General features: G+C 41.4%; 3 protein-coding genes, 4 non-coding genes and 1 pseudogene across 7 annotated transcripts in view; 1 reads left to right on the forward strand and 7 right to left on the reverse strand.

Moving 5' to 3' along the window:
- ZSCAN23 (zinc finger and SCAN domain containing 23) overlaps nt 1-393 on the reverse strand; it is a 1847-nt gene extending 1454 nt beyond the window's left edge. Inside the window, exon 1 of the mRNA XM_069541094.1 lies at nt 1-393. This exon is cut by the window's left edge and continues 10 nt beyond it. Within this exon, the coding sequence (XP_069397195.1) occupies nt 1-393 (393 nt within the window).
- Nucleotides 394-14362: 13969 nt separating this feature from the next.
- LOC132432949 (zinc finger protein 3-like) lies at nt 14363-14978 on the reverse strand (annotated as a pseudogene).
- Nucleotides 14979-19056: 4078 nt separating this feature from the next.
- On the reverse strand, nt 19057-19998 carry LOC132432707 (olfactory receptor 2B11-like). The gene is given in 3 exon segments (XM_060023449.2): nt 19057-19740; nt 19742-19800; nt 19803-19998. Coding segments are annotated over 3 exon segments (939 nt in total).
- A 7055-nt stretch (nt 19999-27053) lies between these two features.
- TRNAT-UGU (transfer RNA threonine (anticodon UGU)) lies at nt 27054-27127 on the reverse strand. Its single transcript has one exon. It is a non-coding gene; the product is annotated as a tRNA-Thr (tRNA).
- A 2928-nt stretch (nt 27128-30055) lies between these two features.
- TRNAL-AAG (transfer RNA leucine (anticodon AAG)) lies at nt 30056-30137 on the reverse strand. The gene has a single exon. It is a non-coding gene; the product is annotated as a tRNA-Leu (tRNA).
- Nucleotides 30138-31946: 1809 nt separating this feature from the next.
- On the forward strand, nt 31947-32019 carry TRNAM-CAU (transfer RNA methionine (anticodon CAU)). Its single transcript has one exon. It is a non-coding gene; the product is annotated as a tRNA-Met (tRNA).
- A 2516-nt stretch (nt 32020-34535) lies between these two features.
- Nucleotides 34536-34609, reverse strand: TRNAT-CGU (transfer RNA threonine (anticodon CGU)). Its single transcript has one exon. It is a non-coding gene; the product is annotated as a tRNA-Thr (tRNA).
- Nucleotides 34610-39361: 4752 nt separating this feature from the next.
- LOC132432752 (glutathione peroxidase 6-like) lies at nt 39362-46166 on the reverse strand. Its single transcript, XM_060023503.1, has 3 exons — nt 46080-46166; nt 44100-44253; nt 39362-39483 (listed from the first exon to the last, which is right to left on the reverse strand). The coding sequence occupies exons 1-3, from the start codon at nt 46164-46166 to the stop codon at nt 39362-39364; spliced, it is 363 nt and encodes a 120-aa protein (XP_059879486.1).
- Nucleotides 46167-54405: the final 8239 nt, after the last annotated feature.

Consider the following 54405-nt stretch of genomic DNA (forward strand, 5'->3'; position numbering starts at 1 on the left):
ATCCAGCTCTCTCTCCAAATCCTCCAGCACAGTTACCGCCTCCTCTCCACTCACTGGGCGGTGCTTTCTCATCCAGGCCTGGAGCTCCTCGGGCAGGATGGTCAGGAACTGCTCCAGCACCAGCAGCTCCAGGATCTGCTCCTTGGTGTGCATCTCTGGTCTCAGCCACTGATGGCAGAGTTCCCGGAGTCTTTGAAGAGCCTCTCGGGGCCCAGGTGTCTCCTGGTAGCAGAATTGCCTGAAGCGTCTACGAAAGATCTCTCTGGTGTGAGGGTTATCTCTTGACAGGCCAGATTCTTGCCCATAGGCATGGTCTCCCTCTTCCTCTTTTACCTTCACTGCTATAAGTCCCTCCTGCATCTCTGGAGTCTGAAGGGCCAAGGCTGTGGTCATTTGAGGTTTAACTATTCAGAAAATGAATCTATTCTTGATAATTCCCCCTTGATCTTTTCTTCTGGAAATCCCAAAATCTAAAAAATAATTTGCAGGAAAAAAAAGTATTAAAATGTAGAAAATCTTGTCTGCTGGTAGGCACTGGGAGTATTTATACTAAAATCAGTAACTTCGTCTAATGAAGAATATAAATGCATGATTAATAAGGACTATTCAAATACTGATGAATATAGGAAGGCAAACAAAACCAAAACAACACCGCCCCCGCCCCGAGTTTTATTGAAGGAAGGGACCATTTTGATCATCCTGAATGAATCAGCTCAAATAAATCAGCTTGGATGTACTGGGTTTCCATTTGAATGCCAAGATACTGGACTCATAGTTTTTAGTTGAATGGGGGTAAACAAACACTTTGGGCCCAAGTGGTCACAGAAGACACTAAGAATCAAAGAGAGAAAGGAAAGGAAAAGGAGGTGGAAGGGAAAGTAAAGAAGATAAAAAGACACAATGAGGAGCAAAAAAATGTGCTTGGGGAAGAGAAGCAGAGTCCTTCACATCAGGTGAGGTGTGGAGGAAAGAGATGTGTGTTTGGAGTGGGGAAGATCTGGGATTGAGACTGATCTTCCAGGTACTCCCTGCACAGTCTTGGGCTTCATCTTTTGAGCCTTAGTCTACTCAATCTGTAAAATAGGGATCCTAAAGCCAACCTTGTCTACCTTTCTAGGTTGATATAGAAATAAAATAAGATCACAGATAAAGAGCACAAAGAAGCTGGCAGTCTGGTAAACTCGAAAGTATTATAAATTACCACTATTGTTATTTTTCTTATAAATTTTATTGACAGATTAAATGAACATCCTAGTGATCTAAACACTAAGGTGAAAGAATCAGGAAGTAGTCAACTGGAGTGGTCTTGGTCCATAGATATTAAAATGAAGGAAATATTAGTTCTAATATTTTTAAAACACAGAACTTTAGCTCTTTCCTGCTCTTCAATTTCTTGGAAATTGTTTCTCTTTGAAGTTCCTTGAGGATGGAGAGTGGGCAATCGTATGTAAAATAAAATAAGCGCTAATAAAGAGACAAACGTCTATGACCACTTAAATCTTAATCAGGATAGTAATTAATGAAGGCAATTTTCTGAAAGAAAAATAATTATGTGACCTAATGATTTCCAAGCACCATTTTTTTTCTAGTACATACTTTATTTATTTTTAAACATCTTTATTGGAGTATAATTGCTTTACAATGTTGTGTTAGTTTCTGCTGTATAACAAAGTGAATCAGCTATATGCATACGTATATCCCCATATCCCCTCCCTCTTGTGTCTCCCTCCCACCCTCCCTATCCCACCCCTCTAGGTGGTCATAAAGCACCGAGCTGATCTCCCTGTGCTATGTAGCTGCTTCCCACTAGCTATCTATTTTACTTTTGGTAGTGTATATATGTCAATGCTACTCTCTCACTTTGTCCCAGCTTAGCCCCTTGTCCTCAAGTCCATTCTCTATGTCTGCATCTGTTATTCCTGTTCTGACCCTAGGTTCATCAGAACCATTTTTTTTTAGATTCCATATATATGTGTTAGCATATGATTTTCTCTTTCTGACTTACTTCACTCTGTATGACAGACTCTAGGTCCATCCACCCTACTACAAATAATTCAACTTTGTTTCTTTTTATGGCTGAGTAATATTCCATTGTATATATGTGCCACATCTTCTTTATCAATTCATCTGCCGATGGACACTTAGGTTGCCTCCACATCCTGGCTATTGTAAATAGCACTGCCGTGAACATTGCAGTACATGACTCTTTTTGAATTATGGTTTTCTCAGGGTATATGCCCAGTAGTGGGATTGCTGAGTCATATGGTAGTTCTATTTTTAGTTTTTTAAGGAACCTCCATACTCTTCTCCATAGTGGCTGTATCAATTTACATTGCCACCAACAGTGTATGAGGGTTCCCTTTTCTCCACACCCTCTCCAGCATTTCTTGTTTGTAGATTTTTTGATGATGGCCATTCTGACCGGTGTGAGGTGATACCTCATTGTAGTTTTTTGTTGTTGTTGTTGTTTTGCGGTACGCGGGCCTCTCACCGTTGTCGCCTCTCCCGTTGCGGAGCACAGGCTCCGGACGCGCAGGCTCAGTGGCCATGGCTCACGGGCCCAGCCGCTCCGCGGCATGTGGGATCTTCCCGGACCGGGGCACGAACCCGTGTCCCCTGCTTCGGCAGACGGACTCCCAACCACTGCGCCACCAGGGAAGCCCCCTCACTGTAGTTTTGATTTGCATTTCTCTAATGATTAGTGATATTGAGCATCCTTTCATGTGTTTGTTGGAAATCTGTATGTCTCCTTTGGAGAAATGTCTGTTTAGGTCTTCTGCCCATTTTTGGATTGGGTCGTTTGTTTTTTTGATATTGAGCTGCATGAGCTGCCAAGCACCATTTTTGGGCAGAGGCTTTCAAACTTATTTGACCAGGACCCTCAGTAAGAAACATTGTATATTGTGACCAGAACACACATACATGTGCTTATGAATACGTTTGTGCATGTGTGAGATACACATATACAAATAATTTTTTTTACAAAATACTAGGTACCCTTACGTTATATGATATATACTCTTATTTTTTAAATCCTATTTCATAAAATGAAAAAACAAAAAACCCTGGTCATAGCCCACTACATAGATTTCATGACCCACAAAGGGATCATGACCTATAGTTTTAAAATGTTTTTGTTTTAATTTTAAGTAAAATTATTGTAATTCACTGTAAAAATAACCCTACACTATTCTTAAGTATTGGCATACATCGCAAAATTTTAAAAACCAAGGGTAGATTATTTAAATTATAAGTGAACACTGATCATACTACAACTAGAAGAAAAGTTAAATTCATATTGACATTATTGGTTGTAATTATCAAAGACAAAAAAACCCACATTGGTGTGGGACAGCATCCTTCTGGATAACCTGTGAACATTATCCTCTCACAAATTTCTAACATCTTTGGCTTGCTTGACTTCTATAGCCCACCCTAGGAAGAATGGAGAGGGTTTTTACTCAAAAGATAGGATCCCTGAGTTCATGTTTTCCCCCAACTCACCACCACTCTGACCACATTATCTTTTTCTGTCAGAACTTTTCATATTCCACTCATTCATCGAGCAAATATTTACTCAGAGCCTACCACATTCCAGGTACTGTTCTAGGCTACAAACAAAAAAATTTTCTCATCTCAAAGAATTTACATTTTTATAGCAATATAATAATAGCTGACATTTATAGTGCTTTTAATTTACCAGACACTGTTTTGGACGCTTTACATATATTAACTCAATCCTCAAAGCAACTATGAGTAAGGTACTATTATTACCCCCATATTGCAGATGAGAAAACTGAGGCACAAAGAGTTTAAGTCATTCATGCAGTGCTTCACAGGTAGTAAGTGGTGAGGCTGCAATTCAAACCCAGCAAAGCTAACTCTAGAATTTATAGTCTCAATCACTACACCACTCTCTCTCCTCTATGTGGGGGTAAGAAGGGGACAGGATGAGGAAAGGGGGCCATAGGAAACAGACAATAATTATATGTCAAGTAGTGATAAATGCTATATAGAAAAATAAAGGTAAAGGAGATAGGCAGTAAGGGAGAAGAAAGGTCTCTATTTTATGTGGGGTAGTCAAGGAAAGCCTTGTTGACAAACCGTTATTTGAGCAGAGACCTGAAGGAAGTGAGAAGCAAGTCACATGACTATCTGGAGAAAGACTGTTCCATGCAAAGGGAACACTGAGTTCTTGGAGGTAGAAGCATGCCTGCATTTTTCAAGGGACCGTAAGTTGACCAATGTGGTTAGAATAGAGGAAGCAAACAGGACAGGAACAGATGAAGTCAAGTTAGGAACAGACCATGAAAAGCCATCGTAAGGGCTCTGCCTCATACTCTAAGAGATGAGGAGGAGGTTTTGAGCAGAGGGGTGATAAAATTTTATTCAATTTTAATATAAAAACATAACTGGCTGCTGTGACAATAGACCATTGGGAAAAGCAGATGCAGGAAGAGAAGCTACGGTAATAATCTATGGGAGATATGATGGTAGCATGAACCATGGTCTGCTGAGCTTGTTCTAGGGTGAGAAATTTGGGGGGTACAAATATCAAATAGGTAAATTAAGAATATGTGCTCTCACATTACTCGGTTAACCCAGCATGGGTTCAAAGAATTAAACAACCACTTGTTTTCTCAACCTTCCAGGCCCCTGAAAAATGTCTTCTTCCTATCTGCTGCCTAACAACCTTGGTTTCAAGTCAAAGTTTTTCTATTCACAGACAATGCAGCTAAAGCTTTGAGCTCTGCCAATAGAAAATCATTTCTGGTATATGGTGTTTCAAATCTTTACTCAGTTTCACTAAGATCAATTTCCCTCCATTCTCTGTATATCCTAGGTTCCCTTTTGCTTTCCCTCCCCTGAATTTGTTTTTATCTGGTGGCCTGAATACCCAGGTCTTCACACCAGCATATCTTAGTTCTTTGAAGCCACTGTCTCTGAAAGGCTTCCCAAGTTTTTTTTTAATAACCCTGCCCTCCTGGTCACAAGCATACAGCTACTAATCTCCCATCCAGGATCACCACCCCATTGTATATGCCAGGTATATAATTAACATAATAATCTCCCCTACCTTAAAAAATACACCTGCATTTTAAAGCTGCTGTCTCCTAGAGCCTTGGCAAGCTCAACACCCTTAAATCTACATCATTCCTGTGGAGCAATGCTCTTTACCAAGGATATGCATGTAGTGAAGACAAAGCAGCATGCAATGCAAAGGTGCCTTCATCATAATACATCCCCCTACCCTCACTTCTGATGTCACCATCTGTGGCTCCTCACTACCTATCCCAAACTCTCAAGCCTGGCTAAAGACCAATTACACTTCTAGCTTCCACTGTCTGGCCCCACTCTTGTTTTCCTGTATTCCACATGCAGAAACTGCCAGCTCTACTTAGGCGTTTCTTTAACCAGGCTTTTCTCGTCCCTGTTCCATGTCACTGGTCTTGCCTTCTGCATTATTCAAACCCTACCCGATCTCTGCAGTTTGATTAAAATCTCACATCCTCCCTGACGTCTTCCTCATCCATCCCAGTCTACTCTTTTTTTTTTTTTTTTGTGGTACGCGGGCCTCTCACTGTTGTGGCCTCTCCTGTTGCGGAGCACAGGCTCCGAATGTGCAGGCTCAGCGGCCATGGCTCATGGGCCCAGCTGCTCCACGGCATGTGGGATCTTCCCAGACTGGGGCACGAACCCACGTCCCCTGCATCGGCAGGCGGATTCTCAACCACTGCGCCACCAGGGAAGCCCCCAGTCTACTCTTATTAAAACAAACAAAAAACCCCCAAAAGTACAGAATTTAGAAATCCTTCACCAAGTTCTACTCCTGAGAAACAGACACTGTTAAAAATTGGAATGTATCCTTTCTATGTGTCTGCAATCACACACACACACACACACACACACACACACGACATAGCTCATATTTTTCCTATTAACTAAGCTAAGTAGAAGATAGTATGAGGCAGCAGAGAACATAGATAGGCAGATCTGGTTGTGAATTCTGACTTACTAACAGTGTGATCTTGGGCAAGTTACCTGATTGATTTTTCTGAGCCTCAATCTCCTCATGTATGCAATGAGGACAACTACCTTGCAAAGTCTTTGAGAGAATTAAATGAGATAATGCTTATAAGGTGGTTTTGCACAAAGGGCACAGCACATATGAAACATGCCAATTAACCACCTTTTAATGAGATAATGTACAATTTAATGTACAATTTTTGGTACAATTTTGCTTGATCAACAGCTGCCACCTACCTTTAGGGCCAAGATTCATCTTTTCTATTGCTCAAAGCACCACACCAGTGAGTGGGTGGGGAAACACATGTACACACACAAAAGAAATGGCTGTTTCATCAGGTTTGCAGACACACTCTGACAGACTTACATGTCTTCAGGTATATACCTCTCTCTAATCTTAAATCCTAACTAGAAGTTCAGGATTACTAAGGTAGAAAAGGGGTAGGACCAGATTCAAATAAGGGAACTCACTTCCTGGGTTGTGACTGTAAAGCTAATACAGAGAAAAAGAGAGAGTCAGCATAGCAAAGGGTTTAAGAAAATAGACTATGAAGCCAGACTCCCTGGATTTGAATCCTGACTACACCCCTTACCAGCTGTATCAACTGGGGTGAGTTACTTAATCTCATTTTCTTCCTGGACCTTAAATAAAGGGAGGAGGAGGGAGAAGTTCCATACTACCAGTGCCTACCTCATAGAGTTATGAAAAGCAAATAAGTTAATATTTGGAAAGTGCTTTGAACAGTGCGGGCTGACACATAAGTGCTATTTAAATATTCGTGTTTTTTTTAAATCAACAGGTGGCAAGAGCCTGTACACTCTTGAGTGAATCAGACTAAGAGTGCCTGTGGCATGTTATAAAACTATCCTTGCTCGTTGTTTAAAATAAGCCCCCAGTCGAGAATGGTAGATGGGAAAATAGAAACCATCCTGGATATCCGAATCTACCCTTACCCTTAGATGCGGGGAAGGAGAGTTCCGAGGGGCACGGGGGCTAGGACGGAATGGTTGAAGGGCTCAGGAACAGAACAAGGGGATGGAGGTGGGGGCAAGGACGCTGACTCGGTTAACGGGGCCCTTCTAGTTTCAGGCGCAGCCTCCTCTGCCCCTCAACTGTCCGGCCAAGCTCTGGCCAAGAAGCCCCGCTGCCTCCTCCCCACGCCCAGTCCAGAGTCGCAGCGCACAGCCCGGACCTCCCGAAAGCCCTGCAGCAGCCGGACTCCGAAGCTCACCGGGTAGCCGTGACACCACTTCTGAATCCTTGACAACCGCAGCCCGGATAATGATAGACTACAAAGGCCGGAAGTGCGTCACACCGCCTCTCTCCGGGGGAACAGCGGTTCAGGCCGCGTTCCTTCTAGTAAGCCCGGAGGTTTTCACACCTCTGTGGTCGCCACGCTGAATCCCCTTCCAGGCGTAGTGAGGCGCTAAGTGTCATAGTCTCTTCCAAGGGGGTTAATATACAGTAATAACAGCTAATATAATGTTTTACGCATACTAACTCATCTACACATGCTAACTCACTCTACATTAACAGTCCTGTGAGTTCGGTATAATTATCCCCATTTAGCAGATGAGGAACCTAAGGCACATTCCTTCTACATTTATCAGTTGCAAAGAAAGTTTCCTGCAAAGAAAGTTTTTGTGCACTTCACTTTCTCGCACGAGATATTCCAGGCTCATTTTACATTTTTTCTGCCTTAGACCTGGAATCCACCATTGCTCCATGAAGCCATGGTTCCTTTTAATGGAGAATAATATACAGAGACCAGGATCTAGATTTTGAAAAATAGATAAGCTCGTTGCTACTGGGATAGGTCATTGCTTCTAGGCCCTATCAGTGGACCTTAGAGCTGGAATAAAATATACATATGATAGGGATTTTATAAGATATTTCCAATTCAAATACAACTTCACAGATTTTTTTTTTCATTTTCACCATTGCACATTTGATTTTCCTTTCTTCCACAGTGAACACTCTGGCTCCCAGCAGCATCAATATATTCACTCAATTTGCTCTTACAATCTTTTTTTTTTAATTTTCAAAATTAAAATATCAACATCACTAGCAACAACACACCTACTATGTACAGTTCAAAATTTCTTTGCTTGCTTTATTTGTTCTTGAATTGTATCCCATTAAGGGAGTATAGTTCAGAGTACATATACATACCTTATTTGAATTCTTTTCTCTGTGTAGTTATGTTATAAATTTGATATACAGTTAGTCATTTGCTTCTGTTTTAATTTCAAGATTTGCTTTCCTTTCATCTTTTTCATTTCCTTTCTGAATATGCAAAACAGTTCAAAATCAAAATTATATAAAAAGATATAGTCAGAGTTTTGCTTCCATCCCTAATTCCTTTATCTTATATATACTCTTGTTCCATTTTCATTAGTTTTAAATTTATCCTTTCCTCCCTACTTCCTTCTCTCATCCCTTCCCTTCCTTCCTTTCTTTTACAAAAATATGCGTTTACCCTTTTACCACTGTAAATTATATTATACACACTCTTTTGCATCTTGCTTTATAACTTAATAGAATAACCTGGAAATTATTCTAAATCTGTTCATAGAAATATTCCTCTTTTTCTCTTTACAGTGGTATAGTACTCCATTGCGTAGATGTACCATTATTTTTTCAACCAGTCTCTTAGGGATGGGTATTTGGATTGTTTCCAATACTTTGCTTTAACAAATAATGCTGCAATGAACAATGAAGAGAGGAGAGGAGAGAAGTGTCTTTGTAAGGGTTGTATCATTTTGCACTTTCAACAGCAATGCGAGATAGTGCCTGTTTTCACACTGCCTCCCCAACTGTATGTTTTCAGGCTTTTGAATGTTGCCAATATGATAGGTCATTAGGTATTTGTTAAGAAACTGCAAACTGAAAGCTGAAACCCCTGTTAAAAATGAATTCACTGTGTGAAGTGTTGGCAAGGATTATGGAGCAATGGAAATTTCCATACACTGTTGATAAGAGTGTAAATTGGCAACAACATTTTTGGGAAATTCTTTGGTATATCTGCTGAAGTTGAACATATGCATATTCTATGACCCAAGAGTTTCACTTCTAGTTATATTGCTGCCAGAAATGCATATATATTTACATCTAAAGGCACACTTTAGCAGCATTTTTTATAGCTCTAAACTGGAAACAACCCAAAATTCTATTAAGAATAAGATCAGAGCAGAGCAGAAATAAATGAAATAGAAACAAAGAAAACAATAGCAAAGATCAATAAAACTAAAAGCTGGTTCTTTGAGAAGATAAACAAAATTGATAAACCTTTAGCCAGACTCATCAAGAAAAAGAGGGAGAGGACTCAAATCAATAAAATTAGAAATGAAAAAGGAGAAGTTACAACGGACACTGCAGAAATACAAAGCATCATAAGAGACTACTACAAGCAACTCTATGGCAATAAAATGGACAACCTGGAAGAAATGGCCAAATTCTTAGAAAGATACAAACATCCAAGACTGAACCAGAAAGAAATAGAAATTATAAACAGACCAATCACAAGCACTGAAATTGAAACTGTGATTAAAAATCTTCCAACAAACAAAAGTCCAGGACCAGATGGCTTCACAGGTGAATTCTATCAAATATTTAGATAAGAACTAACACCCGTCCTTCTCAAACTCTTCCAAAAATTGCAGAGGAAGAAACACTCCCAAGCTCATTCTATGAGGCCACCATCACCCTGATACCAAAACCAGACAGAGATACTACAAAAAAAGAAAATTACAGACCAATATCACTGATGAATATAGATGCAAAAATCCTCAAAAACTACTAGCAAACAGAATCCAACAGCACATTAAAAGGATCATACACCATGATCAAGTGGGATTTATCCCAGGGATGCAAGGATTCTTCAATATATGCAAATCAATCAATGTGATATACCATATTAACAAACTGAAGAATAAAAACCATATGATCATCTCAATAGATGCAGAAAAAGCTTTTGACAAAATTCAACACCCATCTATGATAAATACCCTCCAGAAAGTGGGCATAGAGGGAACCTACCTCAACGTAATAAAGGCCATAAACGAGAAACCCACAGCAAACATCATTCTCAATGGTGAAAAACTGAAAGCATTTCCTCTAAGATCAGGAACAAGAGAAGTATGTCCACTCTCACCGCTATGATTCAGCATAGTTTTGGAAGTCCTAGCCATGGCAATCAGAGAAGAAAAAGAAATAAAAGGAATACAAATTGGAAAAGAAGAAGTAAAACTGTCACTGTTTGCAGATGACATGATACTATACATAGAGAATCCTAAAGATGCCACCAGAAAACTACTAGAGCTAATCAATGAATTTGGTAAAGTTGCAGGATACAAAATTAATGCACAGAAATCTCTTGCATTCCTATACACTAACAATGAAATACCAGAAAGAGAAATTAAGGAAACAATCCCATTCACCATTGCAACAAAAAGAATAAAATACCTAGGAATAAACCTACCTAAAGAGATAAAAGACCTGTACTCAGAAAACTATAAGACACTGATGAAAGAAATCAAAGATGATACAAACAGATGGAGAGATACACCACGTTCTCGGATTGGAAGAATCAATATTGTGAAAATGACTATACTACCCAAAGCAATCTAGAGAATCAACGCAATCTCTATCAAATTACCAATGGCATTTTTTTACAGAACTAGAACAAAAAATCTTAAAATTTGTATGGAGACACAGAAGACTCTGAACAGCCAAAGCAGTCTTGAGGGGAAAAAACCAGAGCTGGAGGAATCAGACTCCCTGACTTCAGACTATACTACAAAGCTACAGTAATCAAGACAATAGGGTACTGGCACAAAAACAGAAATACAGATCAATGGAACAGGACAGAAAGCCCAGACGTAAACCCACACACCTATGGTCAACTAATCTATGACAAAGGAAGCAAGGATATACAATGGAGAAAAGACAGTCTCTTCAATAAGTGGTGCTGGGAAAACTGGACAGCTACATGTAAAAGAATGAAATTAGAACACTTCCTAACACCATACACAAAAATAAACTCAAAATGGATTAAAGACCTAAATGTAAGACTGGACACTATAAAATTCTTAGAGGAAAACATAGGAAGAACACTCTTTGACATAAATCACAAGACCTTTTTTGACCCATCTTCTAGAGTAATGGAAATAAAAACAAAAATAAACAAATGAGACCTAATGAAACTTAAAAGCGTTTGCACAGCAAAGGAAACTATAAACAAGACAAAAATACAACCCTCAGAATGGGAGAAAATATTTGCAAATGAAACAATGGACCAAGGATTAATCTCCAAAATATATAAACAGCTCATGCAGCTCAATATTAAAAAAACGAACAGCCCAATACAAAAATGGGCAGAAGACCTAAATAGACATTTCACCAAAGAAGACATACAGGTGGCCAAGAAGCACATGAAAAGCTGCTCAAATCACTAATTATTAGAGAAATGCAAATCAAAACTACAATGAGATATCACCTCACACCAGTTAGAATGGGCATCATCAGAAAATCTACAAACAACAAATGCTGGAGAGGGTGTGGAGAAAAGGGAACCCTCTTGAACTGTTGGTGGCAATGTAAATTGATACAGCCATTATGGAGAACAGTATGGAGTTTCCTTAAAAAACTAAAAATAGAATTACCTTATGACCCAGCAATCCCACTACTGGGCATATATCCAGAGAAAACCATAATTTAAAAAGACACATGCACCCCAGTGTTCATTGCAGCACTATTTACAATAGCCAGGTCATGGAAGCAATCTAAGTACCCACTAACAGAGGAATGGATAAAGAAGATGTGGTACATATATACAATGGAATATTACTCAGCCATAAAAAGGAACAAAATTGGGTCACTTGTAGAGACGTGGATGGACCTAGAGACTGTCATACAGAGTCAAGTAAGTCAGAAAGAGAAAAACAAATATTCTATATCAATGCATATATGTGGAATCTAGAAAAATGGTACAGATGAACCGGTTTAGAGACATGGATGTAGAGAGCAAACGTATGGACACCAAGGAGGAAAAGCGGGGTTGGGGGTGGTGGTGGGATGAATTGGGAGATTGGGATTGACATATATACACTAGTATGTATAAAATAGATAACAAATAAGAACCTGCTGTATGAAAATAAAATAAAATAAAATTCAAAAAAAAGGATACTTCAAAAATAAAAGGATGAAGTTAAAAAAAAAAAAAAAGAAAAACCCTTCACAAATAATCCATGACCAGAGCTGCTGTAAGTAAAAGTAGATGGTCGCTGACAGCACACACACACACACATACACACACACACACGAGTTAGTACCTGCACTTTAGAACTCAAAATGCCATGACTTTATTTGGGACTGTGGCAGGCTGTTGATTGCCTACTAAATAAGTAGCTCCTTTTTATTAGGTAACAGAAATCTTTTTTATTTTTTATTTTTTTTTTGGCGATACTCGGGCCTCTCACTGTTGTGGCCTCTCCCGTTGCGGAGCACAGGCTCTGGACGCGCAGGCTCAGTGGCCATGGCTCACGAGCCCAGCCGCTCTGCGGCATGTAGGATCCTCCCGGACCAGGGCACGAACCCGTGTCCCCTGCATCGGCAGGCGGACTCTCATCCACTGCGCCACCAGGGAAGCCCCAGAAATCTAATTTTTTATTTGTGTCCTTTGGCACCTGGAATAAAGATTACATTTCTCGGCTACCCTTGAAGCTGAGTTGTGGTCATGTGACTAAATTCTGGCTAATTCAATATAAGAAGAAATATACTGTCCTGAGAAGGCTCCGTGAAAGATGCTGACTGATTTGGGAGTCCTTTTTGGCCCTTCCTGCTGACTGGAATGTAGAATTGATGGCTGGTGCTTCAGCAGCCATGCAGAGGATGGTGAAAACTGGAAGGGACCTGGATCCCTGATGATTCCATGGAGTAAAAGCAACAACCCTAAACTATCTACCTTTAGACTTCTTTTACTCGAGAAGAATACAGTTTGTGTATTTTTCAGATCTTTATTACCAGTAGCTGATCATAAATTCTAATATAGATGTCTGTACTTTGACTCCCTATCTAGGGTTTTCTTTTCCTTTTTTTTCCTTAAATGTGATGCCATCATCTCTGATTGAACCCACTATCTCTGCTTCCTCCTCTGAAACAATGATACTTAGGAAACGCAAGTTTGGAGGGAAGGCAGAGAATTAGAAAGAAATGACGTCTATGGTATTATAAGTGGTCTGAAAAAAAGGGAAGAGAGATTCTCAAGAGGGTCAATACTATTTAACCCAAGCCCATTTTTAAGTGACACCTTAGGAGTACTGCATACAGCCTCTGAGAGGTTCAGTGCTCAGAAAACTTGTTTATTCTAAGTGGAGTTACAGTAAGACATACATCAAATTTAATTGGAGAAACAACAAAGATAAAGAGGGCATGAAGGGTGTTAGAATGGAAGACAAAGACATGGAAGCTGGAGTGTACTGGGGGGAGCTGGGGAAAGTGAGGCCAATACAATAAGAGCAGAGAGCTCTTGTAGGATAGTGAAGAAAATAACATTTCTTACTGGGACTAATTTGTAGAGGAGCCTCTTGAATGTCAGGTTGAGGAATTAAATACAGAAGCTTGAAGGCATTCACAAAAATCAATTGTAGAGGTTCAAGGGATCTTTGAGAGAATATATATTCTAATCCCATAATTCACAGATGAGGAATCTAAGGCCTAGAATGTGTGGGCGACTCGCCTAAGATCACAGTGGCGTAGTGGATACTAGAACCTAGTATCTTTCCTCACCCCATGTCAACCCCCTTTTAAAGCAACATCTAACAAGTTACTAAGGTCTTGATCACCACACATAAAGCAAAGGAAGAAAAAGTGAGGAAGAAAAGCAATGCCTAAACCTTTAACTACTCACTTGAGAAATGTTGTGGTACTTTCAACTCTGGGTTATGGGTGTGCATTTTTCTCTAAATTTCATTGTGGATAGGATGAAACAGGCTATTCTGAAGCTTTACATTTTAAATTAGTCAACCTTGAGGCCTAGAAATAGAAAATCTGGCTTAGCTCACTCTGAGAGAGAATCTAGTCTGTAGATACTTTGATGTCAGAGAAATTGAGACGGTGACAGATATGGAGAGTGCTCATGTAGCTTCTCTGAATTCTACGAGAAACAAATGCTGCTTAACATTCTTACTACAGTAATTAAAGCAATGTGATTTTTTTTGCCACGCCACTTGCGGGATTTTAGTTCCCTGACCAGGAATCGAAACTGAGCCCTCAGCAATGAGAGCTCAGAGTCCTAACCACCAGATCACCAGGGAATTCCCAAAGTGATTTTGATTAGTTGTGCTTTTTTTTTTTATGTTGAAAAAGACCTGATCTCTGTTTAAAGGTTCTTCCATACTTACTACACATAGGGTTTTTCTTTGTTGTGGATTCTCTGGTGTTCAGTAAGATGTAAGCTCAGTCGGAAGGCCTTCCCACACTTGTCACATTCTTAGGGTTTCTCCCCAGTGTGAATTCTGTGATGTCTAGTAAGGTCAGAACTTCCACTGAAGGCTTTTCCACATTCATCACATTCGTAGGGCTTTTCTCCTGTATGAATTCGCTGATGTTTAGTAAGGTTTGAACTTTCTCTGAAAGCCTTCCCACAGTCATTGCACTGGTAACATTTCATTAAGGTATGGTACCTCTGATGCTAAGTCCTGTGCTGTTACTGAAGGTTTTGCCACATTCATTGCACTCATAAGGCCCCTCCCCAGTGTGACTTCTTTGATGTTTAATAAGGACTGAGCCTTAACTACAACTTTTGCCACAATGATTACACTGATAAGGTTTTTTGCCAGAGTGAATTATGAGGTGATTTAAAAGGGTTGTATTTTGACTGAAGGCTCTTCCACATTCTTTACACTGAAAGGGTTTTTCCCGTGATTCTCTGATGTCCAATAAGATTCATGATGTGCATGAAGCTTTTCCCACACTGATCACATTTGTGTTCTTTCCCTTCCTCTGCGTTTCCTTGATGCCCTCCAAACCTGTCCTTGCATTCTCAAAGGTCTCCAAAATAAGCCCCCAAGAAAATGTTCCTGCTTCTGAAGATTCTGTTGAGTATCATCTTCTGTGATTCCATTCCTTTGGACACTTCCTGCTTTGCAGTCAACTTCCCAGTCTAAGGTTTGGTCTCACTTTCAGAAATAGGAAATGGATCATTTAAATGTCACTTTCTTTTTAAGCTTTTTATTATGGAAGATTTTAAACATATGTAAAAGTAAACAATAGAAATGTCACCTTTTTGAACTGATGAAATATTAAACTCCCAAGGGATCATTTATCTCTTTTCTAGTCATGCTCCTCCAACAATTAATAAATAGCTCTTATGTTCAATTAAGGAAAATGCTAGAAAGGAAAGTTGAAATAGACATATCCTAGGCATAAATAACCTATGTAATAATTACTAAGGTAGGATTGAGAATAATCTTTAACACCAAAAAGGGGCACTAATTTGTTAAAGTCTAAGTGTGTAAAGAGTACTTTAAATTGCATTCAAATACAAGTATAGTTGTCCATTGGTATCTGCAGGGGATTGGTTCCACGACCCATGCCTCCATACCAAAATCTGAAAATGCTTAAATCCCTTATATAAAATAGCATAGTATTTGCATATAACCTATGTACATCCTCCCATATACTTTAAATCATCTCCAGATTACTTATAATACCTAATACAATGTAAATGCTATGGAAATAGTTGCCAGTGTGCTGCAAATTCAAGCTTTACTTTTTGGAATGTTCTGGAATTTTTTTTTCTGAATATTTTCGATCCACACTTGGTTGAATAGGAGGATGTGCAACCCACAGATACAAAGGGCCCACTGTATAGCAGAAAGGCAAAAGTGTATTTCCTCTATTGCTTGGAGAGAAAACCCTTTGTCTTAATCCTCCCCCACATAGAACATTGCTTGAAGATTCAGTGTAAACCAATAATTCCTTCAAACAAACTAACATCAGTATTGCTTTATGAACACACTAAAATACACATTTTTAGTGAAATGTGGCCTGAAGGAAATAAATTAAATGTCCCATCGAGCTCATTAAAATGGAGATTCCACTTGAACTCAAAGGAAATACTGGAAAAGGACTGATTTCTTGACTCTTCTGGTCACTTTATTGCTATTTTTCTGGAGACAGATTCTAAAGGGGATCAGGATGTAAAAAGGGAGATGCTTAGTAAACGGAAAGCACATTTAGCATGTAGAGAATGTGGAAAGGAAAACGTGTAACAAACCTAGACTGGAGTGACATGTAGGGGAAGCTACTGACATGAAAAGACAAGAGAATTTAATGTGGAAGAGGACAGGAGAAATGTAGTCAAAGTGAAAGGCTTAAAAGATGACTTTATCACCGATGGGTATAGAAAACTTACAGATACAGGGTAGGATAGGACATTTAGAAGGTCATCGTAAAGGAGACTGTAAAACAGAGGTGGTATAAAAAGCAACAGAATGATGTGATAGTTTAATGCTTTAATGAAAACCAACATGGTATATGAAAACAAAATAAAAATCTTTTGCTTAAAAGACCAAGAATAAAGGTTGTACTTTGTAAAGAGAGAGTATATGAGCCAGGGAGGATTTCAGGTGAGAGTTAGGGTTAGAAACACTATTGATTAAGTTGTAAAGGATGGCTTTGGTTGGCCAGGTAGGTGCCTGCTACCCTAACCCACCTTCCCAGATACATTTCTCCCTCTCCTCCTCACCTCTCTCGTAGGAAATGGGGTTTTCATCTTAATACTTTCTATATTTTGTGAATATAGAGTCATGCTTGAGCAGGGTCTCCACGTGCCAGAGCTGACAACTTGGTGACTGCTGTGCAGCAACCAGAGATATCACCTCCTGCCAGAGCATTTCCTGTCCACCTGCTTGAGATGTGCCCTGGAGACAATCAGGGACCATTGGGCTTAGGAGGAAACTACTGTGAAAACCAGAGCTAAAACCTTAGGAAACAACTCCCATGGAAACAGGATTAGGAAAAAGGACTGAATGGGCTTAGCAGGAGAGATGAGACAGAAAAATGAACTGACAGAAGCAATGACCCCTGACAGGGACAAAAGCTCAGTTTACCCTCACTGCTTTCCTATTGACCAAACTATTAAATGTGGTTAATTTAATGGTCTGATTGCCACAGCAGAACATGCTTCCTCTTCCCACCCGAAATTCTGGACCATCAAGTTCTCTCTCCAAATCTCCCAGCAAAGACACAGCCTCATCTCCATTCAATGGATGATGCTCCCGCACCCAAGCCTGGAGCTCCTCAGGCAGGATGGCCACGAACTGCTCCAACACCAGTAACTGCAGGATCTGCTCCTTCTTATGATTCTCTGGGCTCAACCACTGACAGCAAAGTTCCTGGAGTTGGCTCAGAGCCTCCCTGGGTCCAAGTGTCTCCTGGTAGCAGAACCGTCTAAAGTGTTGGCAGAAGACTTCCTGGCTGGACTGGCTATTCTGCTGCAAGTCAATTTCTTGTACAAAAAAGTCTCTTCCTCCCCCTTTACTATTACAGGTTCCTCCTGGGTTTTTTTCATTCTGAATAATAAGATCTGTATTCATTTTCTCTCAAGAGAGGGGTCCCTGCAGATAGGTTCACACTCCAGGGAGACTCCCCTTTACAAAATATAGAAAGTACCATCAGTTTTTAAAAATCCACATGTATTATTATTAAACACTGCCTATACCACTTGAAGAAAAACACAACAGAAAAGGTTTTTGAAATCTGCCTAACAGTGATGTAGATGATTTGAGGATTTGACATTCCTGGTAATGGAAATTCATATGATTATTTTAGAAATGAAAAGAGTAATCTTTTTCCTATACTCACTCTACTGCAACCCTTTTCTATTTTAGACATGTTAAATGCAGTCTACCTGAGGCCCTTCACACCTGCGTGGAATGCTCTTACCCAGATATTAGCATAGGGCATTCCCTTGTTTCTTTAAAGTATGCTCAAAAATCATCTTCTCAAAGAGACATTTCTAGCTCATTGTATATAAAAGTTTTCCTACCATTATCCACCCTCTTACTCTACTTTCTTTGTAACACTCACCACCAACTGACAACATATCTTTATTTGCCTTTTGTTTGTTACTCCACAATAATATAAATGCAGCTGGTTGGTCAGAAGTACAGGTGGCCTGAACTTGTGATTGGCACCTGAGGCGGAGGTATTAGAGCAGGCAGGTAGCTAGATATGAGCAGAGAAAGGGGGTGGGGGGCACGGGTCAGGTGACAGGAAACCTTACATCTTGAGGCGACAGGGGTCCTAGAGGCAAAGAAAGGCGGCAAAAGGTGGGAATCTCTGGCTTCCGAATGTAACCTTTTGCTTGTTACGCCCTCTTTACAATAAAATTAGCCTTGCAGAGAAGAAGTACCCATGATGCACCGACACCATGACACTTACAATTAAGACCAAGAAAGGGCAAAAATTCCTCCTCCCCCGGGGAAGGTGGAGCTGGGATGAAAATCAGGAAAATTGACCCCAAACCCCGCCCTCCTCAATGAATATTTTCTGCCCAATCATTTTCACACCCTATATAACCAGCTTGCCGAAGGAACTCAGAGCAGCTTCTCACCTGAGCCTGCCTGCTCTCCCTCCTGAGAGTGTACTATCAATTAATAAATCCTCGCTTTGCTTCCTTAGCCTCTGTGTCTCGTCTCTGAAATGTCTCTGGGATGAGACAAGAACCTACTCTCCAGTAACAGAGGCAGTTTTGTGGAATTGAGCCCTTAACCTGTGGGGCCTATGATAACTCTGGGTAGTCAGTGTCAGAATTGAATTGAATGTAGGACACCCAGTTTGTTTCAGAGAATTGGTTGTTGTGGGGAAAAAACCCAACACACTCGGTGTCAGAAGTGGTAAACAACACACAAAGGTTTTCTTGAATTGACTTTTGAGCATGATTTTGATGGAACGTCTGTTTAAAGGAGGATATATTTCAGGTTATTGTTGGGCTTTCCCATTCAGAATAAAGCATCATTTTCTCACATTCTCTTGGACAAAATGGCCCTCTTCAGAAGTCTCCTCAAAGCTCCTTTAACATCATTGTTCCTCAAGGTGTAGATGAATGGGTTGGCCATGGGAGTAATAACGCAGTAAAATAGCATCAGAACTTTGATGACATCTTGAGGGCTGTCCCCTGAGGGCTGTATATAGATGTAGATGCCAGAGCCATAGAATAAAGACACCACCAGTAGGTGTGATGAACAAGTGTTGAAGGCCGTAAGTCTCCCATCAGCAGAAGGGATTTGAAATACAGCTTGGGCAATATAACAGTAAGAGACAAGAATCATGGAGAGGGGACCCATTATCAGGAAGGTGGCCATCACTGTAAGCTCGCTGACTGTGGTGTCCACGCATGCCATCTTAATTAGACTGGGCAGCTCACAAAAGAAGTGGTCTAATTCCTGGTTCCCACACAGGGGCAGCTGGACTATGAGTGTGGACTGCAGTAGTGAATTGGCCAGACCAATGAGCCAAGCAGTGCTGGAGAGCTGCCAGCAGAGCTTGTGGTTCATGATTACAGAGTATGTCAGAGGCTTACACACAGCCACATAGTGGTGTAAGGCCATGGTGCCAAGCAGGACACATTCAGTACAGCCTAGCCAGTGAAATACATAGGCCTGGGTCATACAGCCTGTATAAGTGATGTTCTTGTTGGCCCCCCCACCCCAGGTTGAACAGCTTTTGGGATAGAGTTGTGCTGGTGAAACAGAGGTCCAAAAAAAGAGGCTTGTGAGGAAGAAATACATAGGACTTTGGAGTTGGGAATCTATTTGAGAGACCAGAATAATAGCAATGTTTCCCAACAGTGTGAACATGTAGGAGATTAGAAGGGCAAAGAAGAGAGGAAGATCCAACCACGGATATTTGGTAAAGCCTGTGAGAATGAAATCCTCTGGAAAACTTTCATTCATGTGCTTCATTGAATTTTGATGGGAGACACCTGCTAAAATCAAGGAAGAGAAGGGTGATTTTAAAAACCCTGAGTTGTCAGAAGTTTTGACGATAACAGGAAAAAAATACTTTTATGGGGGAGCAATGGGGTACACCCTCAGTAGAAATCATAACAACATTAATGAATATAATAATTAATAAGTCACATTTGAAAAATCCTTTTAGTAGAGAAAGTGCTTTCATTTTTTCCCCCTAAATCAAAGCCCTATGTGACGGGTTAGTGGACATTCATTATTTGTTATGGCTCTTCTGTATGATTAAAGAAGTCATTGGGAGGTGGTCTTCTCCCAGCTACCTTGCAGCTAAGGGAGTGTGTGACCTAAGAGGTGGGGTCTTGGGTAGGTGCTTAGGTAATGAAGGTAGAGCCTTCATGTATGGGCTTAGTGCTCTTATAAAAGAACCCACAGCGATTCCTGTCCTCTCCACCATGTGAAGTTACAGCTACGAGATGCTATCTATTAACCAAAAAGTGGGCTTTTACCAGACACTGAAACTGCCAGTGCCATGATCTTGGATTTCCCAGCCTCCAGATCAGTGAGATAAATGTTGCAATAGGTCTCCTGGTCTCTGGCATTTTGTTATAGCAGCCCAAATGGACTAAGACATATGTCATCAGGGAAATACAAATTAGAACAACAATCAGATTCTACTACACACCTATTAGAGTGGCCAAAATCGAGAACAATGACACCAAATGCTAGCAAGGATGTGGCACAATAGGAACTCTCATTTGCGGGTGGGAATACAAAATGGTAGGGCCACTTTGGAAGACAGTCTGGCAGTTTCTTACACAACTAAACATACTCTTACCATATGATCCAGTAATCACACTCCTGGGTATTTACTCACATGAGCTGAAAACTTACATCCACACAAAAGCCTGCACAAAGATGTTTGCAACAGTTTTACTCATAATTGCCAAAATTTGGAAGCAACCAAGATGTCCTTCCAAAGGTGAATGGATAAATAAACTGTGGTACATCCAGACAATGGAGTACTATTCAGCGCTAAAGAGAAACAAGCTGTCAAGCTATGAAAAGACGTAGAAGAACCTTGAATGCTAATTACTAACTGAAAGAAGCCAATCTGAAAAGGCAATATACTGTATGATTCCAACTATCATACAGTATGTTTGGAGAATGCAAAACTATGAAGACAGTAAAAAGATCAGTGGTTGCCAATGTTTAGGAGGGAGGGATGACTAAGTAGAGCACAGAGGATTTTTAGGCAGTGAGCCTCCTCTGTATGATATTATAATGGTATATACATGTCATTATACATTTTTCCAAACCCATAGAATGTACAATACGAAGAGTGAACCATAATGTAACTATGGACTTTGGGTGATTATGATATGTCTGGGTAAGCTCATCAGCTCTAACAATTGTACCACTTTGGTGAGGGATGAAGGTAAAGGGGGAGGCTATGCATGCGTAGGGGCAGGGGTTATATGGGAAATCCCTGTACTCTTGCTGAGTTTTGCTGTGATGTGAAACTCTTCTAAAAATAAAATCTTAAGAAAATTGTGATACTTCCTTACTGAGTGGGATGCAGAGTAAAAGGAACAATTCTCCTGATGGCCCTCTCCATACCCATCAGGTAAACAGGGTTCGATTGCTGCAGGCTCTGCCAGGGCAAGAAACATTACAGGTCCTTGCTAATTTGGGGCAGAAATTTGGAGACCATATATGGGAATGAATTCTGAGAGTGTTTGACCCAAGAAATTAGATATGAATTTGTCATAATTGTTACCTCTACCAGAGAGACTTGTTTCAATTTACTGGCTGGAGCCATGAGTATCGTTTTCATTGGGTTTTTTTTTTCTGTTGTTTTAGTCAACACTAAAACCTGGTCACTTTAAAGTGACCCATCTAAATGATGTTGATTTGTGAGAATCCCTTAGCATATAGAAGGGACCCTGAAGATGTCTGTGGATTATGTAATAAGAACAGACTTGTGCTGAGGACAAGATCCCTTGTCATGTCTCCAAAAACAAACAAACAAAAACAACAGGAATTGTACCATCTGAAATCTGTGAGAATTGAGAAGAGTTTTTTTTTTTCAGGTAACCATAGTTCACTAAATGATTCCACTGTGACTAATGTTTATGCAGTCGTGAAAGTGTAAACTCTCCATGCTGATATAACCAAAAAGTATGATATAAGAGTATCTGGAGAGTAAGACATAGACATTCTCTCACTCTCTCTCTTTCTCTCTGTCTTTTGTCCTCACTCTTTCTCTTTGTTATGTAAGGGTTAAAAGTTCTCATTTTTTATAGTAAGTGATAAATAAGTCATATTTAAAACTAAAAAAACACAAATAGAGTAAAGACTTGTTATTAAGAAGTATGGGTAAATAGAAGAAAACACTGAAATTATTAAAGATGTGTTACCTTGGGAGACCAGGAATTGAGCGTGAGTAATGATGAAGGGAACTGCTATTTTTCATTATAAGCTCATAGTATTATTTTATTTTTTTTAACTTTGAACGCATATGTCTTTAATATAAATGAAAATTAAATAAGAAGGAATGGAATGGATCTGAATATTTGTCAATGATGGTGAAGGCGTTAGAGTTGTACACATTGTTTGAAAGCGTGGAAAGCACAAATCATCACTTACTGCAGCATAGAGTGCATAACATGGCGTAGTGGAAAAACAGGTTGCAAAAATAACTTGGGTCCAGGATATGGAAAATCTTGAATACTAGGTTAAGGAGTCTGATCAAATGAAGATTTTTTTTTTCAGAAGAGGTGTGAAATGATTGGAGCAGCATTTAAAAACATTTATTATGGCTGAATAACGAGAGATTCAAGAAGTGGGAAGTTGGGAACTCAGTGGGGAGGCTACTGCAAAAGTCTATGGGAGAGAGGCTGAGAACGTTAGCTTGGAGAGTGGCAGTGGGAATCAAGAGCAAGGTACGAATGTAGGAGAGAGGAAGGAGCTGAAAGAACATTTGAAGTTTTAATCTGAGGTGCTGAAAGAATGGAAATTCAATTAAGAGAAAGAAGCATGTATATGAGGATTGATCGGAATACGTGATTTAACCAAAAAAGACCTCCCAAAAGAGATAAATTTAAAGCTTGACTTATAACAACTGGCTCTGAGGGTCCATTCACCAGAGTATGGATTCCTGCTTCATCCAGACACCTCTAGGTCAATTTGACAAACTACACATTTACATACAACCACTTGAATTCATGGCTAGGATGGTTTGTTGCAGCTGTTTAGCCACCAAGGACAGGGACGGGGACAGAAAGAGGGAGAGGCAAGGGAGTATGTCTCCAAAAACAGAAAAGAAATCGCCTGCATCTGCCAGGAAGTTCATGCATTTGTGTATAAAATGGCTGAGGAAAAGAGTAAAACAAGATCCCATTGCCCCCCAACCCCACCTCGCAAATCCTCAATATTTTATCATTGGTTATTCTTTATATTGTTTGATCCTCAAATTTAACTTCAGAGTATTGGCATTTACTCATTCATTCATTCATTCATTCACTTTAAAGCAAAAAGATAAAAACTTTATTACTGGGAAATTCTTGCTGGTCTTCACATAGGGATGTGACAAAAATGACAGAGTATTGGTTTTAGAGAATTGATTTTTAGTGACATGACCTGCTTTCTCATTCCTCCCCATCTCCTAGATAATTGGATTTTGGACATAATTCTGGGATCAACATAATTTTGAACAAGTGACAACCATTTGTTTGGCATAACGAGAATTCATTTAGCTCATGGAGGCATCTTACCCTGCCTGATATTGCCAAAACTCAGAACCTTCATTTTCTGTCTCAAAACAAAACACAATACCATCTAGGCTGGTGTGAATAGAAAGAAACATCACTAGAACTTACCTCTTCTTATTTGAATCTGTATTAAGCAGATGTGTTTAGCTATAGAACCTTAGTCAGGAGAAAGGTTGCAGAAGGGTTGGATTCCAACAGTCCTGAGAGAGGGAAGCAAGTATGATCAGGTCAGCACTTCAGTAAAAGCCACCAAAGGTCTTAATATGGCAGGTAGGGTGAATGTGATTCTGGAGGCATTGGATAATCTCTCCTGGTTCCAAATCTGATTCAAAGGCAGATAAAACAAGTTCACACCCAGTGTGCCAGTGATCCCATAGGGGCTGTCACTGGTGAATTAATCTCCCTGGAGACAATATCTATCTTTTATTTATACTTTTGGTTGTGATTATAGATTGCATCAGTTCTTCCACTCATTAACCCCATCTTAATAGCAAGGGAGAGCAGGATTAACCCCAATAATTTTCAGAAAGAAAACAAATATTGTGCTATTAACAATAATGATGATAATAATGGCTTAACACATTCTAGGCAATTTATATGAATTGTGTCCTAACAACTCCTTGAGGTAGGTACTATTATTGTCCTCATTTAATAGTTGAGGAACTTAAAGCTTAAAAAAGGTAAGTAATTTGTCCAAGGTTCATAAGGCTCACACACTTCCAGAATTCACACACAAAGTGGATGCTCTGCAAATGTCATGAGCAAACATAGGTTTTTAAAATATCTGTAGTGTTTGGGGTACATGCTTATTTGGTCTTTTCAACCATATTGCAAGCTCCATGGGGGCAAGGTTTATGTCCTCTTTTTCAACCGGCTAAAGCGCAGTGCTGATCAAATTAAGATCCTCCTTTTATTTCTTATGAATGCAGGTATAATATCCACATCTCCATCACATGAAGACCATCTCAGAGCAGGTCACTCCTCAGAACAAGGTAGAACTAAAGAAGCAACTGAATAAGTACTTTAAAGGACAAATCCTTGCCTAATTGTCTGACAATGCTTTTTTTCCTCCTTTTTAAAACTTTGTATTTTAATTTGGGGGGGATGTTAATTTTACAATAAAAATTATTTTTATTCATGAAATCGTTCACTCTTTTAAAAAAAATAGTTTGTACATTTGGTGCCATGTTGAGAATGGCCTTCTCCACCTCAAGATGTTATAAATATTACCTACATTTTGTGTAATACTTTAGGGTTTTACTTTAAATATTTTATAACAGTATTTTCTGTTTTTACATAAATATTACATATTTTTACATTTAAATCTTATTACCTGATACAAGTGTCTGACAAAACTTTTATCTCAACACTTTCTTCACATCCAAAAACTCCCTTTTCAGGCTGGACTTCCAAAGTTATTAGATGCTGTCATGACTGAGTTGTTACTCAGAGCTAGGCCATACAGTCGTCCCTCTTCCTACTTGTTATAGACTGGATGTGTTCTCCCAAAATTCATATTTGGAAGCCCTAACCCCTAATGTGACTACATTTTGAGACAGGGCCTTTAAGGAGGTAATTTATGGTTAAATGAGGTCATAAGGGTGGGGCCCTAATCCAATAAGACTGGTGTCCTTATAAGAAGAGGAAGAGACACCAGAGCTACCTTCTGCCCTCGCTCTCACTCCCATTCTTCCCTTGCACGTACAGAGGAAAGCCATGTGAGGACACAGTCAGAGGGGGCCTTCTACAAGGCACGAAGAGAGGTCTCACCAGAAACCAAGTCTGATGGCACCTTGATTTTGGACTTCTAGTTCCAGAACTATGAGAAAATAAACTTCTGTTATTTCAGCTACCCAGTCTGTGATATTTTATGGCAGCCCTAGCTAATACACTGTGTTTAAATCTAAAGAATCAGGGCATGAAGACAGCATGTCCAAGGCAAAAAAACAAAACAAAACAAAAAACCACAACCAACCAACCAAACAGAGCCTAGGAGATGAAGAAGATTATTTCAGTTTGTTAGTTATATGGCCTGCTCATTTTTTTGTGGAGAACCTCCTACATAGATTTCTGAGGTTTTATTTTATATTTTCCTCCTCCCTAAGTTAAACGAGTTAAGCAGCTGTTCACTGGGCTGATTATCTTCTAGCAGAAAACAGACAGTTATCTCAGGATCCCTAACCCTTAGGACTAAGGTTTGAGATCAGTCTAAGTTGCTTAATTTTATTTAGCTCTGCGGCCAAAAACTTCATTCTTGACTCTAATCAAATAGAAGACAGATATAATGAGAAAAGCATGGATTCCAGAATCAGACAGACCTGAGTTTGAAATTGAACTTTGTCACTTACTCTGTTACTGTGAATATTATTGAACCTATTTCCTCATCTTCAAAGAGCTGATCATAACACATATTTGACAGGATTGTTAGGCTGATTAAATGACAGCATGTCTGGAAACTCTTGGAATGTAGTAGACTTCCAATAATGCTAACTAGATGATAAAGAGGGTAAGTAGATGTTCATGAATTAGTACAAACGTGCTAATAGCATAGCTGGACCTCACTTTCAGTTCTGCTTTGTGTGTAATATTTTAAGCAGGAGTTTTGCAAATGTGATTCACTTGCTTCAAAATCACTTGGAGTGCTTGTTAAAAACACACATTTCTGGGCCTTTCACCAAAATAGAATTAAAACCTCTGGCGATAAGTCCCAAGAAACTGTGTTTTAACTAGTTCCCTAGGTGATTTAAATGTCTACTAAGCTTGGGAATCATTGCATTATAGGATAATTCCATTTTTTAAATTGCAGAATTAAAGTTCAGTTTTTAGTGGGGCCAATATATGTATTCCCTTTGGGACTAAAGCCCTTCCTTGAAGACTGAGGGCGTATAAGCAAATGTAAATTACTGTTATTATAATTTAGTAATATTTGGAAAATCATATATAAAAGAGATAACATAATGCTGAGTTTCCTAGAATCACTAATAAATTACATGGGAATTCAGAAAAAAGCATTAAGAGTTGGTACAGTTTTGTTGCCCCCTCCCCCAATTAAAAAATAGAGGACAGGGAACTTCAGCAAAGATGAAAAACAGAAGGTCATTTTCTTTCTGTTTCCATAAAGAGACCCACCACCTTTTCCTTAGGAGTGAGAATTTTTGTAGTCACAGCTGCTTTTGAATGAGTGGATCAGAATTCACAGTAATACTGAGTACGGTGGAGAATTAGTAGTAATGAGGGTTTACTGAAGAATTTGTCTTCCTAGGGAGAGGGCAAAAGCCAAGGCCCCACTGGGACTCGAACCCAGGATCGCCTGTTTACAAGACAGGTGCTTTAACCAACTAAGCCATGGAGCCCACACATGAGCCTGACTTTGTTCTAGATCTGCCCTTACTGTGAGATTAACTATTCCTGATATAGTCTTTGTGATTCAGTGCAGCTTATTGTGAGAAAAGAGACAAACTCCAAGAAGACGTTTTGCTTACTTAGATGCGCTGCAGAGCTAATACACGCGGGAAAAGTTTGGGCAGCTTGAATGTTGGGACCAATAGCACTTCAATTAGTCGAAGGATATAACCATCAGTAAAAGTCGAGGCTACTCACTTTTTCCAATTAGGATAAAGTCTTCTAAAAGCAAAATTTGCTGTTACTGCACCTCGTCTTCTGTAACTAAGATTCTTCATTCCAATAAACTAAGTGAGGAACTCTAAAAATGGAACTCCACTAGAAGACTCTTAGACAGCCGGGCTAGGGCACCTAGTGTCCCTACATGTCACTTGCACCTAGCAAGCAGTGACTTGGAGGGGAAGAATCGGGAGCGGAGAAGAGGGGGCTGGGAGTGTAGAGTTCAGCTACACAGTCAGACACATCGCTCTCAAAATCCTAAAACACCAATGTCAAGGTCGCTGTAAAGACTCCGATCAGAAAACCACAGGGGTAGAGCCCCTTGGAGTGGGGGACGGGGAGAGGCAGAATGGTCCCCTGCTGGCCACAAGGTGTTCCCTGGATCCAGGTACAATCCTCCTTAGGTGAAGAGCCTTACGGTTCCAGAGAACCACCCGTTGACCACTCCCTGCCCACCAAGCGCCTGATTTCCAGTGCAATAGGTCGTCAGCTCGCAAAGAGGGCGACACCTTCTTCCTTATAATCCGGTTCCTTCACCCCGCGATGACTCGCTCTTCCCCCCCTGTCGCATCCCCCGCGGGGACGAGCAGAGAGCTAGGTCTGAGGGCGGTCCCCTGATCGCGACTGCGGGCCACCTGAACGCCCAGAAGGCTTTACGGGGAGCTGACTGGGGGGATCGTGGTAGGATAAAGCAGGTGACGCTCACAGATGCGCCTCTGATATTCCCAGGGGTAGGAAGCGAAGCTCCTATTTTGTACAAAGAAAGCACAGAACTTCCTTAATATTTTTTGGAAATGAGAAAAACGTTTGATTAAAACGTTTGGAGGTAGTGTGGGAGCCTTCTAGGATGCAGCATTAAGTCTCTAATTTCTTTAGAAACATGGGTTCAAATCCCACCGCCACATCCCAGCCCCCTCAGGTCGGCAAGTGGAACCCCAGTAAACAAGCTCTTCCTTAAAAGCTAACGGAAAATTCACACTTCGGGGAATTAGTTTAGGTGAGAAGAGTTCTTTCACCGAGGGCAAGAACCTAAGGGTGTGGGAAACTCTCCTAATCCAGTCCTTTCCTCTTTCCAATTCGTGAGTTTCTCAGAGACATCCAAACTACAGAACTACAATGAAATAATATTTTCTACCTAACAGACTGGTAAACAAACAAACAAAAATTGTTTGTGGTAGCGTTGCCTATTAGCACTTGAAGACATTGTATGAGTTTCCTGTGGCTTCTGTAACAAATTACCAGAGCTCAGTGGCTTAAAACAACAGAAATTTATTTTCCCACAGTTCTAGAGGCCAAAAGTCCAAAAAGTCAGTATCACTGGGCAGAAATCAAGGTGTTGACAGGGTCATACTCCCTGTTGAGGCTGTAGGGGAGAATCTGTCCTTGCCTCTTCCAGCTTCTGGTGGCAGCCAGCCTTCCTTGCTTTGTAGTTGCATTACTCCTATCTTTGCCTCTGTATTCACATTGTCTTCTCCTGTTCTGTCTCTGTACTCACCCTATGCCTCTCTAGGACACTTGCAATGGCATTTAAGCTCCACCTGGATAATGAAGGATAAAGTCCCCATTTTGAGATCCTTAACTTAATCTCTTCTGCAACGACTCCACCTTTTGTTTTTTGGTGGGTTTTTTTTTTTTTTTTGGCCGTATAAGGTCATATTTACAGCTTCCAGGAATTAGGATGGAGATATCTTTTGGAAGACCATTTTTTAGTCTACCCTACAGTATTAACATATTGATTCCTCCACCCACAAGCAAGAGATTAACTGGTTATAACTTCAGTTTATTTCTCTGTAAAATGGGAATAATAATATGAACTTTCTTATATATTACTGAGAATATAATATGACAATGTGAAGAACTATAACAATATCTGGGGCTTAGTAAGAACTAAATGGCTGTTAATTCTCATGGTCACAGGAATGCTCTGTGCTGGCCAGGGTGTCAAGGAAACTGGCCCTTCCTTGGCTCTATAAGAGGATAAATTAGTAACATTTAGGGAAGACTAAGACAGGAACCACTGAAATTACCATCACACATACGATTTGATTTAGCAATTGCACTTTTAGAAAGTTCTCTAGTACACACCCTTATGAAATGCAGATATTATTTATTTCAACATTGTTTATATTGTTAAATGTGGCTGGTTAAATTTAAGATATATCCATAACATGGAATACTTTTGAGACAAAAGAAAAAGAAAAGAAGCTCTTTCTATGTTGATATGAAAACCACGGCAAAATACAAGAAGTAATAAAGGCAAGATGCAGTAGAATAGGTCTGAAAAGTGCAAAATGTGAGGAAAATAATAGACTTCTCCTGGCTTGCATGCAAAAAGTATACCTTTAAGGTAACTCCAGGCTCTGACATGTTTGCGTGAGGAACCAGAAACCAGTGCTGGGGGGAAATGAAGTGGGATGAGGGTAGACTTTCACTGTATATCTATTTTAGTAATTTTGAACCATGTGGAAGTTTTACTTATTTCTTTACGAACATTTAAAAAACATTCAAAAGAATTCCTTAGATACTAAATCGTGTTCTTTGATACAAACAATTGGCAGTCAGACTTTTTTTGTTTTTCCCTTAATTACCCCTGAAGTTGGAAGAAAATGTTTTCCTAACCTCAAGCAATTTCTTCAAAGCAGCGGGTTTGATAACAAAGCTGGCAGCGGTGGGATTCGAACCCACGCCCCCGAAGAGACTGGAGCCTTAATCCAGCGCCTTAGACCGCTCGGCCACGCTACCACACAAACAAACACTTTAAAGCTCTCCTTAACACTTTAAAAGATACAAGTCTGTTCTCTTGTGTGTTTTTTTTTCTAGAGCATTTGCCACCACCACCACCACAGCCCCCGCCCCGCCCCAGACAACTGTCATCCCACTACCAATAAAATCTGCAAATAGATTCCTACTTCGGGAGACACATTTTTGCCTCCTATGCTATGTTTGTGATACTCGAAAGTAAAGGGAGAAGCAGCCAATGCATAATATCCTTCAAACGAAGAAAATCAGTAGTTACAAAAAATGATCAGAAATCACCACCGCCGATGCAGCACCGGAACTCTGAGGACGCAGAGATCAGGAGTCTCCAATTTGTCAGCTGCGTTTGGGGGTCAGCAGCGGGAAGTTACTTTTAATGCCCTCATCTAGAAAAAGGAAGCTCCCCTTCCCACTCACTCGGAACTTGAGTCAGGGTTTGTATGTCTGTGTGTGATTTCTTATTGAAGGAAACAACTGCGCAAGCAGACCTACTTTTTGCTGAATGTGATCATGGTCTTAATTTACAAAGTTCAGGGAGGGAATTAGTTTGCTTTTGGTGCGGGGCGTCTCATCCTCTCCAGGCCCAGAGAGGACGCGTTCTACCTGCTCCAACCCCACCAACGCGAACTGGGCGAGTCCCTTGGTCTTTTTTCCCGGCTCACCCTCTCGCTGACCGGCCTGATCCATTACATGCTGCACCGTTTAAGTGAGCCCTAATGCCACTGTTTCACATCGACTGCATAGCCACAAGCCCACTGGCAAGTCACTTAAACTTATTGGGTCTTACTTTTCTCATACGTAAACTGGAGACAATAATAAGACTTGCCTAAAGTGATAGATAGGTAGATAGATAGGTAGGTAGATAGATAGATGGTCAATACATGTAAGATACATATAAATTGCTTAAAAGAGTACCTTGCCCATAATAAGCACTTAATACAGCTTGCTATTATCATTTGTATCACTTACTAGTATTCATTGAACAACTTTTTTGTGTGTGTCAAGTGTTCAGTCTTTTAAATAATACTGTGAAATATTATCCCATTTTACAGATAATGAAGTTTTTAAAATTGACATATTCCCAAGAAAACCAAGTGAATTATTTTTCCTAACTTAATAGATGGCACATACAAGATTTACACTTCAGTCCTACAGTTTCCATTTTGGGACCGTTTCTACTTTGCCGGATTGAAATCCGGTATATTCTTTCTCCATTCTCAATCATCTCACCTCATCTCTTCCACCTTATCTCGCCTCTGTTTACATTATTCTGGACTTCTAGCCAGAAGAGAAGGGCCTTCAGGTCATGGTCATGGTCATGATCAAAGACATCGATTGTAAGAGGAACATTGGCAGGCAAGGAAGTTCCAGAGCTAGATAAGGAGACAGCAGCTTCGCCCTCAGCAGAGCTAAACATTTTTGTGTGTCCTTCATTGGTGCAGTCTGGAAATCTTCACGCCTGTGGACCCAGCTCAGGCCCCTCGTATCTGTATGTCACTTTCTACACATGTTGTGAAGTGGGGCAGTGTGAAATCTAATGAAGTCTAATGTCCCCCAGCAGTAAGTGGTGTTTAAGGCATAATGGGAAAAAAATTCACCATGTGGCATATTCAATCAAGGATAAAATCCTGAAATACTTTTGGTCAATCATTGTGACATACTCGGAGCAATGGTAAACATATGCCCTAGCACATACTCTTATTTTTCACTCTATTCAAAAAATATAACTTCCTAGAAAGTTCGTATAAACATGAAAGAGAATCGATAGTTCTAACGAAAATAAGACAAGCCAGTGCCTTCTTAGCGCAGTAGGCAGCGCGTCAGTCTCATAATCTGAAGGTCCTGAGTTCGAGCCTCAGAGAAGGCAAAAGAGTTTTGTCACTCCTACAGACTCTCGTTTGAGAAAGAAACAGGGTAGTAAACAAAATTATCCCACTAATCGAGCTCTGCGGTGTGAAATGTAGGTACTAGGACTAACTCCCAGTCAGTCAGTCTGATGTGATTATACGTGGGGCTGTAGTCCTTCAAGAAATTCAGCAGGTTTCTTTGGTACCAGTTTCCTTTGGCAGCAAGATAGTTTTTCAATACGTTGACTACAGTGCACACCCATACCATAAATCTGTATTAACTATTTGCTGCCCTAGAAAATTAGCAAAAACTTACCACCTTAAAATAGCAAAATTTATTATTTATCAGTTCTGGAGGTCAGAAGTCTGAAATGGGCCTTAAGGGGCTAAAATCAAGGTGTGGCAGAGCTGCCTTCTTTCTAGAGGCCCTGGAGAGAAATCATGGCTTTTTTCCAGCTTGTAGATGATGCCCCTATTCCCTGGCTCATGTTCACATCACTCTGACCTCTGCTTCTGTTGTCTCATCTCCTTCTCTTACTCTGGCCCTCCTACCACCCTCTTATAAGGACCTTATGATTACATTGAACCAATCCAAAAATCCAAGATAATCTCCCTATCTTGAGATTCTTAATTTAATCACATCCCTTTTGCCTTGCAAGATAGCATATTCACAAGTTTTAGAGATTAGGAAAAGGACATCTTAGTCTACCTGCTGGTCCCCAAAGATTCACACCCATCCCACATGGAAAAATATTAACCCCATTCCAAGTTCCCCCCAAGTCTTAACTCATTTTCAGCATCAACACATCTAAATTTTGTCAGTTCAAAAATTGCAAATATCATCACCTAAATTTGGAATGATTGAGGCTCTGTGTATAATCAATTCTGGGCACAATTTTTACTTTATTGATTGCTTATGTATGTGCTAGATATCCTTCTAAAATATTTTATGTGTATTTACTCCTCAAGTCCTCCCATTAACTCTATTAGGTAGTCCTATTACTATTTCCATTTCACACAGGAGCACAGTGATGACCATTGAGATAAAGCAAGTTGCCAGAGGTCCCTTAGCTAATAAGTGGAGCAGCTGAGGTTTGAATACAAGCAGTGTGAACTAGTTCAATAAAGCCCTAATCAAAATGAATGGAGGTGAGATCCAGGCATTGTTGGGAGTCAGTTTTCTGATTATTCAATATTGCTGCTCATGGTTCTTAGAATAATAATAGTAGCCACTTGGTAACTATTTCTCATTAAAAAGTTAAAAAATAATTTTTTAACATTTGCCAGTGATTTTATCAAAGGACAGGATGACACTCTTTGGTTACTATACCTCCACCCTATACTCTCCCCATATTCTTTCATTGCTTTATTTTTCTCTGCAGACTTCATCAGTATCTTATATGCTTACTTATTTTACACACTCATTTCTTTATTTTCCGTGTCACCCCCCCCACCAGAATGTAAGATACGTAAGAGTAGTGCTTTTTGTTAGCTTTGTTCGCTGCTGTATTTCCTGCCCTTAGAAATATGCCTGGGGTTGTTACCAGAGGCAGGGATTGGGGGTGGCGGGCAAAATGAGTGAAGGTGGTTAAAGGTACAAACTTCCACTTATGAGATAAATAAGTCCTGAAGTTGTAATGCACAGGTTGGTGACTATAGTTAATGATACTGAATTGCATATTTAAAAGTTGCTAAGAGAGTAGATCTTAAAAGTTCCCATAACATGGGGAAAAAAATGTAACTGAAAATAAAACGAAAGAAAGAAAGAAGAAGAAAGACAGAAATACGCCTGGTACATAAAAGACCAGCAGTTTACGCTGTTGAATTAATTGATGAATGAATGGGAGACAAAAAGACACAGAAGTTCCATAAATCTTTAGGGCTGAAACTCAATTGCTTTAGATATCTGGCAGAATTGTCCAACTTGCTCTTTTCTCACAGCAACTTTGTCCTAGCTATAGAATGTTTGTGTTTAGGACATTTTTCCTTCCAGTTGATCATCATTCCTGAAGTATTCTAGTGTTTTCCTTAAGAGAAGTAACATGGGAATATACTGTTCAAAATGGCAAGCATGCCCCTGCAAACATCCTAATTTTCCTTTATAGCTAGTAGTGGATTCATTGTTCATTAATTTATCTTATTTAATGAAATCAATTTTAGAGCTGGAGATTGTTAGACTCTAGAGGGATTATACATATCTTCCTGTTTGGGTACTTTAAACTGTAACACATTGTAGGCGCTCAGAAACACTTTACCACAGTTCAATGCAAAACCTATTTGAAAAGTGATTGAGGTAAAGTCACATGCAGTATTCTTTGGAGGTGGTTTGCATTTGAATTGTCATCTCCCTAAGGATCTACTTCTCTTCAGAAGTAAGGAATCTGAGCAAATTGCAGTCGAATAACTTGTAATGTATCTGATTGAGTTCTAGCGCTCTAAGTTTGGTGAGAATTTGTGGGGGATTAGTAGGAAGACACAATTAACTCGCCAATATAAAATAAATTTTCAGGAAGAGTTGACTTCTGGGTAAAACGCAAGGCCCTACTGGGAGTCGAACCCAGGATCTCCTGTTTACGAGACAGGCGCTTTAACCAACTAAGCCATAGAGCCACCTGAAAGGTAAGGGGACAGCCGAATCTACCCCATTTTACTTCGATTGGGTGAAAACAATGACTTTACACTGTCTAGTGTTAATCTGTTGCCTTCAGAAAATATGCCAACTCCAGGGAGATGCTTCACTTCCTCAGAACGCGCTTGAGACAGAAAAATACGAAAGGAAAAGTAATAGGTAGGTGTAGCGTTAGACAAAGGATTTTTCTGTTATCCCAAGGAAAAGCGTTACAGAAAGTCGAGGCTAGGAAATAAGTGGTAAAGATTTTTACAAGGAAATATGCCTTTTAAAAACTATATGTAATTTTTAAAAAACCTTCAAGGATTTGCATGAAATAACTGGCCATATGTGACAAAGTAACTCATTTGAGGTACCTGAAGGTGCCGGATTGGTGAGAGGAGGAATGTGCATCTCTTGGGTGAAGCCGAGGAGGCTGGGCGTCAAGGCCATCTTCCTTCAACTACAGGTGTCAGCCCGTTTAGTTTCCCTCCAAATCCCGTGCTGTCATTCTCAAGAGCACGGTCAAGATCTGTTGTAACAACCTTCCACCTGGAGCCTCTCAGGAGGGGTGTGGAGGTGGGAGTGCGGACAGGGAGCCAGGAACCTCTGCAGCTTCCGCCTCAGGAAATTTGGTGAGCATCTGAAAAAATCCAACCAGGAAAAAGGCTGTTTACTTCAGTTCCCCCCAATTTTTGTCCTCCTCTGTTCCTCTCGGACTAGGTTTTCACACTCAGGTACTTCTGAAAATCAGTTCGTAGAAGAGGTAACGCCTTCTCCCCTCTAACTCGGTCCCTGCACCCCACGGTGACCCACCTTCCCCGCAGCTCCCAGTCGCATCCCCTCGGGGACGAGCAGAGAGCAAAGCTGGAGGGCTCTGGACCACTTCGCGGCTGCGCGCCCCCAGAAGGCCCCGCGTGGGTGGGGGAAGGGCCGTGGGAGTCGGGATGAGTCCCAGTTCCCGCCCCGCCCCAGGACAGGCGGGAACTGGGATCGCTGAGGTGATGCGGGCAGGGAGGCCGGGACGGGAGAGGGGAGACCCGAGGACCAGTCCAGACTGCGTTCGCAGGGTCAGAACCCGCAGGACCCGGGTGGGTACGAAGACGCGCATCACGCATCCCAGCCCTGAACTTTGGGAATTCAGGCCATAAAAACATCGTCAGAAAAACTGTGGGTCTATCGCACAGATGTTTCTTTCCATAGTCTTTTACAACAGGGTCTTTATTAAAAGGTCGGGGCTCGAAGTCCAGGTGGTTAGGGATGCGGGGGCAGTGAGTGGGGAGGGGAGTTCGTCTGCTTTCAAGTTGCGGACAAGAAATATAACTTCTCTCCGCCGACGCCTAAACTCAGCCGGCAAATCTGAGACTCATCTCAGGGTCGTCACAGTTCCAAAGCCAGGTCAGCCATGGTGATTTTCAAACGTTTTCTCAATGGTTGATTTTTCTAGACTCTAATGGATTTATTCTGTCTACCTCCTCGTTCTCATGAGAGACCGCACCAGAGGCGAAACTCGGGGGTGCTGGGTCCGGGTTGGACGGACAGAGGGGCGACCACCCGAAACCGAATTTTGCTCTTTCTCGGTAGCTGGGAAGATTCATTACAGCGCAGAGAATCAGGGAGGATGGAGCACCTGATATTTGGTGCGTGGGAATCTAGGAATAGTCTAAGCATACAATTTTAACTCTAATTTTGCCTGCTTGAAGGACGTGAAGTTCCCGACGAGTGTCTTTTGAAAGGGAGTGGAGAAGGTAATATACACAAAGTTCACACTGAATTTACTTTCCTTATATGTCTTCTGAGCATTAGAAATAGCTGTAAAGTAATTTGCTTTTTTTTTCCATGTACATAGAGGTAAATTGCCTAAGCGATCCAAAGCGTTGGGGGAGGGCGCTAGTCTCTTGGGATACAGAGATTCAAATCTCACCCCTGCCAATCATTTTTCTACAGACCTTTCCATAAAGGGGAGAGAGCCCTTCCAGTCGCTTTTTTGGGAGTTGATAATTTGGCAGAGACGTGTTCAGGGAAGAACTTTGTCTTTACCATACATAATAAATTAAGGTTCAGTTAAAAAGAAAAAACTTTCCCCATATTCCCCTCATTTTTCAGATCTTTGGTCAAGACTTGTAGTCCAAAAGGATAGACTTTTCTTTTTGTAAAAAGATTTTATGTTGTATATGTAACATTTTGGCAAGTCCCAAACCTGAAAAAGTATCAAACAGACCCTCCTTACCCCTCACCACCATGCCCCCGCTCCCTGCTTCCCAGTCTCCCACCTCATCTCCACCTCCCAGAGAGGGAGAGTTACAGCCTTACAGACGCACATACTCATTTTTGTGTTTCCTTCCAAGGACAAGTGCATGCATATAGCATTAACCCACTTTTTACTCAATGAGAGTATCAAACACACTCTTGTGCACCTTAATCACTTCTAATATCTTGGAGTGATTCCACAGGGAAACATAAAGAACAGGATTTTTGCTAAAGACAGGCCAAGGTAGAGGACTAGTAGGGAAGAGGGCTCAGAGAAGCCTGACTAAAGTTTGGTCAAAAAGGAAGTCTGTCAGATAATACACCTTGAGTTTGGACCCAGGTGGAAACCACAAGGGTCAGAGACTGAGGAAACAGAAAACCAAGGGGCTGAATTGTCCATGTCAGCCCTGGGGTCCTAGGAACACCTAATGGCTGAGCGGGGGAGGCACTGTAGCCGTGGTCATGCAGAAGACATGGTAGCCACATGGAATACTAGAGAGATTTTCCTCATTCATCCTTTGTCAAAATTTCAATACCTTCTGCTGCTTCTCCATTCCCTAGAGCAGTGGTCTTCAAATTTTAGCCTGTACTAGTATCACCTGGAAGGCTTTTTAAACCACAGATTGCTGTTCCCACCCACACCCTGGCATCCCCACCCTCCCCAACCCTCATTTATGATTCAGTAAGTCTGAAAGTGATCTAAAAAACTGCATTTCTAACAAGTTCTCAAGGGATGCTGTTGGCTGCTGGTCAGGGGACCATGCTTTGAGAATCAATTCCCTAGAGATAGAAGGCAAGAAAGAGAAAATGTTGACTGAGTGAGGGCCTCTACTGGGGATTGCTCCGAATAATGAGTTGTTCATGCAGGGTAGTAGATGGTCTCCATGGCCTGATTCAGATGTGCTTGAAGGATTGTCCATCCATCCCTACCTGCTCTGAGTGTTGGCTCCTAATGGCCCATAGCTGCCCCTTTTTCAGAGTATTACCTTCAGCTGCTATATTCTTCAGAGAATTTCCTTCAGCCAAAGGGAGCTGTCTCACATCAGTTATGCCTCTGGGGCTCGAGGGTGAGCCCATAGCTAAAGATTGACAGACATGAGTTACAAAAGGCCATCTCTCTTCCTTCAAGATGGAAATAATTATAGTGCAATTTACCTGAAGCTAAATTCCATCAGAAATTGCATCCTTACTTCTCTCTTTACCCTGCCCTATTCTGCTTCACTGATTCCCTCTTCTGAGACCACTCTCTCAGTAAATTATGTGTACCTGACTGCTAGTCACAGCTTCTGTTTTCTGAGACCCGAAGCCAAGTCAAAGAGTATTCACGAGACCACAGAGCAAGATTCAGTGTGCTGGCTATGGGAGGGACTTTGGCTACTCTTTATCAGATTTGGGGAATCCAGCTTCCAGAACTAACACGGGCACTCTCAAAGTCCAACAACCACCAGCGTCCATGCAGTCTACAGGGAAGATACTACATCTATGCAATAACTGTCATGGGGGAGACAGTATTGGGGCCTTACTTCCAGGGATGGGCTGCTTAACAAACTGGGAGTAGGATGATTAGAGAAGGTCTGAGTACTGGTTCTCTGAACTTTAGAACATCCCTGTCCTGTCCAGGGGCTCTCCTCAAAGGTTTTGTGATTAGCGGAGCCTTAGTGATTTTAGATGCCTACTAGGTGGTTTGTTGGGGTAGTAGATTTATGCAACAACACTAGTCTTAGATTCAATTAGCTCAAGTCTATCTAATTTAAATGATAAATTGTGGCAACCTCTGGTTCGAGGAAAAAATTTGCAGCAATAGTAGTGCCAGTAATGATGATGATGATCACCATGATAGCCACTGTAAAGATTTAAAAAAAAAAAACCAAAAAAACTGCGGGGTTTCCCTGGTGGCGCAGTGGTTAAGAATCCGCCTGCCAATTCAGGGGACACTAAAATGTAGATGTAGAAAGCAATCTCATGGTAACTGGGGGGGGGGATAAATAGGGGGATTGGGATTGACATATACACACTACTATATATAAAATAGATAAGTAATAAGGAGCTACTGTATAGCACAGGGAACTCTACTCAGTACTCTGTAATGACCTATATAGGAAAAGAATCTAAAAAGAGTGGATATATGTATATGTGTAACTGATTCACTTTGCTGTACAGCAGCAACTAACACAACATTTTAAATCAACTATGCTCCAATAAAAATTTTAAAAAAAGAAAATTGGAAGGTTAGGATTCTTGATTCATTTCTATTTCCTGTGTCTTCTCCTTTTTCCTGTGCTGCTTTTCCATTAGATTTCCCGTAGTCTTACCATTAAAGTACTGAAAGGTAGAGAGAATTATTGAGCACTGCCAGTAGGGCAAGACTGAATTAAAAGCATCATAATGATGTTCTTGAACCCATTAATCTGTCAGTCACCCCAGAAGTCTCCAGAATAAGAAGCCTCTAGGTAGAATGTGGAAGGAAAATCCTGACAGGGTCTTGCAGGGTCCCAAGCAGGCACTTACTTGAGCCCCAGAAGGATCTCTGAGGTTTTTGCTGGTTCTTGTTTTCCAAATTGGTTGCAGGGAAAGCCCAACACAACTACACCAAAAGGCTTCAGCTCCTCCTGTAGTGCATTCAGTTCTGTAAGTAGAGAGTGAACTGCATGGATAGCCCGGCCAGCAGCCCTACCTTGAGCAGTAAAAGACTACTGATTTATCCACTTATCACATGAGTAAGCTGAGGACTATGAAGGGGAAGGTTCAAGATTACAGACATTGAGGAAACAGAGCAAAAAGCTAGAACATAGGTATCCAGAAGCGCATCCCGATAGCTGCCATTTTTCTTGTGTGATAGCTCCCATAAATGGCTCTTCATCATCCAATAGGAGCCCTCCTTTAAAAGCACAGATTGGTTAGTACTCTGTGTGTGCGTGTTGGGGGGAGGAGGGGTTCTGCTTGATTCTGAAGAGAAGTCAGATTTAAATGCCATTGCCTTCCTTAGTTGATGGATTGATTGATTGATCAAAAATGTTTTAAGGAAAGGCAAACAAAATGGACATGCTACCCCCTTCCTCTCACTATGCCCCATGATGACACAACCTGACACTCCAGTCACCTTCCCAGGAGCACTCTTTGGTGCTCTAACCTGGGAGTTGTTGAGGGAATCAGTGAGATGCTAAGCTTAGCTCCAAAGCATTCTCTACCTTTTTGTCAGTTCCAGTGACATAACTGATGTCATTTCCCTGGAACACTCACTGGGATTCTAGGCTACAAACTCCAAACTGCTCTTTACCACTGCCAGGAAGCTTTCCAACTCTCTGTCTGGACTTGTACCATTATTTCCAACTTTAGCCATTTTCAGTTCAGATTTACTGATTCCATGACCAGCACCAGCCAGTCCTATTCAGACTCAGCTCTGTCTGCTGGCATCTCCCCCAAGGACCTCTTCTTAAAAGGAAGTGTTTTCTTCTCTTTATATATTTATTCAGTTACTATCCCTTTTATCTTTAACCATCAAGAATATTTCTTTCTTGAGCTTCCCTGGTGGCGCAGTGGTTGAGAGTCTGCCTGCTGATGCAGGGGACACGGGTTCGTGCCCTGGTCCGGGAAGATCCCACATGCCGCGGAGCGGGTGGGCCCGTGAGCCATGGCTGCTGAGCCTGCACATCCGGAGCCTGTGCTCCGCAACGGGAGAGGCCACAACAGTGAGATGCCCGCGTGCCGCAAAAAAAAAAAAAAAGAATATTTCCTTCCTGTTGCGGAAATACCCAGCAAACTTTGGTTCATTTGGAGTAAAATTTGAATGAGATGCTCTTTATAATTCTCATGAACTAGTTTAGTAAATTATAGCACAGCAATACAATGGAAAACTATATCCTTTTTTTTTTTTCTTTTTTTGGTCTTGTTCGTTTTTTGGCTGCATCACATGGAATGTGGGATCTTAATTCCCCATCCAGGGATGGAACCTGTGCCCCCTGCAATGGAAGCACAAAGTCCTAACCACTGGACCACCAGGTAATTCCCTGGAAAACTATATCTTAAAATGAATGAGGAAACTCATCATGTGGTGACACGGAATAATGTCAAAGATATTTTATTATGTTAAAATGCACTGTGCAGAATCATTTGTGTGTGTGTGTGTGAGAAAGAGAGAGAGAAAGAGAGGAGACAGAGAAACTGATTTCTTGCATATGCATTAAAGATTTATGCAGGGACTTCCCTGGTGGTGCAGTGGTTAAGACTCAGAGCTCCCAATGTAGGGGGGCTCAGATTTGATCCCTGGTCAGGGAACTAGATCCCACATGCCTGCTGCAACTAAGAGTTCACATGCTGCAACTAAGGAGCCCACGTGTCTCAACTAAGGAGGCTGCCTGCTGCAACTAAGGCCTGGCACAACCAAATAAATAAATAAATAATAAAATAAATATTAAAAAAAAAGATTTATGGAAATGTACACCACAAACTGATAACACTCGTTGCCCAAAGGGAAGGGACTGTGGAAGATTTCACTGTAAAGCCCTTTTGTACCTTTTAAATTTTGAATCCTGTGACTGTATTACCTATTCAATAAGTTTAAACTAAAACAGATATAAAAGCAGATTTACATTCCATGGAACTTCTGTTTACACCTCACAACTTTTTAAGCTTACCATATTTTTCAAGCTTAACTTTTTGAAGGGAGGAAAATCCCCACTTGCTAAATGATACTAAACTGTTGTTTAGCCTCTTATAATTAGATCCTGAGATTTTTATAAAAATTTAAAAAGTAGTATTTAGCTTTTCAGGTTTTCCCTAGAGTTGATTGTACATAAAAATAATAAACACAATGTGACTCCCAAATTCTTTTAAGTGTCTTGATCTTTTCAAAATCTGTAATTTGAGAGTATCTTTTTATGCACAATTTCAACATTAAATTGAAAAGGTCTTTAGCTTCTTTTGGTAAATGTGAATCATTTGGTTTTTGTTGTGCTTTGGTGGAGGGGGTATTTTAATATAATTTTTGCCTGAATCAAGCAGCCCCACTGTCTTAGTCCATTCAGGCTGCTAAGACAAAATATCAGACTGGGTGGCTTGTAAATAAATAAATGAGAAATTTATTTCTCACAGTTCTGGAACTTGGAAGTCCAAGATCACGGTGCCAGTACGGTAGGGTTCTGAACAAGACCCTCCTCCAGGGTGCAGACTGCCAACTTCTTCCTGTGTCCTCACATGGTGGAAGGAACTGGGGAGCCCTGTAGGGTATCTTTTGTAAGAGCATTAAGCCCATTCGTGACGGTTTTACCCTCATGACCTAAGCACCTCCCAAAAGCCCCACTTCCTATTGCCATCACACTGGGCATTAGTTTCAATATATGAATTGTAGGGGGACACGAATATTCAAACTGTAGCACCGCTGAATGTTAATTTTCAAATATCAAAATTTGGTGAACTGGGACTTCCCTGGTAGTCCAGTGGATAAGACGCTGTGCTTCCATTGCAGGGGGCCCCGCGTTCGATCCCTGGTCGGGGAAATAGATCCCGCAAGCATGCCACAACTAAGGAGCCCACCTGCTGCAACTAAGGGTCCGAATGCTGCAATGAAGATTCCGTGTGCTGCAACTAAGACCTGGCGCAGCCAAAATAAATTAATTAATTTTTAAAAATTTGGTGAACCATATATCTTAGAAGTGAGATTGCAATATGCCTAAATTTAAGTGGTGTTTAAAAAGGAGAAAATTGTTGGATTTCTTATTATTGGAGTGCCATTAAGACAAATTGATAGGACTTTGTATTTTTGATCAGTTGACTAGATACTGATGTCAATATGTGAAAAAAATTTCTTAAAATTCATTCATGTATTATTTTGATCCATTTTTTGGTGGCACTGGTATAATTAATCTTTCGAATTTATTTGAACTTTTAAAAAAAGCTGAAAATAAAGTTCTTGGCATGTCAAAAACTGCATCTATCTCTAGTATAATCCATCTAAAACTTTAACCTTTTCTGGATCAGCAGGAATTCCAAACTCTTTCCCATGAGTGCACAAATAAAATGGAAAATCCACCTCAGCCACCAAAGGTTGAGCCAAGTTTGGAGAGATGAAGCATTTTCCCAAATAGCTCTCACTCCAGTTAAATACTATGTAGATAGTAAACTACATTTCCTCTTCTCTGCCATCTGGAGAACACAACGGCGTTTTCCAAAATATCAAAGATCAATCGTCTTTCCTGTTACCAGAAGTCACCAGTGAGAAAGATAAAATCAGCCCCTGAAAGCTAGATTCTGGCCTGGGAGTCACAGCTAGGGTTTGGTGTTCTCCTGTTGAACATAAACAGTTTCACAGAAGATCAATATCGTACAAGTGACCATGATGAATCAAGGCAAAAACAAGGACCACTCCATAATCATGTTTGGGTTTTTGTTTTTCTTTTTTGGCTGCGTTGGGTTTTCGTTGCTACGCACAGGCTTTCTCTAGTTGTGGTGAGCGGAGGCTACTCTTTGTTGCGGTGTGCGGGCTTCTCATTGTAGTGGTTTCTCTTGTTGCAGAGCACGGGCTCTAGGCACGTGGGCTCCATAGTCGTGGCTCATGGGCTCTAGAGCGCAGGCTCAGTAGTTGTGGCACACGGGCTTAGATGCTCCACAGCATGTGGGATCTTCCCGGACCAGGGCTCCAACCCGTGTCCCCTGCATTAGCAGGCAGATTCTTAGCCACTGCGCAACCAGGGAAGCCCCTTAATCATATTTTAACCACACAATACATGAACATTATCCAGATCACAAAAATGACCAAGCATCATCCTATTCTTACCAATCTAAGTGATTGCTGTTTCTTTACCCTTGCTTTATTCCTCCTACTCTGTAGATATGATTTATTAAGATACCCAGTCATTGGCTTCCCCCAAATCACCTAACACAAGCCGAGATCCTCAAGTCCTCAAGTCCGTTCTAACATCGTCTTACTGAGAGCCCCATGGTTGTCTACAGTATATGTCTTCCCTCAGAACATCGAGCAACAAACTCAACTACAGATATGTTCCTGGTGGTCTTTGACTAAATCTTTGGGAGAATCTTCATTCTCACATCTGGAGGTAATTCTCCTGGCATTCTAAGGAGCAGAGAGCAGTGGCAGGATTTAGGGGAATAGAGTCACATGATGATCAGCTATCCCCCCCGCATCCCCCTGCTTCCTCCTAATAACAAAGTAGCAAAACCTTCTGGACTTAGAATATGGTCATCTGACAAAGCTAGTTCCAAGAGAGGTGAAACATGCATTCTTACCAGGATACTGAGCTGCCAAGCCTCAATAGGTGGCCACACTGACAAAGAGGACGTGCTTGCCCGCATACTGCTTGAACTGGATATACTCCTCGCCATTGAGGGTGAGGGCTCCATACTCACAGATGGTGCCTGTCACCCCCTTAGAGCAATCCATCTGGAATGTGACACAAATAACCATAATGATGCAATGATAAGACAAACGATAATCCCCAATATCTGTGGACTTTTTTTAAACTCTAAGAACTGAAGAGAATTTTCAAAGTGATATTTTTAGTTATGACTAATGCCACAGGTAGAACTTATATCTTCTAACTTACAATCTTTTTTTTTTCAACGGTGGGACAAGCACTTTATAATCCTCTTCCCATTCCTGGAATAGGAACACAATTTCCCTCCATTCTCCGATCTACAATTTACCTGCACTCTCCTCCACAGCCTAACACCACATTCCAGTCATCCCACCCCTTCTCAAATATTCTTAACAGATTTTGGTAGAGTTTCTCATAACAGAAATATGTTTTACATAAATTTCTCATCTATATATTCTTATACTGTAATTTCCTTCCCCCAGAGCCCAGCAAATAACTTGTTCCTCCTCTGGATCCCACTGAAGGCACTTTCCAGAGTTTTGTTGGTGGGAGCTCACTGGTACCTACAGAATTCATCCTCGACACCCCTTTCTTCTTATCTCTATGTGAAACAGGAAGCAAAGGGAAGAGACTTCCTACGCACAAGCATGCCAAGGGAAAGAGCGAACAGGACCTGGAGCAAAAAGCTAAAATGCTGTTATCTGAGGAGAGGGACTCCTGGAGATGTGGAGAAAAGGCATAGAATTTTAGAGTAATTTAAGTGAGTTTCAATTACTCTAAAATTCTATGTACATAAATGTCTGCCCCATGCAGTGAAGGAATTGCTTGTGGGTCAGCTCCTGTGGGGAGAGTGGGGCAGAAAACTCTTTTATCATTTTCTAAGCCTGTTAGTTCTGTCACTAGGATACCAGGCATAGCTCCCCCTTCACTATCCTTGGAGAGAAGGAGGCTGACGTAGGGCAGGCACGTTCCCTGTGTTCCATACATCCATACACATCTGTTCACAGACACTAATCCAAATATTTGAGAGTATTAGCCTAAGAAAGCCACCAAGAAAGGGTTGTCATCTATGTGCCTGCATTCTCTTTTGCGTTCATGCTACCTCAGCTCTCTGCTGAAGAGTTTCTAGCATTTGCCTTTCTTTCTAGTACAATTTTTTTAAAAAAAGTGGAAATCATCCTGTGAGCTGTCATTTGTGTGCCTCCATTTTCCTTGTCTTCATGCTGCCTTAGCTCTGGGCTCAACAGCTTCCAGCTGTCTGTTTCACACATGGATATCACCCTGTGATCCAAGCTTTGTTTCCAGGATGCCACATCACCTCCCCTGAAATTAAAATTGGCCAGCAACTCTCTGGGCCTTTTGTGTTTTATTATTCCCTGAAAAAGAAAAAACAAACAAAAAAACCCCTCTCCCAACCCTAAAACTCCTTAGGGCACATTTCAACACCAACTTCTTTTCCACCTGCCCCGAGGTTTCACCCTCCCCAAGAGCAACCAGTTCAGCTTCCCTCTAATCCAGTTGCTACGTCATGTCCTCTTTCCCGGACCCACAATAGTGCCTGAGGTTCCAGACCAGAGTGGAGGGGACGGGCTCTGGGGTATCAAGCGGCCACCAGGGGGAGTGGCAAAGAGGAACGCAGCGAGAGCAGCCTGCGTCCTTGGCCCACTTTCGGCCCAGTGACCCACCAGGCTCAGGGGAGACGATCCACGTAAAGAGAGTTTAGGAGAGCCTCTGCCTCCCAGGACAGCAGTGGCAGTGGCAGATGTCAGTTTGGAAGGGCTGGGAAGATGGATCTCGTCCTTCGTAGAGGGGGAGAAGGGAGAACTCCTTGCATCCTTGGCAGCCAATTTAGTCATCACTAAATTGACTAAATTCCCTGCGGGACACTCACCTTCATCTGTTGCTGCTTCGGGGTCGGCTGAGCGAAGCCGACCAGGAACAGTGAGAAAAGACAGTAGGCCCAGAACTGCGGGATCATGGCTGGAACTAGGAGTTGTAGGCGAGCCTCAGGTCCCCAGGGATCTCGGCTCCTTTTGAGCCCCTGGCAGGGACCAGTTTGAAGATGCGCCCTCCAATCGCAGAGCAGCATTAGCACATGGGCAACCGCCCCTTCCCTGCCACCCCGCTCTCCCTCCCCTTTCTTCTTCCCTCTCTCCAACCTTCCCCTCCCCCTCCCCCTCCCCCTCACTCCTCCGCCCACTCCTGCAAGCCCTGAAGGCTTAGAGCACCCAGTGCCTCCGGGTCAGGCCACCCGCTGGTGTTCTGGCACCCCGTGCTCTGGCAGGAGAAGGCGGAGGCTTCCCTCTTTGGAACTTGAAGTACTGTCTTTACCTTCTCCAGGCAGTTCCTAGGTGCTGGCTCTGCATCCAGGAAGTAAAGCCACCACCACTGAATCAGAATCTGCTTTTAAAAATTAAGATCCTCATGTAATTTACACACAAGCTAAAGTTTGAGAAGCATCGTCCAGATGACTATTAATCCTTTGTACTGTCCCCTCAGACTTTCATCACTTAGTCAACAGCACACTGTATTTTCTAATTATGAAGTCCAGATGTGGGGACCTGCATGTCTCAGACTCTTTGCCCTGAGATCTGTCCCCTGGAGAAGGGCTTGTTAATGCAGGAGTAACACAGATGATGGATACACATTCACAGGGGGAAGTTATCCAGGAGAAAGATCTAAACTGTGCATTAGGGAACTGCCTTGGGCTCGACTGAGCTTCATTCTCTGTAAATTATTGTAATCATCTCTACCCCACTTACTCCATAAAACTATTTACTGTGAGGTCCTAATAAGGTAACAATCTGAAAGTTGTTGCAAAGTATTTGAATGGGTGAAGAGTCAGAGTTGTTTCTCCCACCCGTCCTCCCTCCCATCTGCTCCCTTCCGGCTTTTCACTGCCAGCTCAGCTTTACTAAACTCCCTTGTTTATTGAAGTGATAACTTCTTCCTTTTCAGTTCTAAGCCCCTTGACATCCAGTCCCCTCCATCCGCCCTGCCTCTTCCAGGTTTGCACAAAAGCCTTTCTCTGCTCCTGAAACTTAAGTCTGATGGGGTTGAATTCTCATGAACTCTGTTGGAAGATAAGCTTTCTGTTATCTCAGATTTCTTCTCAAAGGCCTATAATTTATGGCCTGACGGCTGGTATCTGATCCAGCCAAGCAGGTCCTCGAGGCATTTAGAGCAGTCATGCAGAAGGCGTCCCTCTTTTGGCACAGACCTACACACATTCCCAAGCTCCTTGGCCTCTTGCCATTCTCATTTTTAAAAATGGTTGAACCTTACACTGTGAAGCTATAGCGACCATTGAGTTCAATACCCATGATAAGGGTATTGACTAGCTCCTTATCTCAGAAAAAGCTAATGTCTCTGTACCTTAGTTTTCTTATCTGTAAAATCAGGGTAATAATAGTGTCTACCTCCTAGGGCTGCTTTGAGGATGGATGGAAAAGAACTTAGCCCAGGGCCTGAAACATGTAAGCAACTGGAAGTCTATTTATCATCCACATGTTCATCTCTATGCATCAGAAAACTGAAGCCCACAGAGAGAAGGGACATCTCAAAGGTCACAGGTTAGTAATGGTGAAGTGAAAGCAAATTCCTGATTCTTACCACAGAACCCTTGCTCTGGTTCCACATGGATCATCAGTTGTTGTGACTAAATCTTCAATGTCTGAGGCGATTTACTTTTGCTCATCTTGCAATAACTAGCCGTTGAGTGGTGAGGAGACACTTCTGAATAGACCTTATCAGTAAGTTAAATAGTCTAAAACCCCAACTTCCCACGTTCCTATTCCAATATTCCTAAGTTTTTGAGCACCCTGGGTCCTGGCCTCCAGTGATGAGAAGTGAAGGTACAGAGCACACACTGAGCAGGAGGAAAGGGGCAGACATCTCATGTCCCTGATCCCCCTGAAGGTATTTCAGGGCTACAATTCCCCTTCACTCCTCCTCCGGAGCCATAGTTCACATCCCTATTAGCTCCTTCCAGGAGCTTTGCTTTCACCCCTTAGTTTGTCTCTTCACTTCCGTTGAGGCCAGGGCGGGCCACTCCAAAATATGCCTTAATGGCAGACTTTCCTGGTGGTGCAGTGGTTAAGAATCCGCCTGCCAATACAGGGCAGACGGGTTCGAGCCCTGGTCAGGGAAGATCCCACACGCCGCAGAGCAACAAAATCCCTGCACCACAACTGCTAAGCCTGCGCTCTAGGGCCCGCGAGCTACAACTACTGAGCCCACATGCCACAACTACTGCAGCCCGGGCGCCTAGAGCCCGCGCTCCGCAATGAGAGAAACCACCGCAATGAGAAGGCTGCGCTCCACAATGAAGAGTAGCCCCTGCTTGCTGCAACCAGAGAAAGCCCACACGCAGCAACAAAGACCCAACGCAGCCAAAAATAAATTGCTGTTGTTTAAAATATATATATATTTATATGCCTTAATGGCATGTTGATTATTTTGAATTAGTTACTTAAGAAATGATTGACGCAAGAGAGACACTTTGACCCTCCTCTCTGTCTCCCTGAAAGCAGGAAATAAATCTCCCATGTGAAAGGTACATTCCCTGCATCTCGAGGCATCAGGACATGCTTATCACCAGAGAAAGGGAATTTGGGCAGAGAAGCCTGTATAAACAAACCCTGTTACTTCTTCAATTTACTACCCCAAGCCCAAACTCTGTTTAGATTTTTCACTAATTAAGCACCCAAAGCCTAAGTTTCTTTGTCTTGTCAAGTCCTCACATATTTATTGGTCTTTGTCTAGAAAGTATAAAAGCTGCCTGCTTTGACCACTTCTGGGGACCCATTTCTATAAGACCTCCATGCACACAAATGAAAATTTGTTTCTTTTTCTCCTGTTAATCTGTCTTGTGTTGATTTTATTATGAGTCCAGCCACAATAACTCAAGAGGGATAGGGGGAAATTTCCTCCTTCCCATACTTCCCAGATCTCTCCAGTCTCTCTTCCTCCACACTTTGCTTCTATTCTATGACTTTTCTAAAGGTCAGTTTCGTTGACATCGCTCATATTTAAAATACTTTGATTCCTCCCTAATTCTTACACTTTCAATCTGAAATTCTCCCATGGGGCACTCATCTTTCCTGATTTGACATTAGTTAAATTTTCAGGTGTACCCTTCCCTCCATAAATGTTATGTTTCTGGCAGATTGGACTGCCTTCATCACTCAAAATCCACCTATCTAGGTATTGATTCTTGACATTTTAGGTAAAATCTGGCCAGTACTTTGGGATCATTCCTGAAAGATTTTTTGACACATTAATGCATGTTTTTGTTCAAAATGATGGGATACAATTATCAAACAAGACCTCAGAGGTAACTCTCTGAGGCCTAAGTCACAAATCAGGGGTCTAGTGAGCTTGATGAGGGCTTGAACTTAAGCCATAGAGTCAGTCTCGCAGCCTTTCTCAAATAGCCTAGGGCTAGGGCAGAAGAGGATGGGAGACTCATATCAATTTGTCTCAATCACTATTTCTTTGACACAATTCTTTGACCCAAGCAGTTTAGATGACATAGACAGGACTCCTAAGAAGACAAATGGTTTGTACAAGGTCACAGGATGTTATAGGCTGAGTTATATTCCCCCCCCAAAAGGTATATTGAAATCCTAACCTGCAGGACCTCAGAATGTGACTTTATTTGAAAGTAGGATCTTTGCCAATGTAATTAGTTAAGATGACGTCATAACTGGAGTAGGATGGACACCTAATCCAATATGACTGATATCCTCATAAAAAGATGGCCTTGTAAAGGACGTAAAGAGATTGGAGTTGTGCTGCCACAAGCCAGGGGATGTTTGGGCTTACCAGAAGCTGGAAGAGGCAAGGAAGGATCCTTCCCTACAGGTTTCAGAGGGAGCATGGCCATGGTGACACTTTGAGTTCAGACTTTAGCCCCCCAAACTGTGAAACAATACAGTTCCATAGTTCTAAGCCACTTAGTTTGTGGCACTTTGTCATGGCAGCCCTAGGAAACTAATCCCTGTAAATAAGTCTCAGTTCAGAGATAAGAACTGAGTCCCCTCTGATTTCCGACAAGTTTCTCCCATTGCCTTATGTCTACCCCACATTCACCATAAAGTTCTTTCATTCTCAGTTTCTTTGATTGTAAAGGAAACAAAATTCTTTATTGCGTCCATACAGGCCTTCATCTTAGTTCCAGAATGAAACTATTTCTTTATTTACCTGAACCTCAACTTCGAGATTCAAGCCTCTGCTTGATTCTAACTGAAATATTTTTCAGATTTAATCTATCTCCCTAGGTACATGGACCCTCCTCTCAGGACTCCAGGATTTTCTTCTCTGGACTCCAGATATTTTCTTCTCTGTTTTGCAAAGGAAAGACATAGACTTTAATTGCAGATCTGCCACAATTTTGTAATGCCATTCCATACTGTAAAGGATATTTTTCATTTTGCCCTCACTACCAGAGTAGAAATAACTCAGGAGAGTAAGATTTCCTGCCCGCCCCCCCCGCACCATGCAGCATGTGAGATCTTAGTTCCCCGACCCGTGCCCCCTGCACTGGGAATGCAGAGTCTTAACCACTGGACTGCCAGAGAGTCACTTGACTTCAAATCTAACTTTTTTTGTTTGTTTTAAAATTGCCTTTGACTTCCTTAAATCCATTAACTACACATAGTGGGAATTTGAGTCTGTAACAGGGAAGAACTAATCTGACTCTATATTGAATCTATTTCTTTAAGTTCTAGCCTTTGTGCTCTACAGCTAATTGCCTCCTGCCCAGCCTTGCTAACTCTGTACATAGGCATGTTAATCATAAATTGAATGTGGCCTGTAGCTTGAAGTATACAGAATAGTCCCCTTCCAGAAGCTCCACCTCCCATGCTTAACCTTTAAAGCTAAACTACTTTTGCTTAGCTTGTAGGTATACTAATCATTAGAAAGATAATTTTCCCTTGCTCGGTGACCACTCATCCACATAGAGATAAGGAGTTGCAGAACAGGAAATAACATCTGTCTTGTTGAAGATTTACAGGAGCATCATGGCCAACCCTACAGTGAACAACTCAAGAACAAACGATGACCACGTCCCCTCCAAGATCTGGCTGGCACCAAGAAGTCTGCAACAACTCGTCACCTCTTGACCTCACTTCCTCCCATTTCCCTCTCTTTGTAGCATAACAGAAGCTTGTATTCAAACCCAAACAAGATGGTTCTTTAGGACATTAGTCTGCCATCTTCTTGGTTTGCAGGTTTTCTGAATAAAGTCTCTATTCCTTGCCCCAACACCTTGTTTCTTGACTTATTGGCCTGTTGTGTGACAAGCAGTATGAGCTTGGACTTGGTAACAAGGTGAATGATGTATGGTGTAGTTTCCTTTTTTGTAACATTTTTATCCATGTTTGTGTCTACTATTGCCTCATCCTTGAGGACACCTCAGATCCAGGCTGGCTGTGGCCCTTAATGTCTTCCTTAAGGCAACTTGCCCTGAAGTAAAGTATTCCTGTAGGCTCTGCCACTATTGCCAAAGTTTCCATTCTCATCTGCTCCAAGAAATAATTCTAGGGTTTGGTGAGACAAAAGGGATAATGTGTGAAGAAGAATGTATACTTTCCCAGGTAGGGCCCGTATCTATTATTTCCACCTTAATGTACCAGGGAAGTGCCGCTGTGTCCATGCACAGCCACAGGCATCTGAGACACCCACAGCACCTGCAAGAGCTAAGCAATTTATTTGGCCACAGAACCAGACATCCCCCAATAAGGCATAGTCCCAAAGTTTCTGTGACTCAGGCCTTGCTCCTCCCTCAGAAGGAAAGACTATGCCATCTCATCAAATACTGCAAACCACAATCCAACAATTAACCTGGGGGGTAGGAGTTTGGACTAAAAGATGACTGCTTTAAGTCCTTTCACATTTAATAATCTTCTAATATTTCCTCAGCTTTTAATATGTTCAGATCTCTTGGTTATCTAATTTGACCAATTTTCACCTTGAGAAGACTGAGAAGTAAGAGTATTGACTCAGCAAACTCTAAAATTGTAGTGCTCAAGTATTGCAGCTTCCTTAATTCATGTATGGAAAGGCAGAGGCCCAGAAAGTGGAGTAATCGACACTTCTGACCTTGGAAAGCCTCTGTCACTGGACCAAGCAAATCAAGTTAGGGGCAACTGACAGAAGTGGGTCAAGTTTGACTTCTCCCACTTTATTTATTTATTTATTTATTTTTGGCCACGCCATGTGTCAAGCAGGATCTTAGAACCAGTGTTCCCTGCAGTGGAAGCTCAGAAGCAGTTTAGATGATCCTTACTTCGAATGGTTCAACACCAGCTGGTAGGTTCCTGCACTTCTCAACAGATCTCAGGGCCAACTCTGTGTATTCTCTGGACAACGACCTCAGGAGGATAAGTCAGTAGAAACAAGTGATGCTAGGAGGAATTTGCTCCCAGAGATAGAATGGAGGAGGAAATAGAGAAGAAATAAGGTAGTGATAAAGGGAGATGGGAGATAAAGAACAAAGTATGAAGGAGGAGAACTAACACGTATTGACTCCCTTCTTACTCTGTATCAGGCATATTTCTATAGATTTTCTTAATCATTACCAAAATAGCCATAAGGTTAATATTTTCTCCATTTTATAAATAATGTTATGAATACAAAGTAGAAATAATTCCCCTAAGTTACAGATCTGTGTCAAACTGGGACTCACATTCAAGTGTGTTCTGATCCAAAATCCAAAGTCTGTAGTAGCCTAAATGATAACATCCAAAGATATCATATTTTAATCCCTGGAACCTGTAAATGTTATCTTATATGTCAAAGATTTTGCTTATGTGACTAAGTAAAGGATTTTGAGATGAATGGATTATCCTGGATTATCTGGGTGGGCCCTAAATACAATCACGTGTATTCTTATAAGAGGAAAGCAGATGGAGATTTTACTATAGAAGACAGGGGAGATATAACAATTGAAGCTAGAGGTTGGAGTGATACCAGGAAGGAGTCACAAACCTCTTTTTATATTTTCCATAATGTGTTCCTTATTTCCTTCTGATCCCTTACCAGAAGCATCCTTTAATATCGTATTTCTACCAACAGTTAGTTCAAGGCATTCTAGGCTTTTCCTATCATGTCCTTCAAGATTATTCCAGCCTCAACCCATTATCCAATTCCAAAGCCACATCAATATTTTTAGGTATTTGTTACAGTAGCACCTGCTTTTAGGTACCGAAATCCATATTAGTTTCCTTTGGCTGCTGTAACAAGTTACCACAAACAAACCTGGTGATTTAAAAGAACAAACCTTTATTCTCTCATAGCTCTAGAGATCAGAAGTCCAAAGTCAGTTTCACTGGACCAAATCAAGTGGCGGCTCTAGGGGAGAATCTGTTTCTTACCTCATCCAGTTTCTTGTGCTTCTGGCTCTCCTTGGTTTGTGGCTGCATCACTGTAATCTTTGCCTTCATGGTCATATTGCCTTCTCTCTTTCTGTCTGTAGTCTAATCTTTCTCATAGAGCACTTAAGAACTGACAAGACGGTAACACACTACCAAGCCAATTGTGCAGAAAAAGAAACTGAACACTAATAACATTTTTTTCTCATGAAGGGCTAATATCTCTCCAGGTAGAGTTGAATTTCTGATTTGAAGGCCTCTTGCGTGTAGGGGGTATATAATTCTCCAGACACCAACTTGGTGTTCAACAGTTCAATTGAATTCTGACACCAACTCCCAACTCTTCTCAGTTTAAGGGCTCAGTTTCACAAGATTGCCCCCACTTCAGGGACCAGTTGTAAATCCCAGCATGGGGGCACCCATCTACTAATTGACTAACTATAAATTGAGGGTTCCCACGACCCTCTCTTCACTTTTGATAATTTACTAGAATGACTCACAGAATTCAGGAAATCACTTTACGTACATTTACTGGTACATTATAAAGGATGTAACTCAGAGACAGCCAAATGGAAGAAATGCAAGGCAAGGTATGGGGGGATGTGTGGATATGGAATTTCCATGCCCTCTCCAGGTATGTCACCCTCCCAATGCTTCCAGTGTTTATCAACCAGGAAGCTCTCAAATCCTGTCATTTAGAGTTTTTTATGGAGGTTTCCTTACAAAGGCATGATTGATGAAATCAATGACCACTGGTGATTGAATTCAATCTCCAGGTCTTCTCCATTCCCTGGAGAGAGGGCGGGGCTGGAAGCTCCAATTCTCTAATCTTCCTGACTA

This window comes from Delphinus delphis, chromosome 10 (genome assembly GCF_949987515.2).
Source record: "Delphinus delphis chromosome 10, mDelDel1.2, whole genome shotgun sequence".
Classification (NCBI taxonomy): Eukaryota; Metazoa; Chordata; class Mammalia; order Artiodactyla; family Delphinidae; genus Delphinus; species Delphinus delphis.